General features: G+C 35.6%; 3 protein-coding genes across 4 annotated transcripts; all 3 read right to left on the bottom strand.

Moving 5' to 3' along the window:
* Nucleotides 1–20,108: 20,108 nt before the first annotated feature.
* On the bottom strand, nucleotides 20,109–27,581 carry LOC128990789 (protein charybde-like). Its single transcript, XM_054413369.1, has 3 exons — nucleotides 27,261–27,581; nucleotides 21,817–22,003; nucleotides 20,109–21,360 (listed from the first exon to the last, which is right to left on the bottom strand). Exons 1-3 carry the CDS (start codon nucleotides 27,445–27,447, stop codon nucleotides 21,114–21,116), a joined length of 621 nt encoding a protein of 206 aa, XP_054269344.1. The 5' UTR covers nucleotides 27,448–27,581; the 3' UTR covers nucleotides 20,109–21,113.
* A 7,960-nt stretch (nucleotides 27,582–35,541) lies between these two features.
* Nucleotides 35,542–43,488, bottom strand: LOC128989406 (uncharacterized). Its single transcript, XM_054411296.1, has 6 exons — nucleotides 43,461–43,488; nucleotides 42,743–42,916; nucleotides 41,687–41,828; nucleotides 38,090–38,195; nucleotides 37,373–37,585; nucleotides 35,542–36,720 (listed from the first exon to the last, which is right to left on the bottom strand). Exons 1-6 carry the CDS (start codon nucleotides 43,486–43,488, stop codon nucleotides 35,560–35,562), a joined length of 1,824 nt encoding a protein of 607 aa, XP_054267271.1. The 3' UTR covers nucleotides 35,542–35,559.
* A 2,871-nt stretch (nucleotides 43,489–46,359) lies between these two features.
* On the bottom strand, nucleotides 46,360–54,128 carry LOC128990560 (motile sperm domain-containing protein 1-like). Of its 2 annotated transcripts, XM_054412982.1 has the most exons (7): nucleotides 53,969–54,128; nucleotides 53,239–53,319; nucleotides 52,053–52,218; nucleotides 50,324–50,487; nucleotides 48,018–48,171; nucleotides 47,344–47,487; nucleotides 46,360–46,538 (listed from the first exon to the last, which is right to left on the bottom strand). In XM_054412982.1, exons 3-7 carry the CDS (start codon nucleotides 52,186–52,188, stop codon nucleotides 46,504–46,506), a joined length of 633 nt encoding a protein of 210 aa, XP_054268957.1. In that variant the 5' UTR covers nucleotides 52,189–52,218; nucleotides 53,239–53,319; nucleotides 53,969–54,128; the 3' UTR covers nucleotides 46,360–46,503. The 2 variants fall into 2 exon arrangements, with proteins under 2 accessions (XP_054268957.1, XP_054268956.1); XM_054412981.1 differs by lacking the exon at nucleotides 53,239–53,319.
* Between the last annotated feature and the right edge of the window lie 17,961 nt (nucleotides 54,129–72,089).

Here is a 72,089-nt window from a genome sequence, read left to right on the forward strand (position 1 = left end):
TCAGCATTAGTGCTGCAATCTGATTCAATTAGATATTCGCTCATAGTCCGAACATTAGGTATTTGCAGACTCAATCAAGATAAAAGAAGTTGTGCCAAATGACCCTTACATTCAAAGGGTTGCCAAAAAGATCAGTGAAACTTACCAGAGCCAAACGTTGTAATATTTGGCAAATGGCTGCAATTATGAGCAAAAACAACAATCTCGATGTCCTAGTTCAAAACAGGAACGTGTTTATACACTTGAAGTGACGTCAACAGTTAAAACCTGCTTTGATTAATTTTAAATTAAAGTGACGCCTGTTTACGAGTTAGTATCGTTAAAACGCTTAAACTTATGTAGATTAGTATTCTTTTAGACAGTCACCAGTCTCATGATAAGTTTCTACAAGTATTTCAAAACAGTAACAGTGATATGTATTTTTTGTTGGGTAATTCCATTAGTAAAAAAATTACGTTTGATTATATTATACCTTATTTGAGGGAGAAAGTGTTAAGTTATGGTTCTATTACTATTTCGAAATAAGGTGTCTATAGGCTAGATTATAGATATAGAATTTGTTGAGTGACTTCAAAGCAAAACACGACTTTTATAATAAGGTTTATTTCGGGAAGTACGGGTAATGGAATTGTGTTCAGTGAGTAAAAAAAAGGAAAAAAGGTTTCTGCCTGAATCTGATTTTCTAAACTTGTATTATAACTTATTTTTATTTTGTAGCAGGATTTTATACTTAAGAAAGATCTAATCCAAAATAAAAAATGTCATATGCACTAAAAGTGGGTTTTATAAGTTTTATAGAAGACTAGCTGTAACCCGCGGGCTTTGCCCCGTTTAACTTCTTAATTTTCAAGATTATCTCGTTCGCATGGCTCAATCACGTCCTGGTTGAAGTTTGTTCTCTACGCTCACTCACCTTTAGGTTGGAGCTCGTTCGCTACGCTCACTCACCTTTACGTTGGAGCTCGTTCGCTGCGCTCACTTGCCTTCAGGTTAGCTCGTTCGCTACGCTAACTCGCCTCCAGGTTGAAGTTCGTTCGCTACGCTCACTCACCTTTTGGTTGCAAATTAGCTGTTGTCATAAATGTAAAAGAAATAATAGTGCTGCACCCTGTTGGTAATCCTTGTAACTTTAATGCTATTGAACATCATAGAACAGAACCAACTTGTTTAATTGAAACAGCTGTTAAGATTCAATAATTCCATTTCTCATAAGGTTAACATGGGAAACTCCAGAGCCACTGGGGCGGAGCCCGAAAGGATTTTTGAAATAAGAATATGCCTATATGTTAATCGGGAATGTGAGCTATCATCATGCCAAATTTCAGCCCAATCCGACCAGTATTTTTCGCGTTCACTTGTCACAAACATACATCCATACATCCAAACTTTGTCATTTATAATATTAGTAGGATTTTCAAAATTGATAACTATTTAAAGAAAGCTATAAACCTAAAAAATTGAAATTACAGTATATAGTTTTGTACAGTATGAAATACTTACTTTAATCTTACGTATTGTTTTATTGTATTGCAAAAAATTTATTATTAAAAAAAAAACATAAAATTTTAAGAATTTATTTGTTTTTTGTTTATCTTTAGTTAATTTATGAATAAAAGTTGTTATCTTATCAAATGGATTCAAAATACGTATTTTTAGGTTTTTATATACAAAAGCTATGTACAAAATTTCAGAACTGTAGCTCAAGTAGTTTTTTTGAAATGTCAAATTTTGTACGCTGAAACATGGAATTTTCAAAGTTGTGGAAATCAGCGCTTAAACTGTTGACAAAAATTTTATTATTTTCTATGTTATGTAATGTTATTGCTGAAAAATGATGTCCATTTTTTGCCGAAATAATAGCAAAAAAGCGTGTCCCCTCTCCTGTATACTAATAAGTAGCAAAACACTGGTAAACACTCGAAAATAAATTAAACAAAATTACAACTAAATTACCAAGTTCAAAACAAAAACAAAAAAAGAAAGTACAAAGTAGAAATTACAAAGTTGTTTAGTAAGAACAGAATTACAAACTAAAATAGGAAGCTTAGTAAACTTTATCTTTTACAAAACATATTATTACATAGTCTCGTAAGATGTGTAGTGCTATTTTTAAACACAGACAACATTTAAATTACATCATATTGAGTATTATTGACACTCAGAGCTCATAATGTTTCAAAGTGTTGCAATTAGATAAGATGTACATTAATATTCCGGTCGACTCAGAGGTCGCTAAGTTTAGAGCTGCTAATACTGTATTGACAAGCTATTGATTGGCTTATCAATAGCTTATCAGTTGGCACACGATCCCCTGTTCAGCGTCTATAAATATCAATACTCAACAGTATGATGACCTTGTAATTTCAAGATGATCTAACAGCATTAAACACTCGTTAAATGTATTTCTTGCGTGAATAAAGGAAGATAAATTTATAAAATGATTTTAAGATACGTCAAAATGAAAGGATACTTGGCCATAAGTTTTAAAAGTGTAATATAATACCAATACAGTACAATTTCTGTATATTGTTTGCATCGACGCGACGTTTAAAATAAAATAAACTGGAAGAATATCAGCCATCAATTTATAAACCATATACGAGGGCTAAGGGCTGTATATGATATTACAAAGTATGTAAACATTTGATTAAACTTATTTTACGCCACACTACATTATTTTGACGAACTTCCCACTCAAGTATTTAATCCAGAAAACAGCTGTTTGCCGCCAGCTTATTCAAATGGGGTTTGGGTTTCATTGCGTACTTCTGTACTGTAATGAGTTTTACCGGACACCAATCAGCTGATTATACTGTATTTAGGTGGCAATGAGTGGTTATAAACAAAAAACATAACCTCTCAACGGAACGTAACCATCAAATAGCTTTAAGTAGGGGAAGTTTTTTTTAATATAAATAAAGTCCTTGTCAATAACATTACTATTGCTTTTTTCCAACCGAAGGTAATTAAAATAAACTGACACACAACTTTTCCTAATAGCTTTTTAACATCCCTTAGTAAGCGGTAGGAGTAACTACAATATTATAATATATAAAACCACGAACAATTTTAATAACTCTTCCACCACAATATTTGCAGCTTTTTTGGGTTGTACCATCTTTTTGTAGTAAAAAGAGCCTTAGCGTACTAAATTCTACTCAAAACCGTGTGAGCCGTTTTTGTTAAAACCGGACTGTCATTCATAGGTTTTCATTTTTAAATCACCATTAGAATCAAATTTAACAAATTAAACAGCTTTGTGATACTATGGATTAGTACCCACCAAATTTCATCAAAATCACACCACCACATGGTAGTCTGTAGCTCAGTACACATCTACACATCCACATACACACACACACAGACATCACTTCTCCATTTTATGCTACCCTGGTAAGTAAAAATAAATACCAATTAAAATTTTGGATTTTTAGACAGTGTTTACTTTACATTGAATGTACACATGATGACAATGTAGCACTAAATGTCACCCTATCTATATTATACCACAATACGACTATTATCAGTTTCATAGTGATAACATGGGAAACTATGCTGAAGGTCACGCGTGCACTCCCCCACCATAAAAACAATGGAAAATTTTCAAAAAAACCTGACTCATTTATTACCCCAATAGAGAGCATATCAGTTCAACTACTTGTGTTATTTACTCGAGGGACTCCTGTAAGAAAGTAGGCATGCAACTGTGCATACTGTGTATATATTTTAATTCTGTGGGTCACTCTTTACTCAAAGAAAATATTATTCGACCTTAAATACGGACATATATATATATGCAAACATTGGCTATTAACTCTCTTCTTGTACACTTTAGTAAAACATAGTTTTAAAAAGCTAATTTTTAGAAACACACATATTTATGAAATAATTTTACACATTGCAATACTGTACTGTAGTGAATCTAGATGCGTTTCATTGATTTAAAACATACCTTTGTAGATTCATTATCCTTATGGCTCAGCGGAAAACAATTATAAATTGAAAATAACGCTCATAAATTTAGCATAGGCCTACATGTAGAAGCTGATTCAAAAATTAGTCCGAAGCTGATTTATTACCTACGATCTTTTATTGATATGATGTTTTCAAGTAATATCTCTTGATTTGTGACAGGCTATCTAAATCAGCGTTAAACCTAATCATATCGCTACTGTAATTTATTACGGAAACTTTGAGAACCACTATCTAACACGAATAAATCTAAGCAATAAGATAAGTGTTTGCTATTATTATGAATGAAGTAATACTTATGCAACTGTTTAACTGATATTTTATACATCAGAAGGTTAAAAGATTATATGAGACTTTTGGAGTATTTTATTTCATTTTTTCATTCAAAGAGGTTTTCTTCAATATCATTAAGTTCAGGTGTTTCTAAGCCTGAGCCGTTCATTAGAGCTCAGGCTGCACTTTAGTTTACGTCCTATATTTTTTTCATTCATCCAATAGATCTTGTGGGAGCCTTCGACGTAGCCTCCTGTTCTCAGTTGCTTCACCAAGATGAAAAGTTAATGCACCAGGAACATTGTTTAAAGATTTCAGAAATTTTGAGGTGTTTTTTTCAATGAAGGCCGAGATAGACTCCACTCCTAGCTCTTCATGTATGCCTGTTTCGAACAAACCAGGGAGCATTCACCGCTATTCTTAGAATTTGTTTTGAATCAATTCTGAAGAGTTTGTTTTTTGATATAGCCAATCCCCGGATAGGAGATGCATATGTAATCAAAGGCCGAATTATTGATTTGTAGATTAGAACTGTACGTCCTACATTTAATCACATACTGCAGTTTGGTTAAGGTTAGGTTTAGTTTAGAACATTTTCATTTTATAATCAGCTGGTAACTTATTTTAGTCAATGTATAATAGTAAATGTAGGACGCACGTATTTTTCTAGTATTCGTGGTAGGACGTAAACTACAGTGCAACCAAAGCTCGATGATCAAAATAATGACCAAAATAAAAGACAACTAACACTGAACTCCATCCGTTAATTGAACAAGGTTTTTTCTATATATGTATTTTCCAGCACGTAGTGATCCAGCTTTAATTAGCTTACACCAGTAGCAGGTTGTGTAATATATTACTCTCTGCATGAGTGACACATAAATTCCCATAATTCCAAGGTGACTAGAGTTTGTATCATTTTACTCCGTAAACTGGTTAGTCAATTCGTTTCATCCGCAACTGAACCTTCGGATTGCATCAGTTATCACCATGTGACCAGTTCGACCAGGTTTCACCAAATTTCCGGTACGACCACTGGTGATTTTCCATTTTCCTTTCCAGGACGGATGTGTGCCGAGTGCGGAAAAGGAAAGTGACACGCTCATGCTCATGCTCGTTGCACGCACGCATGATGCATGGAAGACGCCGTGTCCATGTAATGTATGGTAATTCACATCGCATTTTCACCTACAATCAGACTGAGATTTGACCTTTGATAAGGGTATTCCTAGAAAATAGGTGTCTAGAGAACGATGTAGATTGTAGAGTAGAATCTTCTGAGGTGTCCAACTATAGTTCCTACAGCTAGTTTCTGATTTTGAAAGCGTGGACGACGAATCGACGAAACGTCAGGTGTTGTGCTAGGCATGAAGTTGACAATATTCATAATGTTTAGTTAGTCGGGAAAGTTTCTACGAATCCTGGTAATGGACAATTTTTATCAGTTAGGTAAAGAAGGTGTCATGAAGAAATGCGTCTCCCACTTTAAAACCCGATATTCTTCCAAAAATGGCACTTACCATAAATTCTTAATTCGTAATGGCAGCCATAGATTAAGCGTACTCTCATATAGGTGTATCATCTTCTGGATTAACTGCAGAACATGTTATGGTTAGTTCCAACCAGTTTATGAAATTGCCGTTTTGTTGTTTAGAGGTACGAAAACAAGCAGTCGACATAAGTCCAGTCAAACGCCACTATGCAAGACTTATCAAAACAGGCTTCATATTTTAAAACACATTGAGAAGTCTAATGTTCAAAGTCAATGCTTTAGCTCATAAGAAAGACAAATCTTAAAGAAAATATGATCAATGATTATAGGGTTTTCAGTATATAATTTCACCAAACTCAAACGGCTCAAACATCCTAACAAAAAGAAACTACAAACGAAACAGCTGTAGATCGTAAAATAAAATTGGAAAGTGAAAACCGAAAGTGTTGCGTCTAGGATGAGTCCCAATGCTTTTATCCCGAAGCCGTACTCTCGCGTTGTTGTAGGGTTTCCTTATTTAGGCACGTGGATCTAACATGGAGGACGAAGGACTTTAATATCTCCATACTGTATTCATAAAGTACTGGTGTACTTCTCTCTATGTTGAAATACTCGAATTGTGATGTTCTGTAACCTAAAAAACAACTACTGTATTCGTAAATAGTTTTTGATAACACCTATGGTATGCTTATACAGTAATGAGATACCAAACGATATGCTCCCCTCCAAATTCAACGTTTACTGTGTTTCGAATATAAGTTGACCATTTGTTTAGCCATTTGTTACACAATGACAACAACCTTTGCGTTTAGTTTGATTCGTAAAATAAACCCATTATATTGTTCAGAGTTATTTCAATTTTATACTCAGATTTACGTAGGTACTGGAGTTGTAAGAATTCATTACTTAGAGGTTTCATTAAAGTGGCATAACAAAAAATGATAACATTTTTGAAAATTATTAAATTAATCTCTCTTACAAATGCTGTATTTTCCATACGAATTATCACATTTCTTGCCAACTTATTGGCTTGCATAAACTAACATTTATTCATGTTTTACATTGAAATCGCGACTTTTGAGAATCCACTATCGGTTGATTCATGAGGGCTTAAAGTGTATGTTCAACAATAATTAATTCTATATCCTCTAATTTTGTACAAAAGTGTTTTTCATCCCACACTGTAACATTTGCCCTAAAAGACCTTTAATTTCTTTGCATTATACAGAGCTAAAAGTCAACTATCAACCGTGTTGTCAATCGTATCTTCAATTGCAAAGGTACAACGTGCATGGCTGTACAAAGTTTTGCACAAATCACAGTGTTGCACAGCCACCTCTTCCATCACCTTTACCATTTCCACTGAACTGGTAGTCGTGTTCTACCAACAGTTCTGGGTTTCACCGGAAGCCGCAATGTTTATCTACAACTGCCTCTGCCAATTTCCGGTGGCTAATCACCCAGGGCTAGTTTGATTTCACACCAATCACGAGTTGATTGTTGTCCCTGCTCCCTGGTGAGCGATGATGTCTGTCAGCTCATGGTAGCACGATGTATATCTAATGGTAAACATATTTGTATTTATTGAATGGAAGAGTTTGGTCAGTCAACAATGTGAACAATGTAGTCTGTTTTGGTTTCAAATATATAAAAAATTATAATGAAATATTTTCTTTTAATTGAGTTGAACTTTTTCTAATTCTAAACTTAGCACAGTAGTAGCAACAATAGATGCACGTTGCGTGTGAATTTACAAAGAGATCAAAATCACGTATATATTTTTTTAATAAATTGAGATAGGTTTTTTGTTTTTTAAATATTTGACATTTCTTTGTGGTTTGTATAGCACTCTCGTTCAATAAAGATTAACGATTTCATAATGTTTTTGAAAACACCATGTTTGATGTATTTGTTGCAGCTGATTAACGTTTTGGCAAACCTCAGCTGTTGAGCTATTGTTTAAGGTAGGATCAAGTCGAGGGGGTAGATTGCTTCCCCTAAAACCACCCTATCGTGAACCGAAGAGTACTGCATAGTGTTGCAGTAAATTTGATTTATTCTTCACTCAAGTCCTGTAATTAATACGTACTAATTAACTTTGAATTAAAAACGAGTAATTAAGAGTATAGACCATGTGGCATTATATTTTTAATTTTGGATTGTTACGTAAACAACGATCGATTAATTCCTAACTCTTTTAGGAACATCTTTCACACTTACACTAATTGGGCCATTATTTGACACCGTAGCCCACTGAATGGAGTCCAATGTCGAAACTGCTATCAGCGCGATTTCTGCTGAGTACACAACCTTGCTGACGTAACAGTGGACTACAGTGTAGACAAAGCGTGTGTGACAAGTGTCTAAACACCTGACTCATTTCAAGGTCATCACTGACTCAGAGTGACTTCAGCCGGCGCCAGTTGCTGTCTCCACGTCAGCACTCAGCACTGTACAGCTGCATCAGCGGGTTTGGTTCTCAATATTTCTCACGTCTTTGCTGATGATTTTACAGTTTCGTATGACATGGGTTGGCAATTTTTTTAACCAAGCAATGAAATTATAGATGACGTGTACTTTGACTCACACCGGATTCGTGTTGAACGTCTTTGATGTGTGAAAACTAAGTCGAATTGTAGGGGTTGTTAAGAAAGATTAAAAACAGGAAATTAATTTTCAGAAATGCTCTTGGATTAACTTTAAATTGATGATGATCATGTGATGAGGATCATCACAAAGGGAACTCCTATAGCGATTGGCTGGATTTGATCCTTGATCCCCAGGAAAATGTTTCTCACTCTAAGCCAATACCAGTTTCACATACTCATAGTATAAAGCTCTTTTTGTACGATCTAGTCCTTCAACATACTTATTTGCGATACCTTCCTTATGTTGGACCAAGATGGATGTATTTATAAAGTTCAACACATGTAACTCCATTACAAATACCGTATGCATATTTTCTCCATCAAACATTAGTGATACTATACGTGAATACTATACGAAAAATATTCAAAATGTATTTTTTAAAGCTTGGCAATTAACTTGAAATGAAAGTTTGATATTGGTTTACCTCACAACCGTCCACAGAAAGAAAACCAGGCCTTGGCCTAAAACATGTTTTAGGCCTGCTGTATCATTGTAGCCTACAATGATACTACAAAATATATTTGATCCAACCACACATAAATATCAAACCCCATGGACCTGTACTCAAATTGCACATTTAAATATGGTTAAAACTTGTGTCAGAGGCAAAACGAATAATTCAATACCCATTTAGTTTTCATATATTATGATAGGTGAATAAAATTAAAACTTTACAGAAAGAAATTATTTAGATCCAGACTATAAAGATGGTTTACTTACCTCAATGAGGCTACAGTCAAATAGCTTATTCTCTATGGGAAATTCGCTAAAAAGGAAAGATCCGTTTTCAGAACTGATTTAAATACTAAGGAATTGGTGTATTATAATATGAACGTGTATTATAATAAATACCTACATTTATGCGATAAATTTGTTGCAAAATTGCAACCGGTTTCGACTTACAAAGGAGTCATCGTCGGGCCACTACAGATGTCTTCTCGCTTCATTCGAAGTTAACCTATTTTGTCTCTGGTTTACAATATGTGGTTAAACATTCAATTGAAGTCTCAGCTGTTACATTACAATTTACAAATCGTCAAAGACAGTTGTTTAGCATCACTGTATCGTTGAAAGCAAACTCTACAAAACCCTATGGGGCGAAGCCCTAAAAAAGGTTACCTTTTTAGTCACAACACCTTGTTTTTACTCCACTGGATCATAAATATTAAAATGACACCTGAATCGTAATAATCGGTTAAGTATGAAAACGGGGCTGGAAAACAGATGTTGAAGAGGACACCCTTGTATTAAGTTTACATAGAAGATAAATAGAAAATAGATAGATAGTCGAAGTCAAGCCTACACAATAAATATTGACGAATGACGAATTCATGTAAACTCATAATTCTAAAAGACTATTTACAAGAACCTTAAGAGCGATAACTCAATAAATATTTCCCTCTTCTGGTACAGAAATAGGCTGCGGGCCATTGTAAACACGGCTGGGGCTGGCAGCTATGGGCTGTGTTTGTGATGTTCGCAACGGCCAGCCTACGTGCTCGTGGTCATCGAAGTCGAAGGTGATATATTTGTCTCCACTTCCACATTCGTCACGTAGGCACATAGCTTCCTAACTGTTCTAGAGTCATACGAAGAAACAGGAACGGTTGTTTGCGAACACTAGTGCTTAATAAAAGGTCTAGAATAGGGATATCAGAAGGGCGAAACAAAACTAAATCAAGTGTTGCACGATTTTTCACTGCTTATTTAGGATTTTTTAAATCGTTTACTCAAAATAGTAATGTTTATTATCATGAATACTGTATTATACTTCATCTGTCATAATAGTTGAAAATTAAGGTTTGGTTTCGATTTTTTTTGTTTTAATGTTATCAGATTGCTAATTTTGCTACACCGGTACTTTCGTATTATGCCAACCACACCGATAAATCCACTACCAAATAAGTTTTTGATTAGTTTAAATAACCAAATCTTCCTAGCCCAACCAAACTTAAGGACTTTATTTTCTTATTTTTAGTGGGGAAAGTACCGCAACATCGAATACATCCTTGCAACTTTTTGGTAGTTTTTTTTTGGGGGGGGGAGGATTCAATATCAGCTGTTTTACAACAAACAATATTAAGTAACTAAAGTTCTCACAGTTCAATAACAAGTGTTATCTCGTTACATAGCAACCTTGAGTCTTATCGGCCGGCCGGCGAAGTGCCTTTTATGGAGGACCTTGGTAGCGTTCTTTGAGCCTAGGACCTTAACCTAGTCCCACCGGGCGGCCCTGGGTACGCAGGAGAGTAATCTGCCTGGAGACATGGGGATTTATCCCGAAAAGGGACATTTATTGGGATACAATGGGAATCTCCGTTGTGGAAGATAAAGATCTAATCTTATAACTTCAGTAGCCCTGTTGGGTGATTTCATTTCAGTTTTCTCTAACCACAGAAGACTGAAGGAGTTATAATCTCTAGGACAGCCGCAGTGGACTGCAATTTCTACCTATTTCAGGCATAATTTGGCTGAAATTGTGACGTAGGTATGAGATTTAATAGAGACCAATAATACATCTAAGAGTCGTTAGAAATTTCAACTCTTGGTTTGATGGATTTTATAAAAAAAAATAGGAAAGATTTGTCTTCCAGATGGGAATACGCCGACGATTTGGGAGACGTAGCATTGATAGTGGAATTTCCATCCCTCTTGAAGGATGGTTTTTGCATGGGAAAAATAGCTACATGCATGGTATATCGGACTTTATGAATAACTCTTTAAAATCCATTCATGCTAGTTATATATTATAAAGATATCACATAACAAAATATATGGACACAACAGAGACCCTTTTGCGTACCAAGAGGGATAAGGTAAAAATCCATCTCATATACGAGGGATGAAAAGGGATTTATTTTACCAAGCGGGATAAAATATTAACCGTGAAGTATTACGGGGATTTCATAATATAAGGTTTAGTATTATAGAGTAGTATCGATCTAAATTGTGTTATTCGTATTTGTTAACACATAGAGACAATTTTGCGTACACTGTGGGATAAAGTTATGTTTTCCCCAAAAACAAGGGATAAAAAGGGATTTCTTTACCGACCGCGGGATAAATCGACAGTGACAGAGAAAGCTCGTTCTCACTCCCTCGGGCGACTTGGTGCTCTTGACATTTGGAAATTGCTAGGACTTGACAGACTTATTACGTTTGTAGTACAAGTCAGTTGGTATTTATAAGAAAATACTCGAATAGTTGCTGCCCATTCAAACAACCACTTCCATTTAAACTTTAAAGGTCTGAACTTTCAAATGTCATTTCGAGGGTTTGTATATCGTAGACATGTTGAGATGAATGTTAAATGACATATTAGTTCTTGTCAAAAGATATATTCAACGACATGTTATTGTTTTTAGGTAAACAGGCTAGGAGGGGTTTCACGAAGATTTATATTCAAAAGAAAAGACTGTAGTGATGTTGCATTTATATTAGTGAATTTTCCTAGGGAAGTAGCTACTGTAGTACCTAAGTGTTATTGGTAAGAAGTATACCCCGGACCGTTATACATTTCCATTTTAGAAGTAAATAAACGGTATCAGCAATCTGACACATATTTGTTCCTATTAGGCTGTCAATAACCTTTTTCATGGTTAAGAAAGCGGTGGGAGTAACTATGATAATCTATGGGGAAAATAAAAAAAGTTGTAATAACTTTTGAAACATTCTTTTTACAGCAATGCGGGTTGTGCCATTTTGTTTAGAATCATGTTATCACAATATCATAAGATTGTTATAATTTTATTATTATCGTGTTATTATTATTAAAAATTAAAATGATAATTCGACCCTAAACAAAAGGACTATAACATACTAGATTGTCGAAATAGGTATATCATAATCAGAACTTTTTCGAAAGTCAGATTTTCCATATTAAATTGGGGTTTATGGGAACACTACACAATTTACAGGACCTATTGAACCGTAATTTTTACAGCAACGGTTGTTGTGCTGTTTTGTTACTAAATTATCAAAATCGTTTGGGTGGTTCAACTCTTCAGTTATATGGGATCTTATTGGAAATCAACATTGAAAATCAAAGTATTCATACACCTGGAGACCCCATTAGTAGTAGGCTACCCACATACAGTACTAAATTTGATCAAAATAGGACTACTCATCCACCATAAAAACCAGACACTCACTCAGACATCACTTTGAAAACCACTTCCTTGGGTTAGAGGATAGTGTCAGGGGGATAACAATGTTTGTGTTGGGGGATAGCAAAGACCCACACTATCCACTCAAAACTCAAACTCGAAAATTTTGACGATAACAATACTGTCTCAATTTAGCCTACTACATATGTACAGGGGGGTAAAGTAAAAACAGCATTGTCCAAGATTAATGAACATGTTTGAACGTATTTGTATGCAACTAAGTCTGGTAGAAATTAAAAAGAAAACTGCTGAAAAGTGTGTAGGTTCACTGGGACCTACAGTATTTCTTACCGTGTTTGAAATTAATCACTCTTCATAAGCTGATAAGATTAAAAACAAATCTTTTAAGTTTGTTGGTCACAAGGTTGACTGCAAATAGCTTGTATTTTACTTTTCATTAGTTTAGGGGAGAATGAAATTGTATTTTGGTGTAAGGGCATCTATTTTTGCTTCAAAAACTTGTATTCATTTAATTTCACAAAATATTGTAGTCTACATTCAGTACCGGTAATTGTAGCGATTGTACTCCAAACACAACTTTCCGATAAAAACAAGGAAAACTTCCAATACATCTTTTTCCACTAATCAACTAGGCCTGTGCTTCAGGCCACCAAATAAGCTGAACACGGCTATATTTAGAAATGACGAGATTCTTATCACTTGATCTCTTGGTCGCTGATAGCTGTTGTCATTTTTTAGTCAACGAAGCGACCAAACAAACAGTGGAACGCGACCGAACACACGTACAGCGGATGGGCGATTGTTGTTATCAGCTTACAGTAGTTAACAGTTGTTGGTTGTTTGTAAATATTCCAAAATATCTGGGCGTGAATGCCAATATTGAACTGGGGATTAGAAACTGTGGGACTGTGATCCTCTAGATAATCAGATTGGTAGGCAAAATAATATTGTTGGAAACTCCAAATACGTATTCAATCATCTGGAAACTTAAATACAATTATACACCTTATTTATCTAAAAAAGGTGGTTTTTGTGACTGGCTAAAATATGTACTTTATAGCAAGAGTTTCTTGAAATTAATTGACAGGAACAGTCAGGATCGTCGGTCCAATCCTGAGCAAATGCAGAACTTTTTGACAATTTGTAACTGAACCAAGGTGACCTTAGTTGTTAGTATATTTTCTGGCTAAAACAGTATGTGCCTATCAGGTGCTATCAGTAACAAGACTATAATACCCTTAATTCGTTTTATTATCTTCGCCTTAATATTTACGGATAGTAAATAAAAGAAACGTCATATAACACTTAAAACATATATTTAAGCTAATACTGTTACTCACAAGACGGTAAATATACAAAAAAGATGGCAATTGGTGATCGACCCAATAAGCGAATAACTTATGATTGTGTCATTCGCTTATTGGGTCTGATGATGATTGGAGTGTCCAATCGAAATCGATCACCACTTACCATCTTTTTTGTATATTTGCCGTCTTGTGAGTAACAGTATAAGCGTAAATATATGTTTTAAGTGTTATAAGACGTTTCTTTTATTTACTTTCCGTAAATTTAATAACACGTACAATGCTGATCAAGAAGTTATTTAAAATTTACAAAATGGTAATTTAACGTTGTTCAAATTAGTAAACAAATATGCTTTCCAAACTTGATGGCTTGATGGCACAAAGGTTGGGAGAAAGTCTAACTTTATACAAGTACTATAATTTATAAATTTGTTTTTATTCAAAAACGTCCAAAATGTAGTCTATATTTTATATATTTTAGAGTTAGAGATTTCGATTCATTATTGTATAAAATAAAAATATATACCGATAAATCGCTACTTCAATTTGGTTTTATTTTTCCTTACAAAAATTTGGAAGACCAGGAAATAAATTTTCGCACTTTTGACACATCCCATTGAAAGAATTAAGCCACAGTATTTGAAAGTTAATTCAATCAATTTCAATTTTTAATCATGTTTAATTTTTTTTTACTATTTTCATAGTTTAACACTGTATCCCATTCAACACATAAGGATGTGATGTAGTTAATATTGATTTAATTGCTGCTAACTAAGTTTAACTACCACAATGTTTTGAAAACATTACTTTTTTTAATCAGTAGCATTGTTGGTTTGTCATAAAATATTCAACTTCGTCGCGACATGATATCTGCTTTATTGGCTATAAACTTAGTCGTAAAATATGCAGACAATGGTAGTTTTGTTGATTTGCTACAGTAAAGCACTACAATAGCTGAGTCATGCAGATATTTTTGGATACATTTCCAATTTTCAGGTAACTAAATTTATCATTCGCGATAAGGAATAAACATAAATAATCAGGAGAACAAAGGAGTAAGATAGTTTATTATCTGTTCTATGATTGATTTCTCGTGTCCCTTCATTAATCCGGCACCTGATCCGGATAAGTGAGAGTCTACTATGTGCCCACTTTGAACAATGTACAGTAGAAGGGAACCAAAATTTTCATCTAGTAGGAAACATACAAACCTACAAATTCATTAATTTGTTATTTGAACTTGTTTTTAGGCTTCTGGGGACGCTAAAAGATTATTTCAAGGGATGTGCGGTCAACAGATTTTTGTTACATAGGTCAATAATATAGGAATATGTATGGGAATACAGTTAGATGTAGAGTTATAAGCTACAGTTCACTTCTAGGAAAATAATCAAGGGCGTAAAATTCACTCATCTAAGATCTCACAGAGAGCACTTACTGTATCGGCAGTCTTCATTTATATCATGCAGCCCGATAATTCCTAGATGAATTCCTCGGCCCCATCATGACGTAATAGTTGGAGGAAGTAGAGTGAAGGTGGTGATTACAATTAGCTGGTAAAGCTAACGAGGCGTTTCATACCCCATTATCTCAAGGTCACCAGGTTCTCAGGATTTACATCACTGCCACTGGATCACTGGAACCTAATCAGGTTAAAAGAGACACCGGAAGTGATTTGCACTGTCAATTGTTGATTATTTTGTGGGGGTTTGATTATGACGCAAGGTTCCAAAGTCCATACTTTAGGCTTGCATTTACATGCAAGAAGAGTTACGTGAGTAATATTCCTTGTGCATTTTCCTAGAAAATTAATCATACTTCGGTCCTATTGCATGCTTATAGATCAGTTGGAAAGAATTTAATATTATTTATGTTTGGATTATGTAATAGGCGTTTCGTTGTTTACTGTTCAACCAACTTCACTATTTTAACTCTTTTGCACAGCGATTATCTATACAATTAGACAGTGACGCACACCTAGGTAGGTATTTCAGCTGAATGCGACTGCAATGCAACTGTAGATAGAAATTAGATGATATGTGTAGTTTTGTTACCGACCAAAAATATTGTTCGTCTGTCAACCTAAACGTTTATTTCAAATAGTAAAGTCTACCCTAAAAGAAAATATATACTTTTATCTGACATTAGGTCACTTGCGATATGCAGCGTGAACACCGTATACGTTATTTGGTGCCATAAATTAATACAGTGTTTTGTAACATAGAATAAAAAACAATGGTGAAGAATACGATACCTATATCAATAAGCTGGTGTAATTTTCGCAAAGATTCCTTAGAATTTGCCAGTGGAAATTTCCAGCGGTGACGCCAAAATGTAGCAGTTGAACCGTGAGGATGGAAAATTACAAGTTAGCCTACATTGCAATTACACTTACACCAGGTTCGCGGAACTGTAGACTGCAGAATTGACTAGAAACAGAACTAATCTTATCTCAGTGACGTCACAGTGATCTGTTGTTGACGAATTGTGAATGGGAGTCATTAACTAAAGGTGTTGACCTCGATTGGATACCCCTAAAATACCTGTAGACGATGGAACTTGGTTGGACATACTACGACCAAAAATCTGTTATGTACTGACTTCTATTTTCACCCCACGCTGTAAATAAATACCCCCGCCGCAGCAAACCTGCCAACTAAGCGAATTTCCATTTGTCTGAATCGATTTTCAATTAAATATATTTTAATATCATTAGGTTTAACGAGTACCTAGGTTTCCTGCTACAAGGAAACTAATAAAGTGTGTTTTTTAGTAAAATATTGATAGCTTAGTACAAAATAAATAAATTTGCCAAGTTTGATCAAATTATATTCATTAACAAGCAAACTACAACATTTGACAATATTCTTCATAAAAATAACATGGGAATTTTAAATTTACAATTTTTTAAATTTTCTCCGTTACTAATAACCGAACAAAAATACTTTTATATACTAAATTATTTGTTTTTTAAGCTCTTTAAAAAGGTCTAAAGAGAAATTGGGAAATTTTGTGTTTTGAGGGTCAAAAGTGAGAAAAACCAATTTTTACCCCATAAAGCCCCGTTCCCATGGTCCGATCATGCTGGTTCGCGAATTCATTCAAGTTTATCCCGCTTTACACCTTTAAACCAAATTTCATCAAAATCGGACAAAAATTACTCAAGTTATCGCGTTCACGGACATATAAAATTGGAACGAATGGTGTTTTTGGCCTCTGGGGACATCAAAATGAAAAAGTAAATCGGTCCCGGGTCTAGGTCTTACCGTGTCACCTACGGTAATAGCTACTTCCCTATAGGGAAATTCGCTAAAAATGTGATTGGAAGTTTCCTCTATTTGTTTTGATTTTCTGTTCATATTTCGCCACCATGGCCACCCATAAGCCCCCATGTTATTTTTTTTACCTAATTTAATTTATAAAGGGATTCTGCACATCCAGAGGAAGATTTATTTCTAACAGTATGCGTTAATTTTCCCTGCGATACACAGGAGCTGAGAAAAAAGGGTTTCAAGAAACATTCTTAATATAGGCTATAGAATGAATAAATTCAAAATGACAATTTCATAAATGTTAGAGGGCTTGTCATTGAGACGTCATTATCATTGGTTATGGTCAATCAACATTCTCAATGGTTTATGTGAGTTGACATATCTGAACTGAATATACGGTTGACTAAAAATTAAAACGTTCAATTTAAAAAGGAAAGTCGTGAATGGTCGTAGCTTTCAGAGTTTCAAAACTAAACCCAGCTGTTCTGTACTAATGTTTATGAAATTATGGTCGAGGCTGAAGATACAGCTATTAACCATTTTTTACCATTAACTTTAAGAATTTAGTCAAACCCACTACATAAAATCAGTATTTACCTCTACAACATCAACCTTTCAACTTGGTGGTGTGCAGTGCATACTGTAAACCAAAGGTTCAGCCACCAATTCGCAACCAACCCAGTGTATGGGTCACAGCACGGGGCCGTCACATGTGAGCAAGGTTATTTCTGGACCTGTCAATTTGAATCACAATATGAATAATGGTCACTTGAAGACGGACTAGACCAGATTGATGGTCTGGCTTCCAAACTACAGGCGCCGAGTCGATCCTAGCTGTCAACCTACAAAAAAAACACGTTACCTAGTGGAGATAAAATGTTGGTGTTCGAAAACTTATGAGAGAAAGGTTTTCAAATTTCGGCTGTTTTAATGTCTATAGATTCAATGGTTCAAATCCTGCCAATGACCACCCAGTGATTTGAAGTCCACTTGAAGCATGTAGGCCCTCCTTCATACTCTACTAAAAAACTAGCTTCAAGTTTCGTAAAAATTAATTGAAAGGTGCTTTGAATAAAAATAGTCCAGGCAACAAAGGAAAAAATGACCAATTAAAGGAAAAATTCATGTACAGTTGAACCTCGTTTGTACGAACCTCAATAAAACGAATTCCTCGATAAGACGATTTTTTTTAATCCCCTTGACACTTTCATATAGATCAATTCTAAAAACATCTCTATACTGTACAACGTAGTAATTAATTTAACAACCTCCATGAGACGAATTTTTTTGTGACATGGGCTAGGACTGATTAACCTCTATACAACGAATATTCTTAGCACAAAACCTCTACAAGACGAACGTGACCTCTATAAGACGAATTTATCATAATCTTAACCTCCATAGTACGTATTTTTCAAAACTAACAGAAGCTTGTCTCAACATGAAACCCCCACCCATCCGGTCCTTCCTCAGTCATTGTTTGGAGAAACCTTGGAGCGAGGAGAAACCTCTATAAGAAGAATAACATTAGCATTAAACCTCGATGAAACGACCGTCTTTATTAAGAATACCTCTATAGTACGAATTTTTCCCGTACCCCTTGAAATTCGTCTTATAGAGAAGAGGTTCAACTGTATTTGATAATGGTTTTTACTCACTCTTGGGTAGAAAAAAAGGATTGTAATTTTGGCAAGAATTGACTCAGCGTTAGAGAACTTTCTCCACAAAAAAAATTAAAAATATTAGTCAAAAAGGAATGATTTCAAGAATATTTTTAGGACATACACCAGCTGTATTTACTGGACACAGTCTTCATTTTAGTGATAACACGTTGAGTGCTGATGATGGCAACTCCCTCCCGCCATTGAAATAAATTCAACTTTCATGTTTAAACATGTCCACCGCACTAATGTGCAGCCACCAGAGATTTGAACTGAGACATAAAACTATCTTTAAGACTATTGAAAAGTGACAAAAGAAAAGAGGCAAATGTATTTTGGTGGCTTGGAATCTACTCTAGGTATGTCAAACAATGTTAGATACCAACCAATGATCCCAACAATTTTTTGCTGACTAACAAACGGGTTGTTTTTTATTTTATAAAATAGGTCACCTAGTTTGATGGTATTAGATTTATACTTATCTTGCTTGTTATTGGTTAAAACTCTCAAAATACTAAATTAGCGTCTTCTTTGGTTTCTATTCATCATATTAAATTTTTATTTATTTTTTCCCATAAAAACCCTCTGTAAGAGTGGTCTTGTAGTGAATGTGTTAAAATGCAGCAATTACATTACAAATGATTCACTATTCTTTCAAGTTTACAATGGTGCTCTAATTTTATAGTGCCCTTATTATCTAGATAACCTTGGCTAGGTCTTTGTTCCCATATGACATATTTAAATATCTCAAACTCCAATTATTGTTCAATTTAACCACATTTAAGGCACCTTAATGAAATAATGCTTTGTCAACACTCTCTTTAACACTGTATGGTTCTTCAGTCAGCAATTCTACTGTTCTTCTTGCACTACTTACTACTCATATTAAAACTGTTCCCATCCTATATCTAAGTTGGCTAAAAACTATCAAGAATTATTCTGGCTTTACTTTGGACAGAGGTTTGGTAAAATGTAAAAATATTTTCAGTCTAGACAATTCTATAATTAAGTCACTCAATAACCTTATTTTGTAGACTGCTGAACTCTATTTGGCCCTTGATAGATTCATAATGACTTTCTCCTCAAATAATTGTTCTACAAATTGAATCTTTCAAAATAATGAAAACATTTCTGCCCACTTGTTTGTATTAATTCAAAAAGTGTATTTTTGTTATAAAAAATAAAATATTTAATATTTTTTTACATTTCAAAAATTACATTGAATTTTAAAAACTTTTGTAGTTAAAGGAATATATTTGTCACACATTATACTGTAAATTCACAGTGACTCAGGATTTCTTAAACTGCTCAAAAAAGTTATCAAGGCTCATAGATATCGGGTGAATCATAAGACAGTATTAAAGAATGTTAATTCTTTTTATTGGTTTTTTCAATATTTCTCTTTTAAAGTAGATTCTCCATAACAAAAAGTACAAAAATGATCAACACACACAGTTCACATACATACTATGTGGAGTACATGAGTGGATGAATACTGACACCGGTATATCCGGAATGCTGAGATCAAAACCTTTACGAACATTGCATACAACTCGAGCCTTACTCTAACAGGAGATACGAGGATTAAAATTTTAAAATAAAATTACAAAGCTACAAGTAATAAAATCACATAAAATCCTAGGGGTTGTCGGCTGTGCAGTAAGTACTTTGAAGGGAAACATCCATTTTTGGGCAACAGAGAATTCATCGGGTTAAAAATTATTGCAGTAAGAAACTCGAGTACCAAACTTGGAGCCCACAATCAACATGAAAGACAAAAACTCTTAAAGCTGCAAACCTCCTAGACGGGATCACAAGACTTCAACTAACATTTAGAAGTCGTTAAAATCAACACAATAACTTCAATACAATAATAAAATACTAATTTGTATCGATGCAAAATATATATAGTTCATCACTAAATTTACAAGATCACATATCGATATTATTAGGTAAACTAAACTACGTAAAACGAAGCTTGCGGTGATATGGTTCGCCGAGCGACTTGTACTATCAAGAAACGCGAAACATTCGACAATCGAGACTTTTAAAAAGTAACAATAACTAAATAATTCGTAATTTTATGTACATAAATATACCTATTCTACAACTAAATATCTGCGGTCGATAAAATAAACTTTGCATCTGAATATCTTTTTAAATAGGTTAAAAATTTGTTACTCTATAATATATCTTTAATTAAATCAATAATGACTAAAAACGATTGCAAATGACGAGTGTAGATGACAACACTGTAAGCTCACAACACGAACGCAAATCACGAATTTGTTAAAGTCATTAGAAGATCACAATGCGAATGGTGCACCCAGTCAGTCTTGGCTCTCGTCGCGCCGCCGTGGCCGCTACTCCGTGACGAAGGATCGGTACAGCTTCTTCTTCTCCAGAGTGAAACCCGGACTGATCATGATGGTCCCTCCCTTGGTCAGGTTCTTGATGAACTGAGGGATGAGTGATGTCCAAGTACTCCGAGAGTCTCTACGGAGAGTGAGGAACAGTTCAAACGTGGACACGGTGTTGGGGTCGCACTTGACAGTCCCGATCTTGCGGCACTCCTGCTCCGACTCAAAGTTGACGTACAGTGTGCAGCCTCTGTAGAACAAACAATATGATTAGGAACTTTGGTAATGATAATCATGAAGAGAACAAATATTTTAACAAAAGACAAGAGGCAATTGGCAATTTAACACTTAAAATTTACTAAGATGGCAGACCAAAATTCTTCTAATTAATCTTCTTCACAAATTTGATAGAGTTGACGGTTACAGAGTTACAAAAATGTGTATATTTTTCAACATTTTTCAACCATTTTAACGCTTTAAAAATCCTAGAGGCAGCTTCATACTTAAAAAAAGATAAAGAGAGCTACTAAACTTGTGCATCAAAATTTACCAGCGACTCCTAAGGTTTAGAATGTATGGAGGGCACTTGTAATATTTCATGTTGGGCACATAAAAAACCTAAGAAACCATCATATAGAAGATTTAAGGGATTGGAATTCGGAAAGAGCCAAAGAATGTGTTTACTCTACAGAGAGTGGATGCCTACCTCAATCCGCAAGGTTCGTTCTCCGCCATTCGCAGTACATCCCTGGCTACTCTGGGCAGCAGGTCTGCTGGCAGCAACACTTCTCCGCAGGCTAACTGCGCTGTCTTTGCTGCCCGCAGCTGCTCTTCCAGCCTTAACGCTAGTGCTTGGCATGCTGCGTTATCCTCTATGTCTTCTGATACGAACCCTGCAACAGCAAAAATCATATTCGTTAAAACCATAAACACAATCTGACAAATAACAAAATAACAGTTTAAATCTTCCCTGCCTTTGTAAGTTTTATTAAACGTCAGGTGATAAAATTTAGCTAACTTGACTTGCCTCGACCAAAATCTCCCCTTTTATTTAATTTGTATTAAGTTATAACTTAGGCCTAGCCTTTTATCTTTTATTTTTTAGTGTACAGTATGCTGTTTGCTATATTATTAATGGACTTATAAAGATTTACATTAAAAACTTTTATATAGGCTACGTAAAAATTTTACGGGACACAGAGCAAAAGACTACCAGAAGTAGTAGCCTAAGACATTTACATTTAATGAGTAAAATTTTAGGTCTAGGCCTACCACTAACGTAAGTTAACGTAGGTATGTATATTTTGTAGATAATACAGTAATTAGTTAGGCTACAAAGGGAGGAGAATGTTTAAGTTATTTAATTTTAAACTAAGAAAATGTCTACAGTATACTGAGCTGAGAGGTATTAACTAGCTTTTCAAAAACACTTTGTTTAAACAGTTATTACCATAACTAAGCTAAACTTTTGTACAATATAGCCTAAGTGGTAAGTTAACTTAGTATCGGTAACACGTAGGCCTAAGTTATAAGTTAGCAGTATTTTTAATTGTATTTAAACTACTTAAAACCGCTTCAACTTAAGAATATTTTTTTTATTTTCAAACTTGAAATGTCCAGGCTATTGGGTCAACATAACAGAGTAAGTTAAGTTTAGGCATGCTTAGCAGGGTAGGGCTAACTTAATCTTAGGCTAAGTTTAACTTAGTGCATATTTAATCATCTAGCCTAAGAGGAACATTTTTATTAGGGAATTTCTTTAAATTCTTAGACGTTTTAAGGATGAGCAACTTTTTGAGATGACCAAATTATTAAAATTTAAATTAACTTATATAGGCCCGCGACAACAAATGATTTAAAGTTATTTATTAAAAACTAGCCTACAACACCTAACCTACAACACCTAACTTACGTTAACTAAGTTAGTTTCTTATTAAAAGATCAATCATTTTCAAAAGTTGAGCATTTTCAACCGGGCTTCGGGCTAGAGCTAAGTTTAGGTTTATTTGGGAAGGGAATCATCAAAGAAAACTTAAGTTAGGAATTAAAACATGAAATAAGTTAAGCCTCAACTGTAAGTTATAATAACTTATGAAGACATCGAACAGTTTCAATTTATGTTTAAATGTAGGCTAATATGATTGAGCTTTAGATCAGAAACTAAATTCTTCATTTCAGTTCTAAAACGAAAGTAATAGGCTAGCCTAATTAATAGCCTAAGTTAGTCTTAAAACATAAAATCCAAATAGGAAAATTGAAGTCGTTAAAACTTGTCAATGTTTTACCCCGAATATCACGGTTGGGCATAGCGCTAGGCATGGTTGAGGTTGATTTGTTATACTGTAGGTAATGTGACTTGGGATACGATTTCTCCGAACTAGATGTGATGCCGGCGACGACGCTCGGGGCCAACGAGTGAAAGCCGGGACCGGGATGTGAATCGCTAGAACAGCCTACACTGGTTGCCTAATTACCGACAGTACTGAATAACGCTAAAAGAATCGGGTGTACAAGTCGTGTAGGATATATCATACACTTTTTAAAAACTATAATACAACGTTTTCATTAGCAGAATGTGATAAAAATAACTAGATTTTAAGTTAACACTTTATTTGCTAATGCTAGTACACTAACGAAACGACGAAGTGATGTGCACAAGACATCTGGTATTATCCTAACAATTTAATTAGAACTTATCGCTAGAACGTCAAAGGCAACGAAGTTGAAGTTTTGACTATTACCTATAACCAACGTAGTCGCAAAGTTTTATACACCAACAAATTGATATTAATGTCCGTTCGGTAACTTGCAGTAATGCACTAAGTTAAATGTTTTCTAACGAAAAGTAATATTATGCGAAAATTTTCAAAGGAAAAAACAAACGTAGCTTAAGAAATTTCAGCTAACACTAAGTAAATCCACAAACAATGAAAACTCCGAAACCTTACCTCTGCCGTAGTGATTCGAGAAATCTACGCTGACTGGACACGGTAAAACTTCCATGGCGACTATTAAAAAGTAGTTGTACTAATAAAATTCACAAGGATATCACAGACTGCTTCCAACTTCGCGTAACATCAACGACCGTTGAAGTAGATCACCAACCCTACGAATAACACATGTGTTCTGAGCAGCGGTCGGCGAAAAACTGATGCAAGCAAGGAACAGAACAGCTAACAGCTGAGGAACAAAGATACCGGTTAGTTCCCCTCTCACCTCCCCTCACCCCCCACCAACGCGAGAGCTGGCCTACGTGCCAAGCTGCTCGGTTGTCAAGCCGGCCGGCGTTGTCTCTAGGGGCACCAGGGGAAGGGGGGGGGGAGAGAGAGAGAGAGAGAGAGAGAGAAAGAACCTTTGTTGTCAGAGAATTGAGTGATCCTACATGAATGATTAACCACCCTGTCAACGACGCGGGGTGTGGGGTGCTTTTAGTTAGTTACCCCAAACCAAACCAACAGAAGTGAAAAGCGACCGTGTGACCCGAGCTGTTCTTTGTCCTCTAAAAAAGAAACTTTTTGCGCAAACGGGAGTTTTGGGGCTTGACTGGATGGGGGAGCTGGCAAATTTGTCTTTGTGAAATCAGGTTATCTGTTTGGACCAACGTTTAGGCATCAATCTTTTGTCAAAGACAAATGGACAAGAAAGTAAGGATGTAGGGTAGTTTTTCGCAAACATATCAATCCCTCTTAACAACTAAAACAGCGCAGCAATGATTATGCTAGTCAGATACATGCATAATGTTAATGATTGACAAAAGTAAGAGTGAGTTTTAAAAATACAATAATTGTAAGAAAATACAGTAAATACAAACATTCTATATTATCGTAAATCTTTTTCTAACACAGACTAAAAAAAATATAAGAGATCTGGTAAAATACTTTAAAGGACGACTAAAATAATAATATACTACTACGACAATAACTTGGATATCTGGTTTAATTTGTCTCTGTAAAACCAGATCCTCTATCTGTACCAACTTTTAGAGGTCAATCTTTCGTCAGAGTCAAATAATTTTCTGTATTTAGTTGATTATTCGCGCATAGCAACAGAGCAGCAAAGATTAACAAAAATATAGCTTGCTTACTTTTTGATAAGAAATTCACAAAAAAAATGCTATATGGTGTTTAAAATAATGGGGTGTTTTTTTTTTCATTAGGATAAAATGTTAGAATGTGATTTTTTTAAGTTGTATGCCACCATTGTTTATGTTTTTTGCGTGATTATGTACAGTAATAGAATTTTCGATACAGTTACCTACGTAAGGGTAATTTTAGCTGCACCATACACTTCAAAAAACCTGCGGATACAAACAATAAGATTGTAGTCTCACGAACTCTTGACAACACGTCTCACAGGGGCGATTTATAAGGAATTAAACCCGGTTGGAAAGATAATGGAGCGAAACAAAGAGGTGGCGTGGATCTAAATATAACTTGACCAAATGGAACGATTGGGATCTTCCTGTGGAGCTCAAGTAGATAATACCTCGCACTACGATTACGACGGCGCCCTTTTGGAATGGGACCAACTTAAGTTATTGATTGTTCGAATCTCACTTAAATACAACAGTTGACTACTCAACTTAATTATAGTTTCCGAATGCAAGGCTTTACTGGAATAATTGTTTTAATGATTTTGAAAAGTGGTAAAAAAATTATTTACAAAAATAGTAGGCTATTGATATTAAAACACACATTAATTACAGGGTTTAAAATTATGAAATTGATTCGATATTCGAAAAGAATAGATTACACACGAAGTGTATCCTTATAACTAGAACATGAATCTAGTTCCCTTGATGTTTGGTGCGAGAATCTAATGTGATTCAACTACAGTACTTGAAAAACTGTATTTAATTAGCTGTTAGTTTACTGTATAATATGCTGTATACTTTTTGTAGCTACAGATTTCATTGTAAATCATTGTAAATGCATGGGCCATGATATTCTATTTGCTCGCAGGGTTGCAATACAGTTTCCAAGTTGAGCAAGCGTATTTTGAACTCTCTATAGACGTGTTTTGAGCTAAAAAATGTCGATTGTTAAATATTGATGAAAAATAGTGATAGTAACACTGAGTAAATATATTAGGTGCTAGTTATAAGCACCAACATTACTACTAGGACCATTCTACTGCGAATTACTAGCATAAATTCAAGGGTTTGGGTTATCATCATTTTATATGGCACGATTAATAATTTGAATTGCTATATTAAAATTCGATATGAGGCTACAGTTAAAATTTACACTACTAGACCCTTATTGAGTTTGAGAAATTAGGGTAAAACTCTTAAACAACCGCTTAGATATGTTTTTCTTTGTCTACCGAAATAGGAAATTAATTTTCCCGCTAAATTCACGATCAATATCGCTTTCCGTTGACTGTAACATTCCACATCTGTTGGGGTGGTTGCTGTAGGGGTGGCAGCTGACAATTAATGTATACCTGGGGTTATTATAAACAGATGCCCGGTATAGGGGATGGAGTGCAGCCTTGACAGTGACTTTGCCTCTCAGCTGGAAGGGAAAATCGTTAAAACACCACCCTCTGCGCATGCCTTACTTTCCTTTGTCCATTCACCTTTCTATTTTCGATCTCGTTCATCGATTTTGCTAATTAATTATATTATATCGGCTTATTTCCTAACAAGATTACGAGTTTGCCTAAAATGCCGGAGCATCCCAAAGAGTTGGTCCCGTGGGTGCACCGGTATAAGAGTTTTCTTTGTTTGAGGTGGTCAGGGTTAGGTTGGCTTTGTTGGGGGTGAAGAAATAAATTGGGTAGAAGGGTAGTTTTAGTAAATTAGTAATTTCGAGAAAGTTATAAGATAGTGAAGATAATGGCTGTAACAAGTTGAAATCGTAGATTTAGCTATCCTAGTTGACATAATAGAAAAACTGTAGGATAACATTATTTCGGCCTTTAACGAAATGATACTCTTTATCACCGTAAACAGCCTCGAAGAAGCTTCTCTAACTTGACTGAAGAACAACCCACTTCAAGTACTTCAACATCAATGATTAGGTTAGGTTTAAAATGTGTTTGTTGTGTCAGTTTACCAAAGTATAACCTAATAACCATCATTCTAAGGAGGTTAGGATATGACAGGGTACATCTAAGATTAGTTTCATTTATTCTCGTACAACCTACCTTGGTTGATGGGTACACTGCTCCTTTCTGGCATTATTGTTTCAATAACATCACACGACATTTTTTGTTTCGCCGGCGTTACTACGGTCTGTTGTTGTAAAATGTCCGTGATTTTGTTAAAAACTTCGTTCAATTTTATATCGCGGTGGGGTGAATCTTCTAGGAAGTGTTCGATATCTTTCATCATGGTTTTCGAGAATTTGCGAAAACCGTGCAAAACGCGGTGCTTCGGGGCCAGATCTATGGAATTGCGGCACTTGGGAGACGAAGTTAAACGTCGACCGGCATCGTTTGTTTGAACCAACCGATACGACGTTCAGAGCCCGACTAACAGCGGAACAATGAACGGTCTGACCCGAACAGCTGATTGTAGAAGCCGCTCTGTGATTGGCCGCCGCTCCGCCAATAGCAGCGCTCCTCTCACACAGCCTAGGTAGGTCAGCTGCTCGCCTAGCAACAGAAACAGCCGGGCCGCTTCGCTACTGAACTGAACACCAACCAACACTGTTGTGTCATTTTCCACATGAAAATAATTGCAGATTAATCTACGCTAGCTTGGCTAGAACTTATGAGTCATAAAGGCAGCAAATTGTCCATTCAGTTTTGTCAGTTTTTGAAAAACGGACCGCTCTAGGAGACGACGGATTGAGCGAGCGACGCGACGCTCGGAACAAAGGAATCGCTCGCGCTGGAATACAAGGATTAATTATTTACTAATCAATCTGAGAATGCGCAATTATTGAGCTTGTGATCGGCAACGAGCGTGATTTAGCTGGAAAGGCTAATAACGTCATTACATAGATTAAATATTTTAGTAGAATACTTGCGTAGACCTACTTCATATTTAGGTAATTTTATTTACTTTCTCTACAGAAACAATTTTGGAAAAAATAAAAATTAGCACACATGCTCGAGCTGAATAGGCTACGCGCTGTTAATTTAATTCTAGTAGGCTATGTAAAGTGTTTTATTGGTTTTTATTACCTACTTTGTATTATTTATGTGAGCACTCAAATTTTACGAAGCTATAAATTTTGGCACTTTCTGATAACGGTTTTATATAGTTACTGTGAATAAAAATTAGTACAAGTGGTTTAAATTAATAACATGTGGAACTAATTTGGTTTGGATCTATATAGGGAATTATTTACACATATTTAAACTCACTATGAACATTATAGGACTAAACAAACCCCATTGCTGACATCAGTACCATAACATTTCTAATTTAAGAAAATTGCAAAGCATTTGGTCAGAAACTAGAAAACCTTTAAAAAAGTCTTTAAAATTTTAACTACTTAAAACACTAAGTCCTTTGTTCAAAAACGGTTAACTGTTATTGATACACTGTATCAAATACACTATAATCAGAAATAATCCGTTCAAAACTGTAGAATTTTAGCGAATTTCCCTAAAGCGTTTTTTTAGCTATTACCGTAGCTGGCATGGTAAGACATAGGCCCGGGACCGATTTACTTTTTCCTTTCAATGTCCCAAAGCCAAAAACACCATTCGTTTAAATTTTTATAAATGTATATATATATATATATATATATATATGGATTTATATATATATTATATTTGATATTGTTCACGTGTAGGGTTACTGTAACATTTTTCGTGTGCGAAACATCTTCCACCAACAAGCACAAACCTTTTTATTCGCAAACAACCGCTTTTGATAAGTTATTTCTAATTAAAGAAAAAGATTTCCTAATAAAGACGATATGTAATACTTCAAAGTAATACATTTTCATAAATCGTACAAAACTTATAAATATTCCTATCTTTTTATTACATCTACTTATGTACAAATCCATCCACTTTTCATTACAGTGTAAAATCGCCTCAAGCTAACGAAACAATAAACAATAACCACACCAAATGGGTTGAGGAGATTTGAATTCAAATGAGGATGAAGAACCATTTAAACTCGGTAGCGTTTTGATACAGCAAGGGACTGGCTCATCATGTCCAATTAATCTTCAGCCCACGAACGGACACAAAAACTTGTTGTGCTCGGAGGGGGGGGGGAGTTCAAGGATAAAACTATAACCACAGCATCTTCGAGGGGCTAGACTAGGGCTAGAGTGGGACCTAGTCTTTGTATAATATCTAAAACACGATGGTTGAATTTGAATACATCACACACGATAAAGCTACAGAAAGTCCAACCAGGCTTTGAATCTAGCCATGCATTGTCTGTGGCTATCGAACAACAAACATAATTTAGCAACTGTATCAGCATCAGGACTATTGATGTGCTTAATTTGGGGTTTGTTTTGTGTTTGACAAATGATTTTGGAAATAAACAGCTTAATTTAAGCATGAACAAAGGCACATATTTACATTTCTTTTCATATTCGGCATCGTAAGACTTCAGAACACTGCGTCGATGTCTATTTTATACCAAAACTTACGCTCATACTACAAAAGGACATAATAATTAAGAGATATAATATAAAATTGGTATATAATAATATAGCACGTTGATAATCAATCATATTCAACACCATTCTGATCCCGTCTAGATTTTGGGAACGCTTGAGTGCACTAACAAAAATTAAAGTTAGTTTTATAATCCATCTAGTCTCTTTCTATCAATATTTACTATTGATACCATCGATTTTTTTAGTATGCAGGACTTCAGATACGATTTGGCAACACTGTTGGGCCGTTGGATAAGGAATTAATATATAATAGATAGTTTAGACAACAATGAATGCATTTTTGTATAACCTAAATGGCAGATGCGCTAACGGCAACAATGTAAAGAGCGAGTAGGACACTAATTTGTGGACGAATTGGCAACACTGTTGGGTCGTTGGATGAGGAATTAATATATAGTAGATAGTTTAGACCATGGTGGAAGTATTTACTTCCACCATGGTTTAGACAACAATGAATGCATTTTTGTATAACCTAAATGGCAGATGCGCTAACGGTAACAATGTAAAGAGCTAGTAGGACACTAATTTGAGGACGAATTGGCAACACTGTTGGGCCGTTGGATAAGGAATTAATATATAATAGATAGTTTAGACAACAATGAATGCATTATTGTATAACCTAAATGGCAGATGCGCTAACGGTAACAATGTAAAGAGCGAGTAGGACAATAATTTGAGGACGAATTGGCAACACTGTTGGGCCGTTGGATGAGAAATTAATAGATGGTAGATAGTTTAGACAACAATGAATGATTATTGTAACCTAAATGGCAGATGCGCTAACGGCAACAATGTAAAGAGCGAGTAGGACAGGACACTAATTTGAGGACGAATTGGCAACACTGTTGGGCCGTTGGATAAGGAATTAATATAATAGTAGATAGTTTAGACAACAATGAATGAATTTTTGTATAACCTAAATGGCAGATGCGCTAACGGCAACAATGTAAAGAGCGAGTAGGACACTAATTTGTGGACGAATTGGCAACACTGTTGGGCCGTTGGATAAGGAATTAATATATAATAGATAGTTTAGACAACAATGAATGCATTTTTGTATAACCTAAATGGCAGATGCGCTAACGGCAACAATGTAAAGAGCTAGTAGGACACTAATTTGTGGACGAATTATAAACACTTTGGATGCTGAGTGGACGAGAAAAGATGAATCCACAACACAATAATGAACACTTAGAGGTTTGTTCCCCATTTTGAATTACATATTTTTGTACAGTCATGTAGACAGGAATTTTAATGTATTAAATGTGAATTTTTTTACAACTGAAACTAATGTAAAAATTTAGTTTCACCAACATATTTAAACGATTATAGCCTACAGTTGTTTAAATATCGATTGCTCATTCGTTTTATCGATTCTTCGTGGAGAATTGAATACAATGCAAAGTAAATATTTATTTTATAAACAGTATTATTATGCTATTATATTACTCTTCAAGCTGCTAAATGAAAAAATAAAACTACTCATTCTTTGAAACGTTTTTGAAGATTATGTACTATCGGTTTTAGCAACTGTTATGTTCCACAAATAGTAGTAATACATGTTCCTGTACATATAAGTGTTTTCAAAAAATGGATTGTTAAACGCGAAAACTGATTGAAGAAAAAGTAGTATGAAAGAGGATAGTTTTTTGTGTGACAATGTGTGTTACAATGTGCTCTGAGTTTGTTTGCAGGTTTTTCAAGATGTATTGTGTGAGGTTATAGAATATTCTGCAAAATACACATTTACACCTACATCAAAGTCAACAGCAGCCCAAAGTCTTTATTTTCACCTTGCACGGGGTAGAGTGGACGAGGCTCTCCACAGCACAATAGTTGAAGGAGGTCAGATAGCGGTTGTATTTATTCCTCTTTGTCAGCGACTCTATCGATTTTATACCTCTTTGTATCGCTACAGATGTGAGCCCTACAGCTCTTTGTTTCAACAGGGTTCGCGTTGTGTAGCTCAGGCCGCGAGGGGTCGCTGGTGGGGAAGGGGGGGGGGGGGGGGGTAAATATGATAAATGAAGATTGGACGTTTCCGACACGGGATTCTTCACATTTGGAACATTTCTGTGACAAATTGCTTTGACTGATCGCCCCCTCGGTGAAGCGGAAAAACAATTTATTATTTAGCAATTATGTGAACAGTACAGTTTTGTATTTGTTCATTGGAATTATAGCAAATTAGACAAAAGTTACATTAATGCAGTCAATGTCATCAACAACAAATGTAGAAAAGCTGTATAGTTTAAAACACCGTGCATACAAGTCATTGAGTATTTTTACATGTACAGGTAGTTTGTACAGATTTAGACGCCCCTGCCTCAAATTACCATATTAAACTAAGGAATTCAGAGAAACTTTTTAGTTTGAATATTGATAATACTGATGATATTGATGCATAGAATAACTATAGACTAGATAAAGTGCGAACCATGGTCAAGTCTGTTTTATTTATTTCCTCAGTGGCAAGAACTAGAAAGTATATAGTATTTTATCACTAGGGCCTAAAGTGACTATTTTCGACCCGAGTTCAACTTTTACAGCGAACAAATAAGCAGCTGTTTAGTAAGTGATTCAATTATTTCGTCTATTACGATTGTGTTACAGCACATTATACCAGTCAATATGTCGAGCGATCGACAAAAATAGGCTAAACCCGTATCTAATAAATTAATCGATAAATAATTCCGATTGATACGACAGCCACAATCGAAATTTACAACTATTTACAACAGCTGATTTTTACTCCCTAGGGAGTAAAAATGCTACTTTATACCCACAACGCATGCATAAAAAACTGTTGTTTTTGCTGCAGTATGAAAACAAAACAAATAATAAATAATGTAAATAAATTAAAATGTCTGTATACAATAATAGTTCAAGGGTAGCGAGTAGCAATTGAAGAGAAATAATTTTTATCAAGTAGTTAAAGAGAGTGTGTTTAATCTACGATAAAACGTATACGTATCTCATTGGGCCAATGTTGTATAGCACATTAGAGCTACATGCTAAGATACATAGAGTAATAAACAATCACATCACGCCATCGTAATTCTCTGTGGTCCAAGGACAACCAGTTCAGTTGTGGCGTCCACTAGTCTCGACTGCTTACTGTGCGCTTGTTTCAACCTAGACTACTGTAGTTCCTTTAGAGAGAAGATGTTTTATGTAGGTGCGAGGAGATGGTACAAATACAGTTTAGCTTAGAAATGAAGTTCAATAATGAATCTGGCTTTCCCTATCCTTTCTTTCGAATCCCGTCAACTGGTTCGGACGTAGGCTATACTATGCGAAGAACTAACTGGCAAAATCGGGGTCTTTTGAAGAGACTACATATATATATAGGTAATAAAGTGCGTTTTTTTGTAAACAAAATTTAATTTTGCTATGTTTGATAAAAATATGTCCTTTAAGCACACAGTTCACGTAATCTAAAAATAACATGGGAATTGTAACGATCATGCTGGTTCGCGAACTCGGTTCGAATAAATGTAGGTTTACTTGTTGTATTGCGCTAAATTTCAACAAAATCGGATCATTTTGGCTCGAGTTCTCGTGCTAATGGACACATATATAAATTTAATTCGGACTGATGGCGGATGGTGTTTTTGGTCTCTGGGGACGTCAAAACGAAAATAATCGGTCCCGGGTCTACCATGAGACCTACGGTAAAGCTTATTCCCAAAATATAAAATCCGCTATAATAATAAAAAATAAAACCCACTTCTTTTACTAGCCAACTGAAGGCTTTTCACGAGATTGGACAAAAGGAACTGCCATTAGAGAGAGATGAAGAAATTACAAATAAAGATAAGATGACGAACAAGTAGCAACATGCAAGCGGTGGCAGCGATGAGTCATGAATAAGAACCAAGATTAAGTAAGGAGGGCTTTATTTTCGCGCGATTTAAAATATTTTATGGTGATTGATACACCAACAAACTTAAACCAACCCCATTTTTTTAGCCCCTTGGCCCGGGCCTATTTATAAAAGCAGCCCTGGAAGCTGGAAGGTCCATAACGGGTCTTGAGAAAAAAAATACTTTTTCAGATACCTTGAGGATTTGGAAGAACCAAGAACCTGGAGGAAAGAAGCCTAGCAGGGCTTGTAGCAAAGGATTGTTTTGCGAAAATGTAGGCCTACATAGCCTATGTGCAATATATTTGTGAGTTTGAGGTAGGATTGATTATTATGGATCATGTTTTATCGGACTAACATCTCAAATTATAATATTGGGATGGAAATTTGTTGTATTCCTTTTTTACGAAAGTGGAATATTTTTACTTGTCTATTTGTTTCCACACAAATGCTTATAATTGAACGTTTATAATTCATTGCAAGTTCTCTTAAATTTTGGTACAAGAAAATACAATAGTTGTTGGATATAAACTTTTTATTTTCTAGACAACTATCACTAAATTCACTACAATACTTAGTATTTCCTTTCAGTAATTAGTTAAGTAAATGCTTGTCTAGGTAGCAGCACCGAACAGTACAAACCACACACAGTACCGTAGTTTGCCGCTAGACAGCACGACACGACCAGACATGTTAGTTTCGTGACTCGCCGCTAGGTAGCAGCACTCAGCATTCAAGAACAAGAGCGCGTTGGCGTAACTTTCAAACGTTTTACAGTAAACCTAACTTATGTCATGTACAGTATTTTTACTTTCTCCCCCTATTTACATAGTATATAAAGAAAGTATTACCATAGACAAAGCAACACAGGGAGTATGTTTTATCTATGGTATTACAGGTATTACTTGTGTAGAGAGCTACAGACTACACCTGTAGTCCGATTTTGATTAAATTTGGTATATGTAGGTATAAGTAAGCTATGGTATATCCAGACATTTTGAATTTTTTCGAAATTATGATTTTTAATAGTAATTTTCCCATAAAATAAGGGATTTTCTCTAAAATAGCCTGAACGATTTTGATAAAAATTTAGTCTGTTATATTCCTTTAAATTCTGAACAAAATGGTACGAATCCCATTTCTGTCAAAATCACGGCTCAAAAGTTATTGTAACTTATGCTTTTTTCCCATAAAAAAACTCCATAAAGTAACAAAAAATTTGATTTTAGGAAAAAAGCAGTTTTTGATTAAAATAATGTGCTATGGTCCTTATACTAAACAAAATAGTGCAATCGTAATCCCCCATTGCTGTAACAATTATGGTTTAAAAGTTATTGAAACTTTTGTGATTTTTTCCCTTAGAAAAGTTACTCCCACCGCTTACGATGATAAAGGCTGTTGACAGGCTAATGGGAGAAAGTATGAGTCAGATTGCCGATTCCATTTAGAGCATAGGCTGGTAGGCTACTCTTAAAAGTTAAAATTACAACACATAGCTTAATTTCCGGATTTAACTTAAATAAAAGTGATTTTTCACCAGTAAAGCATACTCAGTATAAACATATCCAGTGGAGGTTGAATAACAAAGAGTTCTAGAAAATGTTAAAGGTATCATAAAAGTGTGTACTGTCAAATAAGACTATGCCAATGGGAATCTCAATGGTGTATTGTTACTTAGCTGATTATTAGTTTTCCTCCGGTATCGGAAAATGAGCAATTAATTGCTAAATTTATTTGATTTCTAGTAAAAACGATGGTTTAGGACGTTATGGAGGGGGGGGGGGTGATGGTTTAGAATGTAGAGGTTTTGGATGTAATGGGATATAAAATTAATAAAAATTATGTTTAGACTGTTGAGCTATTAAAAAAAAAATAGCTAGAATAGACTATAGCTGCACATTTGTTCAGTAGATATACCCTAAAATAACTTTTAAAAAGTGTGACTTAAATGAAAATTGTCTTTAAAAAAACACAAATTTGATATTTATTTGGATTTTACATTAGACGAAATTGTTGACCGTGCCTTTTTACTTGGTTTTCTTACACTGTTTGGACTAGTAACATGGTCCCCTTCTCCACCGAGGTCATTTTCACGTGGTGCAGTTTCATTATTTTTAATGGATTTCTGGTTGAGTCTTGGTATGCGAGTTGTCTTTTTCACCACACTGCTAGCAGGATCTGGCTTCTGCAAAGGCGGCCCACCTTTAGAACCACTAAAGAAAGGCGTGAGTGAAGATTTAAGTCCTTCATGTGGTTTCCAGGGTGTAAACTTTACAGGTACTTTGGATTTGGTAGGTTCAGATTTCTTCTTGCATTCTTTTTCTTCTACCAAATCATCACTTAGTGTATTTTTACACATCTCCTTACATTCATCAGATACAATTACATTAATATTCTCTGCATTTTCTTTTTTACATGGATAATTATTTTCTACCAAATCTGACTTTGGATTAGAAGTAAGAGCACTCTCTTGACATGAAGTTTTACCTTTAACAATTTGCAGAATATGAATTAATTCATTAGTAATGATCTCATTTGGATTTTCTTTTGACCCAGCTGTGTTCAATAAGAATTCCTTCAATTCATCAACAGAGAAGTTCATAGAATGAGCTTCTTCTTTCTCAACATCCAACCACTTCATCGCTGATTCTTTTACTTCCTTCAATAATTCAATCAACTTCCTTTGCTCATCATCTTTTATAATCTCAGCCTCAACTGTTTTCACTTCCCTGACATTTTCATCTTTATTTTCCAATTCATTTCTTTTTCCGGGGGATGAAGAATTCTGGTTTGTGGTGGAAATATTTCGGCTATCCGTCTCACTAAGTTGCGCTGGTTTCAAAGGAAGAACCTCTTTTAGTGTGCTATTCTTCTCTAGTACCTTAGAGTTGTATTTCACAAGTGCCTCATGAGATGTATTTTTTGTTTTATTGTCTCTCACAGTTTCGCCATCAAGAGCTGATCCTTTAGGTGGCTTGGATATTTGTGGAGGTGAATTGATGGGGTCAGATAATAAAACCTCCTGGCTCTCGTTTGTTGGATTTATTAAATATACTTGTATGTCTTCTTCAACTTTCACACTTTTCAATTCCTCATTGTTGATCCTCTCTTTCAAGTCACACTGCAATTCACCAAATTTTCTAAGCTGGAACAATGAATTTGATTAAAAGCTAAGTAGAATTACAGTACTGAAAACTTCTCTCATTTGGATCTATAGGGTAATGTATGAACACAGTAATGTATACAATGTACTGTGAGTAGTTTGTCGGATTAGCCTGCCATTTAAAAACCAATTTGTGAATCTGATCGGACACACATCACGAACCTATTATTAAATTAAAAGACATGCTGAGATGTATTTTGGGGTTATATGACTGACACAGTGTTAAACTGTAAACTGCATAATATATTTACAAGTTCAGTAGCTTTTTGATGGTTCCAAATAAGGCCACACTGCCCATGACCATTGAGCTTTGAAGTGGTCCTGGCTAAAAAAAAAAAAAACAGCTTGTATTCAGGGAACAAAGCTACACTGATAACCTTGCTCCATTCTATTCACAAATTGTTTTAATATTTAGTTAAAATATGCACGAGGTGGCGTCGCTGCCTCAAAAATAGAGAAAATGATGGAATATACTTATCAGCTCACCTGGGAACTGAAGATACTAAATTGATAACGATGATCTCTCACTATTATTTTGTAGTATCTTTTTACCACAAACTACACAAATAAATAACACAAATCTCACTTAGTCTAATAAAACAGTAGCTTTATCGTAAAGTTAGTGATTACAGACCTCCTCAGCGGTGATGCGCAGAGGTGACCGAGACAGCAGCCACAACGCCTGGTGACAGGTGCAAGACAAGGCTCCCCAGTAGGCCAGGTAGTCCTGAGTGAAGGGAGGAACTAGAGCACTCAGCGGACCGGAGGGAAGTTGTGCGACTGTCTTTGTGGAAGTCACTCGTCCCAGGTGATCAGTCAACCATCCGATGCTTGACTGAGGTTCCACCTACGACCAAGGAATGTAATGACGTGATGATGTGACATGTTTTGTATCTAAAGACTCTACTCTATGTTTTTTTCAGCTAAACTAGTTGCACTCTCACTTTTCAAAACAACCCCTTAATCAATGACATGGGTGTCACTCAAAAATAACATTTATGATGTTAAGAAACCTTTAACGTTTGAGAAAAGTGCTTTTGGTTTAAGTTGAAGGAAAACTTTCCATCCAGTGTATGAAAACTTATTAGATAAAGGATTTTTATGTAATGTTTTAAATACTATATCTTTAAGTATTGTTATTGTTTTTTTTTATTTTTTTATTGTATTCATAGGTATATATACAGAAAAGTTTTTTTTGATAAATACAGAAGATCATTGATATTCATAAAATATTAATTTGCAAATCTTTTCTAAATTGAAAATTTAAGTTTATTATTTAAGTTTTTTTATCACTACTCAAAGAGTCCAGAACTGCAAACATTTTCTTTAAAACATAACTAGATATAAGTACCTTGAAAAAATAGGCCACAATTAAAATTCCATCATTCTTTCCTAAAGCTTCGGCCTGAGTTTTGTATCTGGAGTTATAAAACACCACATGCATCTCTAGGGGAGGGCTGAAAAAAAATTGATTTAACACTCAAACTAACATTCTGTTCCTAAAGTATCTATTTTGTTGCTAACGTATTTGGGTTTAACCCTAATTAAATTTTTTTTTTTACTTAAAACAAAATGAAGACAAATTTTATATTTGATTGGTATGTTTGTTTATTTAAATGTAAACCTACTAGGCGCCTTAGTAAACCGAGCCGTTTTTTGGATGACATCTTTGTGGACGGGAATTTGGTGGTAAGTCTTGCACAAATCAATGGCAGAGAAATGTGTACAGCCTGCTAAATTGAACGAGAAATCCTGAATATGTGGTACAGGGTATCTGTCAGGAACAGTAGTAGTATTTAAAGCACGGTAATCATCGCAAGGACGCCATCCATTTTCCCCTTTAGGCATCATGTGCAAAGGCGAGGACCAGGGGCTTTCAGAGGGTGGAACAATAAAATACCCCCCCCGCAGCAAACCTGCAGACTAAGCGAATTTCCATTTGACTGATTGGATTTACACTGAAATGTCTACTTAAAAATATAACATTTATTCTTGATTTAAATAGAATTAGTTTAACAAGTACTTAGGTTTGCTGCATCAGGGAGGGTAAAACTGTTTGTTTTTTTTGTAAAATGTGAATAGTTAGTAAGAAATAAAAACATTTTCCAAATTTGATCAAAATATGTTCACAAACAAGCAAACTAAAACAGTTTACTTATTCTCCATAAGAATAACATGGGAATTTTAAATTTACAATTTTTTGGAATTTTCTCCGTAACCATTAGGCGCATAATAACGCTTCAATATACTAAATTATTTGTTTTTTTAAGCTCTACAAAATGGTTTGGAAAGAAATTGCTAAATTTTATGTTTTTTGGGTCAAAAATGGGAAAAACCTATTTTTACCCCATAAAACCCCCCGTAAACCCCCGTTCCCATGGTCCGATCATGCTGGATCGCGAACTCGTTCGAATAAACGTACGTTTACACGTTTGTACCAAATTTCATCAAAATCGGATCATTTTTGCTCGAGTTATCGTGCTGACGGACACATATATATATATATATATATATATATATATATAAATATATATATATATATATATATATGAATTTGAACGGATGGTGTTTTTGGCCTCTAGGGACCTCAAAACGAAAAAAAAAATCGGTCCCGCGTCCAGGTCTTACCATGAGTACTACGGTAATAGCTTATTCCCTATATGGGAAATTCGCTAACAAGCTCAACCATCTCCTCAAATTCTTTCCGGGCAGCTTTCAATTTTTGAGGATGGAAGCAATGTGGTCGACAGTGAACAGGAGGACCAGGTGTAACATTTATATGATGAACTGTTTTATGTTTTACAGCACGAGGTAAGCCTGGAGGACGAATAATATCAGGGAATTCAGCAAAAACTTCTGCCAATGTTGAGGAGAAAGATATAACTTTAATACTACTGTAGTTTGAAACTATTCATTCAGCATTCAATCCCGTTTTCTTGTCATCCAAACATTTCATCTTGCAATCGGGTAACAAGTGATATAGTGTGAAAGAAAGTCTGAACCTAATATAGGTACTGAAACAACCGCTACCACTAGACCCCAAGGTAAACTAAGTCTAAGACCTAGATTAAGGGTGAGAGGCATGGTACCATAAGTATTTATTTCACTGTTATTGGCAGTACTTATAGTGAGTAGCTAGTAGGATAACGTTTATATTTGATGAGGCGTTTAGGAAAACACAACACATCAGACCCGATGTCGATAAGGAAACCATTTCTGTCCATCAGAAAGAGACGGCTGCCAGCATTTGACAATCCGTTGTGGCCTCTACGGATTGTTGCTGAGGTTTCCCTGAAAAGAGCATGGAGAAAGACATTTGGTAGCATTATTTTGGAATTTTCTTTGGTACAGGACCAGAGTTCTTAGAGGGATTGGCCTCGTTTTCTGATCCACCACGAGACTGAAAATGACCCCTAGGTCTCACCCGTGTATCTCGTACTCTGATTTCGGATAATGCTTGAACTTGCGTTTAGAGGGATTCTATTGCGTTTAATAAAGAATCATTACCTGAAGAGACTTATCAAATACCAGGTGTCGAAGGAATATCAGCCACCTCCATGATCTTATCAGCCAGTTCGGCCAGTTTGTCCACGGAGAGCTCAAGTTGCGTAGTCAATATGGCTTGTGAATTAGGAGGGAGTCATCTGAGCCACAGTTGATGAAGCATGTTGTCTTGTTGGAGAGTCAGAGAGAGATATGAGAGAGACTTAAGATTCCTCAAAAACCTGTGGTCTCCAAGGCCCTCTTCACTCAGCAGCCGCCGCACACGTTACTCTTCGGATGCAGAGAGGCGTTCAATCAGTTTCTTCTTTAGATGTCCGTATTTGTCACCTTGAGGAGGGTTCGTTATGATGTCTTCGACTTCAGCAGCAATTCCTGTGTCCAATTGCGAGACCAATTAGTGAAACTTGGTGTCGTAGTTGGTAGTGAGTCAACTTGACAGAATCAAAGACTTGGTCTTTCAGGCCAAATGGGCGGAAGTTTGACGGCTACTCTGTTGACCGATATGTTTTGAGAAGTGCTGGGTTGTCTAATCCGTTGACGCAGTTCCTCATTCGCAGTTCTAAGATCGGCAAGTTGAGTCTGCAGGTCTTCTAATGACATCGTTGTTAGAGGAAATACAAAAGGTTAAAACTTCAAAGAAAATAATAGTCTTTAGATAACATTTGTAGTCGGGGTCACCATTTTGGTTGTTGTTGTTTGTGTAGTTCAAATCAACTTACGACCAAATAAGTAAGAAAGAAAATAATTTATTAGAAGAGTTACAAAGTGTACATTCCTCTAGAAAACCAACAACAAAAATAATAATAATGCGCGTTGCTAAGACAACATCAGCTGATGCTACATGTTAACTAGGCCTATACAGTAGAACCTCTTTAATCCGAACCCCCGTAATCCAAACGTCCACTAATCCGAACCCCTCATTGCTGTACTCTATACACAGTACAGCAGTTCTTTATTGTATACTGTATTTAATGTACAGTACTGTTTATTCACCATGTTTACTACTTTATTAAAGAAACGCTGTATTTTAATTTATAAAACATTTGTTTCACTTTTCCCAAAATAATTTAGATCAATCTTAGCCATGTTTTAGCTATTGTTATGTAAAAACAACAATATGTTCTGTAATCCGAACTATTCACTAGTCCGAACTACCCCTGGTCCCAATTAGTTCGGATTAAAGAGGTTCTACTGTACCAAAGTCTAAGTTATTTTTGAGTCAACGTAGTAAAATACATATTGTATTAAAAGATATGAAGTAACGTAAATAATGAGTCGAATTTACTTTCAGTGTCGGGAGGACAGTTAGCGCAACCCAAAGAACAATTCTACTCTACTTTCCATTGCCTTATATAACTCGAAATACAAATGTTAACCTGAAGAATACATAGTTGAGTATTCTACCAAAGAACACTAAATTAATTAACACACTTTATTTGCTCACCTCTTTCCATTAATTGTGTGAGTGTTGTGAACATGACTTGACATGCCATAGTGGAAATGGATCTGAGAAAATACATATGGTGTGTCTAGTGGACCTCCACACAGTGTCGGCTTCTGGTGAGGCCATTGACCTTGGATCCTGACTGAAGGGAAATGTTCATCAGTATAACATTGGAAAGTACTAAAAGCTTTGAAAATATTTTCAGAAATTTGTTTTAAAGACTAAAAAAAATTAACATGTATAGATGCCAGAATCCCCATACACAAATCACTCTAACAAGTGATTGATCTTTACCCTACAAGCAATTTTAGGGCCAACACAGCTTGCTGAAACCTGAGTAGATCAAGTGAATCTTCCACACGAGTAGAGGATACTGCTAAATTAATTTGCACTGTTGTGTTATTGCGGTGTTGGAGTTTGAAATGGGGAGCGAAGGACAATCTGTCATGAAATTGTTGTGTAATACGTCAGTGTCAGACAATTTTTTTTTTTTTTTTTTTTTTTTCAAAGAGGTTGGCGGGCCTCTTTTAACCTTGCATTTGCCCGTCCACATAGACTAAGCGCGCGTGTGTGGATCGTTTACAGCAAAGCAAGGAGTGAGCCGGTACAGTACAAAGGTGAACTGTACTGATAAAATGTTATCGGCAGTGACCAGGATCCGAACCCACGACATCGCTGCCTTGGCTGAATTTAATTCCATCATCAATGATAGAGCTTTGATTGTTCTTCCTGGTATATTGCAAAGTCTTCATAGGATGGAGGAAGCGTGACTTCAAAGGCTTGATGCCTTGGATTTAGCTTTATGACAGGAGATACATTGTACTGGTACAGAAGTACAAAGTACACACTTTAATGTTCTCAACAATAACACTATCAATTCATTTACTCACCATGTATATTTAACACACTATAGTAATTTTTTACTGTTAACAATGTTCGAAAAATCTCTTATTTAACATCCATGTTGAAAACTCAAAATGTTAATCAGTCTTTAAATTTTTGCTTAAATTGAATTCTTTACATTTGACAGTAGTACTATAAAAAATGCCAGCTTACCTGAATTTCCACTATTCCTCAATACTAGTTTTGAAGGAGGCTCAAAAAAGTTAAACCACTTAAGTCGTTTAGCCTTTAAAATTTCAACTTTCTCCAGAGAAATATCGATTGGGGAGACCACGCTGCTTTTTTGTTGTCTTATTTTGTTGCCAATTTCTTCTGCTGCAAGAGGCTCTGCAAATAAAAGAAATAGATTCTTATGTTTGGTCTTTTAAAATTAAAAATAATAAGATTCATATTAGATTTTGATGTAGGTAAGCTAAAGAAAATGTCTGTCAATCTTTTTTGACCAAAGATATTTTATTTAAAACATGAAATGGATACGGTAACACCTTTAGGTAATTACAGTATATGTAGTTAATTTGGAATAGTTGCATAACCTGAAGGATGGCACCCACTGGCCTTCTAATATAGAAATACCAAATAGTTAAAGACAAGAGAAGGTTTGGAGGGGAAGATGACATGGTGGAGAAGAAAATATGGATGCAATTTGTTGGTGAGAGCAAAAATGATTGAAGTGACCACAGGAGTAAGTAAAGTTGATTAATATTGTAGCTATTAATAATACAATTTTCTTAGCCAATATGATTTTTAAAATCACTATCCACACGGACAAGTTGTTATTACGAGCAACATCTCTTTGAGTGAAAATGAGTGTAATGTATAGCAGGTCTGCACAGATGATTCGAATAACAAAATAAATATTTCCATCACTTACCATCGTTACAATTATCCTCAGAAGCCATTATAACAGAACACCCTAGTACATAGTATGTGTTGAATAATCCTTCCGAAAGGTTGTGTCTGGAAAACAAAAAATAACAAAAATAAGGTAATAAAGGATCACAAAGATTTACATTTTGTCCAACAATAAAGCTACAAATAGCTGTACTCTACAAGTTCCCTGTAATTTCCACTTCCAGTCTAAGCAACGAGACAGCTAGACACTTCGTAACCACAGAGAAGTAAGGAATAGGGAGGGTACACTACATGGTACACTTAAGAGGTGTCTTGCACTAGTGCTGGTGTCTAGGGCAAAGTCCCTCGCCTGTATGTACTAACGCTCATGGTGGAGGAAGACCTCCCTATGCCATGTGCGATAGTAATTTCCGAACAGTGCTCGCTGTTTGGGCTCTTCCTTGCTCGTCACAAGTACATTTCTGGCACAACATACTAGAGCTGAAAGCACATGGTCGTCCCACAAGCATGTTCCTCTGTACCTTACTTCTCTGTAATAGACTACAACAAGGTAAGTTATTTATGTGATTACAGTGTTTTCTGTGAACTCTTTAAACGACAATAATCCTTTGAGCTAAAAGCACTTTGACATCATGAGTCACATAACAGAACCTTCTTTTATCAATGTTAGCATTACTAGAAAAATCTTAAAATTGTACCATCCATGGTTGATAACAATCCATGTAGATAACAAAAATTGAAAGGGTTCAAATCTTGCCTTGGTCAGGTCTGGTGGAAAATAGTGAAATAGGAGTTCACCTGCCTGGCAGAGCTGGGAAGGGAGAAACCAGTAGAAGGCTCAGTTGATAGAGTTCTGCCTTATGCCAGAGATTTCCTCTACTTTCGACTTAATCTTACTGTTTGACTAGAAACTGAAAACTTGTTTGTTCACAGGATAAGGAAAATCATAATAAAAATTGATATCAGTAAATTGATCAATATCTAAGGCTCAAAGGGTGGAAGGATAAAATTGAAAAATATTGCTTCACAGACTACTTACAAAAATAATGAAAATAGCACAATTTAAATATTTGAAGTAGTACCAATTAATTTTAACGTCAAAATTACAACTTTAAAACACACAACCTCAAATTTTGAATATATTTTTAAGACAGTACCTACTAATATTAAAATTTACCATATGATTTTATGACATAATTTAAAAATTTTGTAGAGACTAAAAGAAAAATATTGAAAAGTGATACAATTTCCTACTTTATTACTTTAATAACGGGTAAAATAAAATTATTTCACTCCTTATGTTGGAAGATATACATACCTATGCCTTATTTATTTGCCACCATTATGGATCAACTGGAGACAAATTAGAGATTTAATCTAAATAAAAAAAATATATATTTGAACATCAAAACATGCAGAAAATTTTACAGTATGAGGGAATTTACCATCAAAAGTCCATTCTATCCCCTTAATTAAGTAAAAACCAACAAATGAAAACTAAGTATTCCTTCAATTAATGAGATCCCTCTTAGAATAGATACAAGGCCTGTTTAAAAAGTATCCGACCTTGTTCAGGAAAATCATAATTTATCGATCAATTATTTGTTTTAACATGTTTATCTCTTTTAAAATAGTCCCCTTGGGACTTCACACTCTTATTCCAGCACTCCTGCCACTTTTGGAAACAAGCCTGGAACTCTTCCTTCTTAAAGGAGCTGTCCCATTTTGCATTATCTCAATTCTCCTCTGAAATCGGGTCCCTTTAAGCGGCATCTTCAATGTAGGGAACAGCCAGAAGTCACACGGTGTCATATCCGGTGAGTAGGGGGCCTGGCATTCCACAGGAATGCCATGTTTTGCCAAGCATTTGGATCTTAGCTTATGGGCATAAGCTAAGAGAAGCTGGTGATCAATCCCATCACTTATCAGATGTTGAAGATAGCTTCTTTAGATGATCTGGTACACCTTAAATCCTATATTGAAAGTGTCAAGCCAAGACTTGAAAAATAAAGAAAACCCCATCTAAAGATGAGAACAAAAATTATATTAAACTCGAACTTTGCCAAATGTCCAAGTGAAAAACCTAACAAAATCCCTCCACTAAGGCTTTTGAAATTAGAGATCTTCAATCAGTTTGTCCAAATGTAGATGTAGCATCGAGGATATTTGCAAGCATAGCTATATCAAACTGCTCACCAGAAAGATTGTTTTCATGCGTTGCAAGAGCAACATATTATTTAAAGCCGATCTTCTGAAGAAAGACTTATAGTTAACCAGCAGTCTTGAAAAATGAAGAAAAACTTACTGCTGAACTCCCTGGACTTAACTTGGACAGTTATTGATTCATTTTACAGGTTTAAACCAAGGAGAAAAGTGTTTAATTTGTTTGGATCAGCTGTCTGAAATAAGCTTTTGGCAGTCCTGCTTGTTTACATTAAAATGTCAATGCAAAGGTAAACATTGTGAATTTTTTCATGCTTCCATGAATACCAATTAATTATTAATATTTACTTTTGAAAACCTCACATCAAAACTTTAGACGTCGAAGAGGCGCAGCCCACAAGGAACTCTGGGAACTTCTGGGAAGTGAATAGGCCTATGAGGTTCCTAGATATGTGGACAATCTTTGTGCTTCATTTTGTATCGGTTTAGTATTTTAGTCGTGGTAGCTGCACAGACGGACAGACACCACCTCAATTTTATATTAGTATAGATGGATAAATAGATTTATTTTAGTTTGTATTGAGCCCCTGTACTTCACTTTTCTCAAATAAGAAGCTAGCTGAACTTTATCTTTCTATACAACTGCTAAATTTAGGCCTAACAAAAGTGTTAGTGATTCTTTTATTTGAAATTCTAGTGGCTTAGGCACAAACAGAAACACAAAAAGATTGAATAAAGGAGATTAAATACCACAATTTAAAACATCACAGTTATAAACATATTTAATATAAAATAAAACTGTACACAGAAGACGAGTGGTGAGAGATCCTAGCTTGAGCGAGCAGCGTATTACACAGCAGAAGGCGGTTATGTACATTACAAGGCTTTGTACATGGAGGTTAGGCTGGCCTGAATATCACCATGGTGACCAGTCCTGAAACATGACAAACCAATGTACAAAAACTAGTCTTTTAAGCTATTGGGTCACATATGAGGACCATTTGTTAGTGAATTCGTGAAGTAGTACAAGTATCAAAAGCTGCAGTATTCCGTGCATGTTCTAGGTGCATAGGAACACAAAGTTTCTCATGGAAAGAAAAACTATATTGGAATTGTTGAAACAGCTTCATGTATGGGGAATAATCAAAACTTAAAAACACTTGGTACAAATTGTGATTGATACTTTTTAAACACACACAACCAACAGACCTGATTGAAATGTGAACTACTGATTTTAATTGTCAAGAACCACACTTTTCAATTGTATAAATTCCAGGGTTGACAGTAAACAATTCTACAATTAACAAGAGACTAAAATCAATTAGTCTCAAATTTTCTAAAAAAATCACATTGAGATGAACAGGCCCAAGATTCGTTACTAGAAAAAGTTTTCTTTGAAAACATGACCCTTCACTTAGTTGACCATTGGTGGCCACAATGTTAACATAAAGTATCAAATTGTTTTGACATCAACTGTAAACGCCGCTCCTGTGGTTGGTACCACTGATAGCGTTTAGCGTTTCTCTGCACATCAGGTCAGCAGCCATCTTTCCAAATTATTTTTGGTTTTAAATGGCAAGGACAGCCAATGTGAAATTTAGACGTGCTGCTGTGTAAAAAACGCAGACAGTTCAGTTGGTACAATGATTAATACAACCTAAAAACAGTCTTTCCAATATCAAAGGGTTTAACAAAGAGTATTGTATAGAAATTTGTCCTGCTTAATTAGCAGAATTTACCTAGAACGTAGGAGACAACCAGTTTGACATTGACAGTGACTGGCCATGAGATTGCACTCTTCTCCCCTTCTAGCGGCAGACACAGGACTGCGATGCAGACTAGCGCAACAGCTGACAGAAACCATTGGTTGGGACCTGCAGATGCTTTATGGACAGGATAAGTTACAATCACTAAGGTAAAATAACAGTTTTAAGTTTCAACTTCTTCATTAATTGTCAAGTAGAGCGAGAAAGCATTACTTCGTTAGGAGGACAATATTGTTTTACTATTAAGAATACTGTAAGTAGATTTTTCACCTAATTATCAAATCTGAATTCTGTTTATGAATGTGATGGTGTATGGTGTTGATATAGACTTCACTGGAGGATCAGTGGTTAGTCTGTGGCTAAGCAGCTTGGATTTAGTTGTGTAAAAGAGATCTTTTACACATGTTATATATTGAAAAGCTTCTACTAGCACTTTAATACCAGCCAGGATTTTTTTAATACCAGGCAGATTACAAAGGGTTTTTTGTAGAAATTTTAAATTTCCGAAGCCAGAAGTTAAGGTTTTAGGTATAGGCTAAGCTGATAAATTCTGATAATATTTTGGTTCAATATGCTGCCTTCCCAACAGTACAGCAAGTTCCATTTCTAGTTATGCTGGATAACTTTGTAACCTCAATAGCACTTACCAGGTCTCTCAGATCGGTGACCGAGGCTGTACTGTCGCTGCGGCTGGGAGGGAGTGGAGGGGGGAGCTGCCAGACACTCAAACTCCTTGTCAGGTATTGACTTGTCAGGTTCACCAGTCACCAGAGTGGCAGTGACATCACGGCGACCTATCAGCTGATAAACATATGATAAGTTAAGATTGTGTTAAAGATTAAGTCGTGCATGTGATGGGAGAGGATTGTTCTTACAGTACAACAATTTAAACTTTAGTTTATTTATGAAATCTTGAGTAAAATATCTTACAATACAGTACAACCCATTCTGACCGCACCTTATTGAAACAAAATCCGGGATAACCGCAAACATCACAAAAACTGTTAATCAATTGGAATATGAGTTAGGCAACAGAAATGTTCCGCCCATTTCTACATAAATGTGGGAATGATTTAATTGATTTAATCTGCGTAAGTGTTTACCACAAAAGTTCCTTCCACACGATTTTAATACTATCTTATTGGTCTTCAAAAAGGAGATGAAACCAGTTAACATAGTAATAAGAACTCCGATGACGCACTCTAAATATTTCATTCATTGAATATCAAACCATATTTTATAACTTGTGCAATAGTCATTATTATTTTTAAAACCTATTTATTACTTATTAAACAAAGTTAAATGTTAAAGTTTTGATAATTTAATTCTATTTATCGCAGTTAAATGATTGAGTGTAAGCCTTGAAAGTATCCGTCAATTTCGATGGGTTTCACCTATAGTATCTATATAATTAATATGCTACATGAAACTTTGTCGGTTGTACTACTCCGCCATTTCTTAACCGATTTGATCCATTGACATCGCATTGGGAAGAGCGTGTCACGTAGATTTGCAAACTGACCTTACGTTTTTGAAAAAGTCCCTTGGGCTCTGCCCCAGTGGCTGTTAAAGTTCCCATGTTATTCTTATGAAGAACAAAATTGTTTACATTTTGATCAGCTGTGTATTATTTAATTGCTGTTATTTATTTTTCTATTCAAAGTCTTTTAAACTCATCGGAAATTATGATGACTTTTATTTGTTTTTAATAACTACTTTACTTCTTTGCAATTGCTCGATTCTGAGCAACGTGTTTACTAGTAAATATGATTGCATTGGCAGCTTAATCAAGTATAAGTTAATAGAAGGAAATATACAATGATAATCCCAGTAAAAATTAGATAAAATATTGTTACCAATTATCTCTTGGATAAAGAATTTTAATATTATCACCAAGGAATTCACCAAAACCACTTGACATGTTCTTTTGCTGTTTATCAACTACGAGACGTTTCTCAATGTAAACTAGGCCAAGGTTTCAATGAATAGAAAACAGTTGGCATTGTTTACAACCCTATCAAATCAAAGGTTACTGAAACGGAGCAAAAACCACTGTTTTTACTAGTATATTTTTAAAATGAGTTGGTAACTGAGATTTTCTCATGAAAACTACTTTTTCTTCGCATAAGCGGTTACATAATAACAGTGCCAATCAATCAATCAAAATACCTTTATTCCATTATAATATGTATACATAGTTACATGACATAGAGTCATCAGAACTATAATTAAGTTAATAGATACTGAGGTTCCCATCCCCCCAAAGCCAGAGGAGCAGTTCCCCCCATTTTATGCCCCCTCTATTCAACCCCCACCCCCCCACAAGTACTTGGCAATTTCCCCTTACCACATAAAACAAGCATTTCAAGTATTTACCAACTCGAGGTAAAGAAAAACAAACTTGCTGATAATCAAAATGAAATTTTTAATAGGAAACTTCATTTAACAATACAAAATTATATCTATTTAGACGAATTAGAGTCAGCCAACATTTTCTCAGTATTGCAATAGACAAACGTTCAACAATATACTAGATGAATTACTCCACTCCAACACAGTACTGTACAATATAATAGGTGATGAACATTTTTACAGGGCTTAAGAATTCAAACAACATTAAGTGAACAACTTTATGAATATTACTTTGGCAAAAAGTATCTTTTTTCAAAATTAGGCAGAGTCACGAAATAGGGCAGACTAGGAGGGGTTGCTCGCCACTTCCAGGCTGCCTTCTACAAAAATCGCCGGGCAAAAAAGGCCATAAAAGTCGCCCGTCTGGGAAAGGTTAATGCTTGTATTCACCTTAAAATTTTCACCCTAGTGTGTCGGCATCATACAAATAAAACATAATCTACATGTTTAATAGGTGAAAAGGCCAAAAATGAACATTAATGTTACTTTTATTATATATTTCAAGATTCTGAATGCAGCTGCAACCGTTTTACATCCTTACCTGTTTTGTAGAGAAGTCGTACATCTGTATCCGAAATTTGTCGACAATTTGACAGTTGACCAGGTTGACAGCTCCATGGCGAATCACAATGTCGATGCAGCACTTTGGTCTGATAGAACCCTCTGGATCAACTACTGTGAACTTCCTGGGGCTTGTGCTTAGAACTGGAAAAAACCAACAGCTTGGATACTAAAAGCACCATAAATTTGGCTTTGCAACAAAACAGTCAAGGGCACCAAGCATAACAGTTGAAGTGTTTTGATGTGTTTTCATTGATTTATTTATTCCTATTTTGATCATTTTCCTCCTCATCCAATGAAAACCTCCACCATTTTCACAGGAATGGAGTAGATGTTTCCACTAGGATCACAGTCGAAAACATACATGGTTTAATTGAAGTGGACCTCTCCCACCAAGCAATGCCACAAACACGTTATTTCATCAGAACGCCAGACCTAGCTGAATGGGATTCAAAACCTCAACTTTGAGAGCTATCTCCTTTCTAGGGGATAAAACCTCAGCTTGGCAGTTGATCAGACCTAATGGTCTATCTCCTGATTAAAACTGGTTAGGCCTATCACATTAACAAAAAATCTTGATTGTGGTTAATCTATACTTGACCCTTAAGTTGCAGAGTAACTCATCAGGTACTGTAACTGTAGATTGACTGTACCGTACCCTGACATTAGCCGTAACGGCTTTCAGCTTGTTTCTTTGGGTTAAAATCTCATAGATACCTTTAATGATAGACCTGGATAGACTGTGAAATTAAATTTTTATTGTTATTTCAAAGATAGAAACTAAAAATACTATGTACACTATTTAATATGTGTTAGGCAAGATTGCAATGTGCCTATAACTTGGTGCAACGCATCAAAGTATTCATAGACTGAGTAGAGACGTGGGTCGATAAGATATGCTTTGACTATTTTTTGGAAAGCAGACGGTTTACAAGTCTTAAATCTTTGGGGGAGATCATTGTACATCTTCAGAACCCCAATATATATTTTGACAATTTACCTGCCTGCGTGCAGAGGCACTCCTTAGGCGTTATGTGATGTATTTTAATAAATAAATAAATAAAATAATCCGGAAACAGCTTTGTGTTTTAGACATCCTGCAGTAGGGTATGTGAAGCTGGTCCCTGTTAGGAAGGTTGTGGGAGTGGTGGAATTCCCTTGTTGTGAGCTGGTCCAGATTATCTTTCACATAACAGACACTAAACAGTAAATACTGGCAGAAGATGGTGGGAATTTTTAGACTTCTGGCCTACAGTGTTCACTGTAACCCGCTGATGAAATGATCCAAAGCGCCTTTATTTGAAGGAGAAGAATATCCTCACATCTTGCAGCGAACCCAAAGAAAGGGTCCATAGGAAGAGGTGGGAATGAAATAAGCAATGTTAGGCAGTGATCAGGGAACGCATCGTCAACAGGGGTTAATGTCTGCAGAGCAGATGGACGACACGAGAGAGCTTTGTACAGACATTGTCCACTCCAGGTAACCTTTGGATCTATGGTGAATCCCGGCAACTCCACCTATATGAAAACATCAGCGTTTGTACGACTGAGAATACACACAATCTGTTGGGTTTTTTCTTAGTTGAGGCTCAGTCCGTTTAGTTGAAACCTGTTTTGGCCAACTCAAAAACTAGTTTATAAGTTAAAGTTTGGTTATTTTACTATTCAATACATTGACCTTTGGAGCTCAAAGAGTTGTATTTACATACCTTTAAACCGTACGGCAAAATCATACGGGTTGTACAATGTTAGGATTTGTTTATGCGTAGTCTGATCCTCCAAATAAAATGTAATTGTGTTAGGAAATACAAACACTGGGACCCTGCCATCTCCACTAGACTGCATTCCATTCAACTGCCTCTAGAACTTGAAAACCTAAAAAACATACGATTTGGTCACCAACTTACAGCCTATGGGGGACAAGGGAAAAAGTTTAGATACAAACTACTTAGATTCTATAAAAGTAATCGTTCATCATTTTAAGTTAGATTTTTAACTTAAAGAGCTGTGCAAGACTTCTTACTGGGCCTACTACATTTTATCTTTGGTGCATTAAGTAGAGGATTAAGTTAATTTTAATTAATTTCATTCATTAATATAGCACAACTTGGCTCAACAACAATGCAAGTATGTTAAGCTACGCTACCAAAAATTACACTTAATTCACAAAGCCTAGACTCAGGGCCGCTTTGATAAATGGGCTTGGGCCCAGGGGACACAAGAGTTTTAGGTTTGTTGGGGGCGCAAGGAAGTGAAAAATATTGTATTGGAATGAAACTGTTCTAAACTAACGTAACCAACCAAACTTGCCAACATATAAAAATTCCGGTTGATAGCCTATTCTCCATATGCCTTTTCTGTTATCAAACGGAATTTTGAAACAGTAACTTGGCCTACAGCAAAATGGTTAGTCATGTTAGGTTGGTTTAGAATAGTTTCATTTCTTAATCCAATATATAGGGTATTATTTTTTTTATTTTTTTTTTTTTGTTTTTTGCCTAAACATGATTAGTTCTTAATCCTATTCTCTAATACAAGCTATAACTCAATAGGTAACTCGGTTATTGAACCAAGTAGGCTATAACTTAGACCTATTTGCTATGTCTGTATTTGTTGTCTGTCTGTCTTTAATTGCGTTTGAAGATATTAAAACAGATGGAATATGGATCGCAAAGGAAAACAAAAATATCGATATATCAAAAAGATATCATCGATAATAATGAATGTTCCCCTTAACAGGAAAGAACCATTACTGGGTAAATATACGTGAGGTATGCATTTAAGAAGTTTTTAATGTGTGCATTTTTTAAAGGGTAAATAACTTTAACTTATGCTATTCGACAAGACGAGGCTTTGGACCAATGACTTCACAATAAAATTACTTAGGCCACCTACCTAGGTTAGGAGTTTGAGAGAAACTTTTATATCCGATTATAGAACCAATTCAATTGCTAACCAAAGGGTACACTTCCATATCTGTTGGCACATTCTTTTTTAGTTATAAGTTTGACGCAATCTATTCCGACATTGTCGGTCACCGATGCAGTGCTCAAGTATCAAGTAAGTATCAAGTAAGCACAAACAACTGAATGAGTAATATTGATTAAACACTAGGTTAACAAAGCCCAGACTTTCTATATCGAACAGAGTCGAATAGGCTATCAAAACTTTGAGACATAATCTTTGGTTGGTTTTTAAAAAACCTACAACAATAATTTAGCCTTCTGCTAAAGAACTGTTCATGATTATAATAGCACTCCGATTAATTTTGTACTTAGTAGACTACCAATATCAGGTTATGGGCCTAGTTATCATTCATTAATTATGCAAAACACTACCTGTGTGAGAGTGAGTGGACACAAATTTTGTGTTTTAGCCTCCTATAATAATTAAAGCCGAACTCGGGTAGGTATGTTAGCCTAAAACTTAGTTCTCAAAAACCAGATATGCACAAAAAGAATAAAAAATAATTAGGTACTGATGCATATAGCACAGTTCATGTTCAATATAAACAAATAAATTTATAATTTACTTGTCAAATAACTATGATCTTTGTCCTTGAATACTAATGATATTTATGCGATTGTATTTTAATTCTACATTATCAAAGCTTAAAAACTCTTACCTTTGACACTAAAAGTATTGATGGCCTACATAAACATATAAGTACTACGAATTTCCAACTTATAATTTGTAAAATTAGAAACAGGAAAACTTGTTTACTTTGTCCAAATTAGACAGCAACATCGACGACGACAACAACTTCAGGCAGCCACAGCGCCACAGCATCCTTTGTTTTGCTTCCCAGCTGACGTCTTGTTTCTTCTTGACGTACGAAAAACAGCTGAGCTCACTTCATTCTCATTGGTCGCCTGGCAACTGCGACGTAAGCGCTACTAACACAGTAACGGCTAGATTAGGTACTAAATCACTCAGTGAAAGAGTAGATCAGTTAAAACAAAACAATAATGTACGTATGTAATTTATTATTGTTTGGCTATGGTCGTATTTGTAGCCTATAGACGTCATAGATCGTTTTACAGTGAATAAAACCGCTGAGGCAATTTATTTTGTGTTTGGAATCACTCATAGCGGTGATAACACTGAGCTATATTGAATATCAGGAGGTTGTACTTCTCGACTCGTGGTAATTTCATGCCACCCACCACACCATCCAAGGTCCCACTATAAAAACAGGCCATGATTCAGCGCGGGCAGTGCAACACTACGTCACAGTGGTGGATAGTTGTAGCATAGATAAAACATGGTTGTAGGTACTAAAATCTTACCATTAAAATCTGACAAACGGCCAGCTTATTTACCTAAAACATATATATAGGATATGGCACATGGCACTGAATCCATCAATGAATCTATCCACTAATGTGACGTCATGGATCCTGCAGCGTGGCCTGTTTTTAGTGGGGCCTTGTGCCATCGATGAACTATAGTTATTTTTGTAACTATAGTGGGCGGGGCGAGGTGGGTGAGGCCCCGAAGGTCGTACTTTGCTGCACACGAGAGAAATGTTTACGCACGTGCCGTGCCGTAGGCGAGTGTGAAAAGTTTCTCGAGTGCAGCAAATGCAATTTGCACTCGTGGTACACAATGCTGGTGAGAGTTGGTGACACATATTTTTCCTACCTACAGTTAACATTATAAAGCATAGAGGGGGAGCGAGCTGGTCTAGTGGTTAGAGCGCGGGACTCCGGTTCCTGGGGTCCCGGGGTTAAATCCCGCCAAATCACCAATGGTTTTTATCTAAGTGATAATGCCGTAACCCCTAGGTCTAGCCTGAAGTAATGTGAAAAACAGTTCCGGGCTCGTGCCTAGCGTCCTAGAAAAAAAAGAGAAATACAAAAATAAAAAAAATATTAAGCATAGAAATACTGCATAGTCTTGCTAGCACGTTTTGTTTTAGGTTAGGTTAAAGACTATGTTTTATCATAGATAATACATCCTAGCGTTGAACAAAGTGGGAAACACTGCAGCAGCTTATCGTAGTCGTATTATCTTTAAAGGTACGTTTCCATTCCTACAAATTTGTGCCAGGAACATGTGCCCGCCGTGTGCCCGGCACAAATCTCCGAATTTGTAGGGCCGGCCGCACACCTGATACAGCACGGCACGGCAAGGCGACTTGAGCACCCACATGGTCGATCCCATGGTTTCAGTAAAGTGAGATACTGTGTGTTATGAGGTTGTTTGTACATTTTGTGACACTTTGTACTACACATTTTGTGAGAATGGATGCAGAAGGCGAGAAGGCGAAGAAGAGGCTGCTGCCATCGCTGCTATATGATGATCTCCCTAACAGAGAATCGTGGGTGCATCCCATCAACCAAAAAAGGAACTTGAAACCATTCATTGCAGAACTAATAGCAGATCCGGAAAAAATCATAATTACTAATCGTTGGAAGTGCACACTGATTTTGACAGGGGCTGTCACTGCGCTGAACGTGGTGTCGATCCTCGCGCATGCGCACATCGTTTTGCCTCAAGCCTTTTGCCCGAAAGACGAAAATTGAAAAGGCAGAACAAAGCGCCGTACGGCGCTATTTTGCCTTGCCTTGCCGTGCCCGATGATGTGTATGGCACCCCCATTTGAAATAATAGAAATCTAGTCGCATAAGGCGCCTTAAGGCAAAACGTCGCGCCGTGCCGTGCCGTGCCGCATCAGGTGTGCGCCCGGCCTAGGAATGGAAACAACCTGGCACAAATTTGTGCCCGCCGACTACGCGACAAAACATGTGTGTCCATCTGGAATGGAAACGGCCAGGTACATGTGGCCGCAACTTGCACATGCGCAGGTCTGCAGAACAACTACCGTTCCCACACACTTTAACATTTTAAAAGCTATCGGAAGTAGGAATTTTACGAAATATATTTTTATTTTGAAATTTTGACATTTTTAACAAAAGCAAATTGTAATATTTCATAAAGAAAACTTGATAACAACAAATGGATTGGGGCATTGAGTTTAGCTTAAAAAAATAATTCGAAATTATGGGTCATAACACCCCCTTAACATTTAAAATAATTTATCACAATTAAAAATGGTGGATCCAAGATGGCGGTCGAAAAAATGCATCCGTCATAACCAAGTGAAAATAGGTCAACAATTACTTTTAGTGTATACTCATCTTTAATTAGCACTATTTTGAGATTATGGTCTTAGTTTGTAAATGCACAATTTTAAAATGGGCTAAAAATAAAGTTATAAAAAGCTCTTATAAATTTGGAATGGATCAAGATATTTTTAAACGGTTATTGGCATTGTAATGAGGATAAAAATCTAGTTCGAAATAATGGGTCAAAACCCCACCTTCACATTTGAAAAACATATTTTGCATCCAATATGGCGAATCCAAGATAGCGGCCGAAAATGACCACCTTGTCAAAATGAAGTAGGCCTATTCACCAACAATGTTTGGAAGTGGTCTGGGATTGATATTTGAAAAAATGTAGAAAAAAAGGCACGTTCATGAATTCTGCAGTAGGCCTACCGTACTAAGATAGATATGGTACTACCAAAATTGCTGGGCTTCTGAGTGCAGTTATAAATATGGGAATTGGGAATGTACTGTATGTCGAGAGTAGTGGATCGTGGATATATTTCTAAATAAAAAAACATACGTTGTACAAAAGGACGTTGAATATGGCTCTTCTAACATGGTGTTATGCTGTATAGCCTAATAGGTTTGCATAACCGTAACTTATACTAAATTGCACCGTTTATAAGATTAGTAATTTAGATTGTCCCTGCACTGTAATCGCAAAACATCGACTGACACTACAATACCCCCGCCGCAGCAAACCTGAAGACTACGAATGTCCATTTACCTAGTTGGGTTTCACAATGGTTTCGTTAAAATAATTACCTAAAATTGTTGAATTTATTTCTGATTTAAATAGCATTAATTGTATTCCTAAAGTAGGTTAGGAATAGTAATCAAGTGTGTTTATTAAAATGTTCATAGTTTAGTATGAAATAAACAAATTTGTGGCATTTGATATAATGAACAAGAATATACAACGGTTTATTTATCCTCCATAAAAATAGCACAAGCATTTAAATGTACATTATTTTCTTCATATCCATTAAGTGTAAAATAATGCTTCACGTTCACTTTAAGCTACTAAATTTAAATTATCTACTATTTTAAGGTCTAAAATATACATGGGAAATTGGTAAAAAGGAGAACAAATTCCGCTACTGAGGTGTAAGTATGAACCCGGTTCTATTTGATAGACATACCAAAGTTCCAGTTATATTATAAAGACAGGTAGAGAAGTGAATCTCTTTCGACACCTAGCAGCATCGGTCCTCCGGTCAACCTAACCAAACGGCGCTGTATATATGTCGACGCGCTTCCACTACTTTCCTGCGAGAACCAAGTATAATTGTAGCAAAAGTTTTACATTACATAGCTGTAAAACTGCTGAATAACTATTTAAATTGTTATTCGTAATATGATTCACAAACCATGAGTGTTTAGAGTCCTTACAAAAATATCTAAAAAGAATAAGTTGTAAGTTCAGAGGTTTCATAATAGTCCGAAACTGAACCCAGGCCTCAAAAAGCGTGTATCTTAGTCAGTAACAAAGCTACGATAGTCTGTCCCATACTACACTCGCCCTGAATTTAAACTCAGCTGAAAATATGCACAACAATTACAAAGTATGTTACTGTCTTACTAGAGCTCGCCCCATGGTCGAAAACTATGTAGTCTATTGTGCAAACTTCTCCATTATTTATCCCCACGCTGCCACGCTATAAATAAAACATGGAAACTCCATAAGACAGTTTTAATTTCCATTTTGACCCAATTTACATATAAATATTCTCAAAAATACAAATAAAACCTGCACATACAGCACCGATAACCTTTCTTTTGGTACAACCCGCGTGTAAATCTGTCCAGTGGCCAGGCTAGCTGTCATAAGCTTTATATTTTGGCTCCACGAAGATTACGTTTTAGCATTGGTTATTTAATACACCGGGGTTTTATTAAGCACTGGGATAATTACGACTGTTAAAAACTGTAGAATATTTTACCGCAAAAGATTATTCTGAACTTAGAGTAATGAGAAACCCCCCAAGGACTTTTTCTGTAGTTTTTGAAGATGCGTCACCGGAATGGACGCGATGTTTGACGAACCCACGGATTATAAAATAGAAAAGATGTGGATCATAAACAAACAAATGAGCTAATGAGCTGAAAATAAACATGTTTATTATATTATTTTAATGCAACTGCCAAGTCAAATAACGTCCAAAACACGTGTGGAGATTATTAGTATTAGATTCCAGTGACGTCATTATTTTTTAAGCATACCGTTTATGTTCTAATATCCGTGGACGATCCCATTGTTGCGACGTACCGCGATCCAATAACTAACATGTCGAAACCAGAGATATTCACAACTCGCAACAATGCTGGTCAACAGCTGAGATGTTAATAATATTATCACGAGTTTAACAATAGTAAACTTTACTGTAGATATTTTTAATATTGATTGTTCGTATGGAAATGATTTTATTAAATTAAGAATGAAGAGGGAGCGTCTCCCTAAGAAAAATTGGCTTTACAACTTAGGCTAATTAACGTGGCAAAATTGAAAATGGAGATGATTTACAAACGTAAGACAAATCAGGTATATGTTTTTATAGGTTAACGAACGATAATAGGTTAATGATTGTTTTTAGACATATTTTAAATGTGACTCAGTATAAAACCTTTTTGTCTCGTTAAGCCTTAAATTTAACCTTTTAAACCACATTATACAGCAGAAAATCAGATCTTAGAGTATGCGGAGTGTTTATTTGCAGTTTTTAATAACTATTTTGCATTTTCTATGTTTACACGATAACTTATTTCTAAGAGTATATTCGTCAGGGTAGTTAATTAGTTTGGAATAAAAATACCATTTTCTTAGGCCTAGCACAAAACTGCATGATGCGTCTGGAGGCAATTAATTAATCAATTAATTAAAGTCAATTAATTAAGGGTGCGCTCTACTCGCTCTACCTAACCGCCGCGCGCTAATGCAAGGGCTTAGGATCTCCGTCATTGTAAGCTTGGTTCTTAACCGATTTAAAATATATATTATGCTAATTAAACTATTTATGTAAGCTTGTACTTTTTTTATTTTTAGATAATAGTAGAATTTTAAGTGAGGGGTGACTGGTAAATACTTCTAAATAAGAGTTTTTCTAAAGCATTTTACACATACAAATACATTTTTAGAAGAAAATTAAAGTAGTAGAGTCATAAATTTGATTCTAAGGAGGAAGGAACAATCTTCATATGAAAAATATTTTAAAATTTAAGTGAGTTTAAACGTCTGCAAGAGCTTCTCGCGGCGCTGTTCAATGGCGCAACATACTGGGGCCCGAGTTGAGATTTCTGAGCTGAGGTAGAGCGCACGTCGAATACCCAAGAGTTGAGCAGCTCTCTCAGAAATAAAGTCGGATATAATACCAGAATCTAGCAATGCTCGGAATACAAAGGAATGGCCATTAGCAGCGGTGAGTTTTACTAACGCCGTGCTGAGAAGGACAGTACTGTAAATTGTAATGGGGAACATTTTTTTTCTGAACAGTAGAAGTCATTGAAGCAAAGCACTCTGTGGTTGTGCAGACGTGGGCACGGGAACAGTAACCGTGAGTACGCTGCGAGTACCCTCCTCAACACTCTAAATTAAATTTTGAAATGTTAACAGTGTATAATTGTGTTTTATGTTATTTTTATTGTACAGTACTGTATTACTATTATACTATATTATTAGTACGATATTAGAACACGATATTTAGTACGATATTAGAAGCGGTATGGATAATATATACAAATGTATAAAGAAATTGCGTAAATATTATACCCTATACATTTTTTTCCTAGGACGCTAGGCACGAGCCTGGGATTGTTTTTCACATTACTTCAGGCTAGACCTAGGGGTTGCGGCATTATCACTTGATAAAATCCATTGGTGACTTGTTGGGGATCGAACCCGGGACCTCAGGGAATGAAGTCCCGCACTCTAACCACTACGCCAGCTCGCTCCTCATATACCCTATACATTAACACAATAGTATTTATGGTAATGTATTCAATTAATGGGTACATGATAATATGAATTATTTATATCATCGCTGTTCTGTGCTGCTACCTAGCGGAAGAAGCCTCAACTTCTCGCTCTAGTTCCCGCTCCCGCCGCTAGGTAGTGCAGCGACACAGTCTATGGATCTTCTGCGTAGGCTCCATCTAAATAAGTACAGGCCGTTGATATTCAAATCGACTGTTTTGAAATTCAATTCGTTACGTAGTATAGTTCGTTGTTCGTTACCTAATCCCTGTTGAAAGTCAAGTCGAGAGTTCCAACACGAATACTGTCTGTGTTCCATTAAAATCTGGTATTGGGCTTTCTTTTGTTGCTTTCGTGAAATATTTAAGAGTGATTTGATTTTAGCACTTTTACCTAGTCCGTTTTTTTAAGAAGCCGTTTCAAAAAGTTTCACATAACAGCCTAGTTTACTTACATAACAGCTTAGTTTTACTTAACAACACGGGTAACGGACCAATGATGTAGAGACTTCAAACATAGCTCACAAATGGACGACAATGCAATATTATATCATTTTATTTTCATATTTCCCTTGGATTATGCCCCATGGACTTCCAAATTCTCCATGTTTACATTTTGGAAGAATGTAAATAGTATATTAATTGAAGTTAGATGTAAATACTTAAATTTGACAGTTCGAAGAGCAGATAGGTACAGGTTCTGCTCCCGAGAGATTTTAAATATAAAACAAGCATTTCAAATTAAAGATAAAACATCACAGATAATAAGGTTTTGGTTATGTATTAACAGGCTTAAACAGGTTATGATTTAACATATTTAGACATAAAGACCACAAAGTTGAAAATAGTTTATAAATGTGGTGGGAATAAATATAGGCTACTTGTAAGATTTAAAACGAAAAACGTGGGGCACATGCAATAGATAATAATAGTTTAATAGGTGAAGGTAATTGTAAACTAGCATGTGCCCCACGTTTTAAGTTTTAAATCTTACAAGTATTTATTCTCTCCATATAATTATAAATTATTTTCTCCCTATTTAGTATGTTTAAAAACATGGCATTTTTTTTAAGTATTTTCATTCATAAAATACTGTTCTATATTTTTTTGGTCGGTCATACATTGTGAATAAACCTGCCATTGTGGCGTAGCTTCTGAATAACTAATATTATTACAAAGGAGTGGTGGTGCCGACGGAAGTCGTCCTGTAAAACTGAAAATAAACCCACCAGGGTCTTTGAAACCATGTTAGTTTTACCTCAGAGTAATAAAACAAAAGTTTTGTTTTATTACTCTGAGGTTTTACTGAAAACGATTCCTATGGCGGTACATTCATAAGGTAATGTAACCCTCCAGTTAAACCCTGACACATAGGTAGGCTACCTACAGTATTTATGTATTGATGTTTGATCCAGACATGCGCAGCTTTTCATTACACAATCCACATTTAACTGGTCATTTGACTACGCGGGATTTCACAAGGTTCAAGGATTCCGCCAATGCTCTTTATTTTGAAACTAATTCAAAGAGGTTTCCAAACATCATAAACATTAGCTAAAGATTTGTCCATGACATAAAAAAATAGTTCCTCAAAAATGTTCAAAAGAAATAGATTGGATACTTTTGTCGAACTGTCTTGTTAAAGCCATCTACATAAATCTAAGGTCCTCGATGGACAAGTAAATATATTCTGTACTGTAATTGTTCACTGGTCTCGCAAACCAATGTGCGAATAAAATTCTAAAAGGGTTTTTTTTAGCAGGCGTCTCCAAAGATTAATGCAGATTATTGTTAAATGTTTTGTTTGTTTTATAAGTAATGTAAGAGCTAAATAACGTTAGGTTTTTTGCTGGAACGTCTCTCTAATTTCTTGAAATTTTATTTGAACCAACCTTGCAATTGCAATGATTAATTTCAAACAAAAATATGCTCAATACTTGTGTTGTATTAGTTCTATCACGAAATAAACAGTAGCCAATTTTGTGGTATCTATAATATTAAAACGAAACAGGGTTTTTTTTTATTTCATGATTTTTGTGTTGAAAGAAAGATAATTTTGAGAGCTAGGGAATGTCGAAGCCATAATTTTAGTTTAGGGTTCCAGTTTTTTTTTAATTTGAAATTTCAAAAAGTCTAGCAGCCGACGCTAACATTCCAAAACTAGCTTTTCCTATAATAACATTTGCTTAACGTAACACCTGTAAACATTAAGCGTGTGTGACACAAACTCAGCATTTGGATAATAATGGCATGCATAGGGTTGACTTATTAATACTATATGTAATGCTATACTCATTGATACGTTAATTTAATCGGTAAGAGGATGAAACGTTATTTAAATATACATGGTAAAATGCTGGATGTTCTAATTTATTTTTAGGGCAGAGTCTTTAAAATTTTAAGTTCGTTTTAGTGCAATATAATTTGTTTTAACTAACAGCTGGTTGAATATAAAAATATTCTATAGAACTATCAGGTTAGTTTATTAATCTGTGATTTTGCCATTGATTATAGGAAATAAATAGGATTCTATAACCACTGTTGTATACAAATTAAGGCTCTGCCCCCGAGTCTTCAGAGGAAAGTTTATGCAAATTATTTTTCTGTTCAACCTTTTGGGGAGAGAATAGGAAAATAACAATGTTTACATGTTTTATATAATATTGACAGCTTTTTGTTTACAATAAATGTTTAACCACTTAAACTCTGCTTGGATTAGAAATGGAAATATTGACATAACTTCAGTTTTAGTTGACTACTCAATTCCCGTACGTAGGACGGGCCAACAGCTCGTATTACTAAAACTTTAAGTTCGTAAACTCGCAATATTTTAAGCCATAAAAGGCTAATGATCAACTTAATGACTGGAGATATATAAATTTAATATCTTTTTTGTTAAAGAATTAACAAATTTAAAACATTTTAAATTATTTCCAAACGTTCGTCACACAGAATTGATTGTAACACGCCCTAACACCTTACTAAGCTTGGTTATTTTTTTATCTTGTATCAGGGGCGTCCATAGCATTAGGCCATGGGACAGAAGCAAAACAGTGAGGGGTCCAAACAGCAAGCGAATGGGTCAGTAATTAGGCGAGGGGCCGGACCGGGGTCGGCTACCTGGCCGTTTTTGACTTTTTGGGGCCGCCATCGCCCCAGACGCTGCAGCTGTCGAGCCCCCAGCCTGCCATCTGCCTGGGGCCATAGTGTGGGAGGGTCGACTGCCATGGTGTGCAAAAACAATACAGGCCATGTATTTAGCTGATTGTTATGAGAGGGCAAGTGGTAGAGAGGACTTGCAAGTCCTAACTTTGCATTTTTCATTTATAAGTCGTATGACATTTGTTTAACCAGATTGACATAAGTTACGTGTATTGGTTACGTCAATTACAATAATACATACAATATATACAACGTACCTTATCCTACATGCCATAAGCTTGCATTGGGTTTATATTTTACATTTTGTTTGGAAATGCACTCATTATGCCTATGCCTGCAATAACTCACGACACGGTAGTAGCATTTAGATAGGCTATTAGTAATTTCCGGAGATTTTTTTTTATTTACAGTTTCTGACTCAGTTTTTATATGATTCTGCAAAGCATTGAAGAGCAGGATTACGTTATAATATAGATGTTTTTCTTTTATTTAAAGTGGTAGAATGCTTAGGTTAGGTAGGGTATCTGGAGATTGAGGCTTTTTCGCAGAGAATATGGGCAAGATCTGGGAGTTGCAAAGATAGAGAAGTTGTTTTTCAAAAGAGAGAGTGACTCAAGAATGTACAAGCAAGGAAAAGATAAAATTTTTGAACATAAAAAGAAATCTTTACAAGAATTTCTTGAACTGATTTTAAAGATAGTTTGACTTGCTCTCTTTTGGAGTCGAAGTAAAAATCTAGTTCTATCATTCTCGCATCCCCATGTCGGTACTGCCACAGAAAACATACTACTATAACCGAGAATGTTTTCTGTGGTTCTGCATAGATCAAATGAGGGAAGGTGACACCATAATAGGCTGTCAGAAGGACATTCTGATCGGAGAAATGTGATAGTTGCCAAATGGAAGATGCCAGAACCCACTCTCATGCATACATTGTCGACATGGTCATGAAATCTGGGGTTTTTGTCTAACATTAGACCAAAGAATTTTACGCTGTCTGAAGACTCAATTTATACATCGTTTAGAAGGATGTTTGTATAAGGATTGCCTTGGATTTAAAAACGGAGCAATTCAGTTATGTCGGGATTGAGGTTAAGTAGATTGAAGTCTTGAAGTCAAACCACTACTTAGTATAATTTGCATCAGTAAAAGATTTTATTTCCAACTCCTCGGCAGTTGAGCTATATAACATGCTCAACTGCTGCGTAATAATAGATATATTATAACGGAATCCTGCTCTTCAATGCTTTGCCGAATCATCTAAAAATTGAGTCAGACCCTGTAATTATAATTAAATCAAATCAAATCAAATCATTTATTCAGCCAGAATTAACAATATACAAGTTGTATTGGCTAAGTCAAAATGAAATAAAAGTTGGATTCATGTACTTAAGAACTATTTACAAATATACAATCTTATACAATATACAGTGGTGCAGATTTATATATAAGTATTTGCATCACTATTAATGGAACTGAGTTTAGATGTAAATTCTTGGACGCTATAACAGGAAAAGTTAATCAACAAAGATTTTAATTGTCTTTTAAATTTTAACAGGTTTGGTTCAAGTTTAAGAAAAAGTGGAAGTGAATTAAAAAGTGTTATGCCATTGTACAGTAAGTGTTTCTTGAAGAATGTTGTTGAATGTTTAGGAATAGGTAATGTGTGTGAATTGCGCAATGTGTATTGGTTTTTTACAGAAAAATCAAATTTAGAAAATTCCTGTTTCACAAATGTTAAAGATTCAAGAATGTAAATGGATGGGAATGTCAAAATCTTTGAACTAAAAAAATATTGTCGGCAGGATTTGCGCTTTTTTAGAGAGAAAATAGTTCTCACAGCCATTTTTTGGAGTTTAAACAACATTTTAGTTTGCTGGCACTCACATCCCCATATAGGAACGGCGTATGCTAAGTGGGGATAAATGAGCCCATAGTATGCCGTCAACATTATCTCCAGATTCTCATTGTTCCTGAGGTTACGTAAAACGAAGATACCAGAACTGAGTTTTTTGAAATGTGATGTACAAAATGTACAAAATTTAAGAAAATACCTTATAAATTATGAGAACATTTGTGCAATTCTCTCAAAGCCCACAAATCAATTACAAACATATCACAAAAATTAAATCTACTGTAATAAATATCAAAGACAGACGAGACTAATAGACTAAAAAGCTAATAAACTGTAGGCGATTTCTACGAAACAAAAGCTAATAAACTGTAGGCGATTTCTACGAAACACTACTCCTCCATTATTAATTTACGGATCTTTACAAACGAGGTGTCAAAATTAAGTATTTTTTGTGTAGACGCCCCCTTTCACAAATTCCTGTAACAAAAGTCCTCGGGCTTTGCCCCGCAGGCCATCAAAAGACGAATAATTTAACTGATAATTACATTAATTTAACTGATAACGAATAATTTTACATGACTTTAACCTACAACTGTGCGGTCGGACATTTTAAGTTTTTGCCGTTAGGCCTACCCGTAATTGTTTGTAAAACGTGTTTATTTATTATGTGTCCGTGTTTTGAATTTAAACTTTTGACGACCTTTTCGAAGTGATAGATGTGTTTCTTGTACAAAATCTGATGATGAGGACTTAAGCTCCTCGAAACGCGTAATCCGTAAGGACTACAGTAACAGGAACACTCTGGCAGTACTCTGTTAAATTTTATATCTTTTATAGTTTGTTCTGTGATCCAGAGACAAAACAACTCAAAATATGAAGTATATATTCTTCTATCTAGCGCATTCGGAAAATTTCTACTCCGCAAACTTAACTAATTACCTGAGCTAAAAAATATGGAATGATAACTTTTGCCTACAACAAAATAAAAACGACACTTCACGAATTTAAAAATGCTAGGCTTTCACAAAAATTCACAATAATAATGAGTCTGTAACGACTAATGAGGGGAATGTCAGTAGGAAATAAGACAATAACCAACACAACATTTAATGAAAGCAGAGTTTCTCTTTGGATCACGACAGAATGGAGTTTTAAACCAAGGTACAAAAGACCCGCCTAACACGCTTAACGCAACACATATCAAATGGTTTATCTCGAAATACACTAATAAAAGGTCTGTAGTGACTATCAAAACAATGGGAAATACAACAATAAATAAATACAAACGAAATCCAAGTTTCTCCCTGGATTACGACAGACAGTATGGAGCGCAGCGCGTCAGAGAGAGAGGGGAAGAGGGAAAGAGAGACAGAAACAACAGCTCGGCACGGCATCGACAACAGTTGCGATAGTGTGAGTTGGTACATTAGTGTGTGTGTGTGTAGGGACCGGAAGTGAGCGTGGGTGTGCAACGAAAGGGTTGTGCAGTACCGTCACAAGCGCGGCGAGGTATCAGGGCGACAGAGTGAAGTAGGAACAAGAGCTGGGTGACCAGGAGCCCGCACTGCCGGGCCAATCAGGGCCTCGCCGGCGGGAGGGGGGAGAGGGCGCGCTGCTATTGGCTGCGGGGGATGTAGTCATGTATCAGGGGATTAAGATTGCCATCGAACTGTATGGAATTATTTTATGTATCAGTATCACCACAGAGAGGTACGATAATCACCACATGATACGTTCGAGTCATTGAGTTACACGAAACTTCTCGTTGTGCAGTATTTTAAAATATAAATTTTTTTAAAGAGCTTAAAAAACTAATAATTTTGTATAGGTATCACAGTGTTTTTGTACCGTTAGGCCTATTGGTAAAGGAGAAATAACAAAAAATTTTAAATTTAAAATCCCCATGCTATTATTATGTAGAATACTGTAAAATGTTGTAGTTTGGTTGTTTGCGGATACCTATATTTTGATCAAACTTGGCAAATTTATTTCTTTTATATTAAGCTATTAATATTTTACTAAAAAGACACTTTATTAGTTTCCTTGTAGCAGCAAACCTAGTCGGCAGGTTTGCTGCAGCGGGGGTATTTTATATTTTTGATAGCCTTTTGTAATGTCGCATAATTGCGACGCCAGGTCTATAGCAAATATGTGTTGTCGGTCTATTTCAATGTGACTAGACGTCGCATATGTGCGTCGCTGGTCTATATGAATGAAAAATGTTGTAGCCTACTATTGCGGTAGGAAACTTGTTACTAAGCACGCAAAGTAGTTATGCGTTTTCTTACTTTTACCGCACTTATTTTACTTTTGCTGCACTCATTTTCTTATAGTACGTGCCAATAATAATTGTAAATTATAAATTTTAATTTTATACCAAATTTAACAAACTTGGATCATTTTTGTGGTTATATTACCGTGCTAACCGACATGCTGTGACTGCCAACTACAGGCTAGACATGGCATCAGCAGCAACAACTGGGCTCATCAATGCTGATTTGCACAACACTTTGCAATGGTCTGTCATGAATGGCCTTAAGTGGCCTTAAGTTTACACCAAAGTTGACAACAAAAAGCTCACAACCAAAAGTTTACAACTAAAAGCTTACACTAACTGTTACTAACTGTTGCTCTGAACAAATGTAGGAAGATTTTTTGTGAAAACCCAAAAGTTGCTCTTTATTAATTCAGAGAAACTTGTTGCCAAAGAATAGGCTACCGCCCGACGTCACACCCGGGGTGCGTGGAGGGCCAGAGCGAACATTTCTTCACAAGTTGCTTGAGCAAAGCGCGTAGGCTACAACTAGTCTTCCACATTTTGTTGTACACTTTCTTTGATCTTTACCAACTCTCCGCGGGAAACCAAAATTTATTGGAAGACCTTTCTCTCCACTGGTGGACGACAGAAAAAGTCGCTGTATTTCATATAAAAAGCAACTAGTGGAAGACTTTGGTGTAAACGCGGCTTTAGATTGAGTTTTGACAAGTGTGTTGTCATGCATACTGGACCACACATTATGATGCAGGAATTGAGTAAATCTGCTATGGAAGCAAGTCACCCTTGATGGCATGAGATTGTCTGCTTGCGACACTGTCAACACTCTTTTTCTGACCACGTCACATCTGCAGTTCAATAGTGGATAGACTGAGAGGTCTAGCAGATTCAAAACTCTCCTGCCGGAATATGCCATAACGCAACTCATGCGGTCCTTGGTCCTCCTAATTGCTTTCCTGCATATGGAAGCAGCATCTCTAAGGAGAATATGGAAAGAGTTCAGAGTATTCAAAATTCTGTTATACGGTTCGTTGTGGCCTTAATCGCTTTGGCCACGTGTCCTCCTTCCGGGATGCTGCTAAGCTAATTCCAATGGATGGTATATGCTGAAAGCTTACCTGCTTCCTGGTCCACAAAGTGCTCACGCTGGGAGAGCCTCAATTTCTTCAGTGAGAGGCGGAAAGGGAGGAGATCTGTCACCGTAGATATTAGGCTAGTTTAGTTGTTAGAGATTTTAGTTAGTTTGGAAACCATTTTGGTAATGAAACTCGCTTGCAAATAAAGATTTTTTTTATTTACTGCCTTAATATAATAATAGCCCTATTTCGTGAACATCAAAATAAAAAATATACATATGAATTCGAACGGATGGTGTTTTGGCCTCTGGGGACCTCGAAATGCAAAAGGAAATCGGTCCCGGATCCAGGTCTTACCATGAGACCAACGGTAATAGCTTATTCCTTTAAGGGTATTTGGTCAAAAATGTGATGTCTTATTTTTTGTTATTGTTCAATTGTGCTAAAAATTAAAGATACAAATATATAAGACAAAATTATTTATTTTGAATACCAAGCGAGATATGGAGCTTGAAAGTACTAACTTTTGTCCCAGTTCACAGGAATGCGATACTCACCAAATTTGGCATTCAGGTTTGGAAAAATAAGATAATAAATCACTAGCTATTTAAAATAATTTCTTAAATTTTAAAAATAGCTGTTTGTTTTTGGGGAAAATTTATCTGTGTGTTGGAATTCAAAAAAATGTTTTAAGTTAACTCGTTTGGGCTGTGAATTCGTACATTTGATGCCTTGCGCTGTCGAAGTACTACTCGGGGTTGGGACTGTGTACACTATCACCGGGGCTTTAGAATACAACGATAAACGTATTCTTCCAATGTTAAAAGATGTTAATAATTATGTGATATTAAAGTATTCTACAGCTATTCGGGGGGAAATTCGCTAATATGTTGCGGATTGCAACTAAAAAAAGGAGAACAAAGTCCGCTACTGAGGTGTAAATATCCAAATCAGATCGCCATTAGATGGGTCCTATTGGTATCAGTTATATGAAGCAAGGTAGAGAAGTGAATCTCTTTCGACACCTAGCAGCATCGGTCCTCCTACGAGCTATGCGCGGAAGCTCTGTATATATGGCGACGCCACTCCACATCTTTCCTGCGAGAACCAACTGGTTTGTTGGCGTTTTCATCGAAGCGTTTTAGTTTTAGATCTATACATTTTGTCTTCTACCTATTTATTTTATTATTTATTTTGTCTTTTGCCCATAATCGGTGTACATCGGTGTACATATTTGTTATTAGGTTGGGTCCAACCGGTGCACCAGTGAATTACATTTTCACAAAAAACATCATATTACGCTAAGCTTTTTGTTTTGCTTAGTTTATAACAAGATGTCTTAAAAGTAACTTTGGAGCCTGACTGGACCTTAACTGTGTCACTAGCTCAAAAATAAAGTGCCAATCATCCTTTTCTAAAATAAACCAAATGTTTCAATCAGTTATTCGTCTTCCCACTAAGGCGACCCACCCGTAGCTGGTAATTTTCTATGGTTTTTTTATTACTGACGAAAACTGCAATAAATAATTGAATTCAGAGTAAATGTGTTAAAGTACAATTCTTCACTCATTTTAAGACCAAAATACAAAACAACAATTATTTAAACAGTTGGTTATCACAGCTTTGGTTCACAACCAGATTCGGATGAATTTTGTTCAAAGTTTTCTGATGTATTAAGTACAAGCTATTAATCCCAGAATTTCATCAGAATCTATGTCGACATACAATAAGCAGGATTTAAACTCGGGATTACAGTAGTTTACAGTATGAACAGTGGCCATTCAATCAAATCTGCATTTTAACGATCCGTAAATAGTGTAATCCATTACTAGTACCAAAAAAAAACATTTTTCGATGGGCGCACAAGTTTCATGTGTGAGGGAAACCCGGGACCCCAAATTTAAAGTACGTGGCGAGTGAAAAATGTGAATGTGAGATTTATTTTCACGGAAGAGGCGAAGCCGAGGAAGGGAATAATGGGAGCAAGTACAGGCAAATCATTTTCGGTACAAGTTATGAACGATATTTTTCATCACGTCGCAAAAATGCTCACATAGATATACTGTAATATAATAGGTCTACTGAATAAACGAACGGTAAAATAAAAACTGTTATATTTCCTAACTAACATCATTTTAATGCGAATATGTTATATGAAACCGAAACCTACATAACAACGTAAAAATAATAGTTCAAGTTCAAGGTTATGTTATGTTTAATATGTAGTAAACACACACTGCAAACTAAAAATGCAGCAAAACTAGCTTATTCTAATTCAGTTCCATTTGTATTATTTTAACACCTGATTTCAATTTTAGGAAACAATAGGTATTTACTTTTTTTGATGTCAGATGTTATCGAAAATAGCTCCTTTCTTTACGGAGTGATGACAAGGTATTTTTAATGTATACAAGCTTCAACGTGAGAATATTGAAATATTTATCTGATGAAATGGAGGCGGGTTTTAATACAATGTAAAATGCTATATAATATGCGGCAATTCACTGGTGCAATGGTTTATGTGCAATCAATTTTCAACACTGCTCATTGTACAATGTGTTCGTACAATGTGGATTGTGGTTTGTGTACAAGATACCATCTTGTTTGTGGCATTTTCCGTAGACCCTTATGCACAAATTTGTACATATTATAACTATACAGTGATTAAAACAATTTATTATATATTGGCCTTTTTGAACTTTTTCCTATACTTTAATATGAGCAATGTTTGCATGTATGTATGTTAGCACAAAGATCTCGGAAACGGCTTCGACGATTTTCTTCAAATGTTGTAAGTTGTATTTTATTTCTTGCCTAAAATCGAGTTTACTGCAGTTAGAACTGCCAACAAAAATCTAATTACGTAGAAAAATGAAACTGAAAGTCGCATTTTTTACATTAGTCGTATGGGTTGAATTAAATAATAAGAAAAAGTAAACAAAAGGCTTTTAAGTTGTAACATGTGTTCATTATAAGCCATCTACCCACAGTATACTAGCAAATTACAAAATACAGAACAAAAGGAAAAACATCACTTGTTACTATTGAGCAAAGATTATACCTTTGACTATGATTATACTGAAGATTACTCGATACATTGTAGTCAAGGCTAGCAGTGCAGAGTGTGGGATCTGTTTATGACGATTAGACTAAGGTATCTGCAATCCTAAAATGCTGTGGGAAGGGAGGAAAATAGGTCCGCGACCTAGGAAGTGGTGAAGGAAGTAGTAAAGGCGAGCAGTGTGAAGTTTGGGAATGGATAAATGTATCTGTTATACCACTAGACTGCTTTC

Source organism: Macrosteles quadrilineatus, unplaced genomic scaffold, assembly GCF_028750875.1.
Source record: "Macrosteles quadrilineatus isolate MER2022 unplaced genomic scaffold, UCM_ALF_1.0 Scaffold_3__2_contigs__length_128488019, whole genome shotgun sequence".
Lineage (NCBI taxonomy): Eukaryota > Metazoa > Arthropoda > Insecta > Hemiptera > Cicadellidae > Macrosteles > Macrosteles quadrilineatus.

Bases quoted from the DNA above. Each gene is read 5' to 3' on its own strand.
- LOC128990560 (XM_054412981.1), bottom strand. From the start codon at position 52,188: ATGCAGTCTAGTGGAGATGGCAGGGTCCCAGTGTTTGTATTTCCTAAC. The intron at 47,488-48,017 runs GTAAGTGCTATT...CTGTCCATAAAG, and splicing joins TCACCGATCTGAGAGACCTG to CATCTGCAGGTCCCAACCAA. The intron at 46,539-47,343 runs GTAAATTCTGCT...GTCATGTTTCAG, and splicing joins GGTTGTCTCCTACGTTCTAG to GACTGGTCACCATGGTGATA.
- LOC128990789 (XM_054413369.1), bottom strand. From the start codon at position 27,447: ATGATGAAAGATATCGAACACTTCCTAGAAGATTCACCCCACCGCGAT. The intron at 22,004-27,260 runs GTAGGTTGTACG...TTGCTGTTGCAG, and splicing joins CAGTGTACCCATCAACCAAG to GGTTCGTATCAGAAGACATA. The intron at 21,361-21,816 runs GTAGGCATCCAC...TTTGTTCTACAG, and splicing joins AACGAACCTTGCGGATTGAG to AGGCTGCACACTGTACGTCA.
- LOC128989406 (XM_054411296.1), bottom strand. From the start codon at position 43,488: ATGGCTTCTGAGGATAATTGTAACGATG. The intron at 42,917-43,460 runs GTAAGTGATGGA...TTTTATTTGCAG, and splicing joins TGAGGATAATTGTAACGATG to AGCCTCTTGCAGCAGAAGAA. The intron at 41,829-42,742 runs GTAAGCTGGCAT...ATTTCCCTTCAG, and splicing joins GAGGAATAGTGGAAATTCAG to TCAGGATCCAAGGTCAATGG.